Here is a 72,089-nt window from a genome sequence, read left to right on the forward strand (position 1 = left end):
TTCAAACGTGAGAATCACAACTACATGAAGACTATAAGACTATATCGATTCTTCTTGTATAATCACTAGAAACGCCTAGGGCCAACTTTATAATAATTTTTTTTCTAGACAGGAGTGCCAAGTGATTGAGTCATTTATCGCTATGGACGTGAATAGCTGACAAGGGCCACCTTGATCAGAATCGCTCGATAAACCAGTCCTTCCAGAAAGACAAGCAAATCCTGCCAGCAAAATCATATTACAAATAGACAGGACACAAGGCATCCCAGACCACACAAGCAAGTAAATGATCGATATAGAGGTTTCAATGATTGATCCACACAATATGGGAATACATGCTACATGCTAAACAAGTTAGATGGATCAAAGTAATGATGGTCAATAAAGACGGAAAAATCATGGCACGCAACAGATGAGTGACCAAGTATAATGAACTTTTTATAGTCATGGATTAGTCATGTGTTAAACAAGTTCTGTTCAAGGATTAGTTATTATCAAGCCTGTTGTTCTTTCTATAGTCATGCGCTATTTTTTCAATTGAACACATTGAAGTTCCTATAGATTTTCATGGTTTATGCAAAATAGCTGAGCCTGGTTGTATTATTCATACATATTCAGGAGTGTTAGAGTCTAGAATTCGTCGGTTTATGTCGTGGAGAGAGCAGTAGTGTTGTTCATCTTCTGGTTTTGATATAATTACTAACATTTATTCATTTCAAAGACTAGTGGATTAGTGCATGCTAACAAACCCTGTACTGTCAAAGCATTGTTCCAATGTCTCTTAAAATATATTTTTTCATAGAGGGTCGTTCTGACAAGTGTGGTAACATGCTGATCCAATAAAAGACCGGCGAAGACAAGATCAAGTTCCGCCACTTCTGCTTTGAAGAGACTGCTACCAAGTTGTACCTCAGCCTCAAGGACAAGAATGACTCCAGTTTGGGGTTCAACATGCTGCTCGCAAATCCTAATACAATATTTGAGTCTCACCATGTTGCTTCCATTATAAAATGTGGCTTCGTGATGGCAGTATTGCCAACATTGACCTCATCGAGTCCACCAAGATGAATAAGCCTGGGATCAAGGATGCAGGTCCCTATCACATTCAGACACATATATCCTCATATGTAGTCTGATATATTCAATGGTAGATCCACCAGGTATACCATCAAGGTTAAGATCAACATGAATAACTCCATTGTGTAGGGCTAATAACTCCAGGTTCAGTGGGAGGGAAACAATTGTGTAGAATGCCCTATCGTTTGATGTGATATATGCCCAAGAGATTAGGAGTCCTTGATTGTAATATGTGCCAATTCTTAAAGAAAGCAAGGAGTGAAGTAGAAGCTTCACCATTTGAGCACCAAGGACGTATCATTGACTACAATGTTCATCAGGTTGCTTAGAAGATATATGAGCAAAAGTATTATCATCTGTAAATATTCTTTTCAAGTGAGATGAGCAGCGGTACGAAGATAGATAACAATGTTAAAGTATCTTTAGATTTTTTTTTCATTTTTTTGATAGAGCTGGCATTTATTTGGATATAATTTTTCATGGTGGGGAGAGATGGCGACGGCGCGGGGTGAGTAGGTTGGGGGAATGAGATATGAGTGTGAGCAATGTGTTGTGGGCTGAGAGAGTGAATTGCCTTTTTTAGATAAGAAGAAAAGGAGTTGTTGATTGCTTTTTTAAAGGAAAAGCCACTGTTTGCTTTGAAAGAAATGTCACACAGTTTTATATAGTGAATAATATCATGTATCCTAATAAGTCATTTCTATGGAATAATTACCAACAAGTGATTTAAAGGTGAGCCATATCGAAATTGGATGTGACCCACTCTAATAGAAGGCACGATGCCACTCACTTTGACTAAAAATGTCACATGCTGTTATCTAGCAGCTAACTGATGAATATATCTTTACTTTTTCGGGTCAGAGTTTAAAACTGATGGCTTCGGATGATGCTTTGATGGATTGGACTGAGACCTCGTCGAGTTTTACACAATCAAAAGAGGTGCATACAAATAATTGTTATTTTTTGTATATATTTTGCACATGATAACACAAAAGGTATATTTCTACATATATGTTTATTATTGTAGGGGATGAGAGAGATAAAGATGGATTATGTCGATGTTTAAAAACATCGACAAGGGTCCCCATGCGATGTCATTGAAAGGCGCAAAAATATCATCAAGTTTTATACACCAACATGAAAAAAAATTAAAGGCCCGTGGCAACGCACGGGCATTGTACTAGTCGTTTTAATTACTAGCCAGTCATGTATTATTTGTGGCTAAAACCTTGCCATTTGAAGAAAGCTCGTTGAGGTACCCTGCTACATGGTAAACTGGCTAGATCATCAGAGTGGTAATCTGAAAAACAGATAATGGATGTTTATTGTATTCCATGTTTTTCTTTAATCTAGAAAAAAAATTAGATTTCAAAATGGAGAGCTGAGACAGATGTTTCAAAATCGTGGCTCGCAACATTACTTGTTGAATCTTCATGGATCCAATCATTGTTCGTGTGTCTATAGATTGGATTCTTTTGGCCCTGTGTGTCTAAGGGTTCCCGAGTCACGGTCCCTAATGCGCCCGAGTAGGCAGTCACAAATGCGGCTTGCCGCACCCCGGCAGCCCAGGCAGCAAGCTGCCGGGTATATCTATATACAACCACCAAAACATTTCAAGTATAAAAAAACCACAAACACAAATCCATAAAAAAGGAGCAAAACAACAATCTTACAAAGAACAATATTGCAAAAAACAATGACCCTACTCATTTAGTTATTGTGAGGAAATCAATCAGACACAGGGAACAAAACGATGCCATCCACGCGTGCTAACAAAAGGGACACACCGGGCGTCCAAATGAATAAGATCTCAAAATTTCCACACGCAACAAGCAGTATCAACCATACATGTATAAGGATGAATTAAAGCATGAGCACTGCCAACAGAACAGAATTGTAACAAAAGCGATACAAAAAAATATATATGTGTGCACGATCATCCCAGACGTAATTAAAGAAATGGACAACAGGCACACATAGACATATTTAAGTCATTTGCCAACAACAGCCATAAGCACCAGAAGTTTGCGTCTGCTCATACTCCACTACATTGTCGGCGACACACATTCAAGCAAACAGGTAATAATAAGGTAGGTTTTGTTCAAATTTAAAAGTACCTGCGGCACATACCCCCTAAAGGAAATAAAGCAGCAGATTGTATACTAAGTGACAGGTCTTCATGTAGACAGGTCCGTACGACGAAGGGGCTTCATCGTTGAGCACGTAATGAAGCACCACGGATATCAGCAAATCCAGGTATCGTCATACGTCCATAGCCAACCGTCATGGACCTGAGACATGAAAAGCCGAAATCAAAATAAGAACAGCACACGCACAACGCGAGTGAAAAGACACCAAAGATAAGGACAAGGCATATATACCAAAAGAGTGGATCAATCGGCGTCAGCTGCTCTAGAGCTTATGCCTTTTTCTGGCACTGGGATCCTCGCCTCCCTCCTCTGCATCAACACCCCTTCAAAAACAACCAACAGTTGAACACAACAGAATGGAATCGCATCAACAAACATAACAGCTGATTCAAAATATCTGGAAAAGGGCAAGCACCTTAAAGTAACCCCATCAACATCCTGTGTTTTAGGATCAACAACTGGATCCGTGACCTTAAGAAAGAAAGCCAAACAGGCGTCAATGCTAAATTAAGAATCATCTTGTCAGTCGTAAGATAAGACAGAGCAAGCACCTCATTAGTAGCAGGAGGAAGCAGAGGCACATGCACAACATTCTTCGATGCCTTATTCTTTTCCATCTGCTTTGCACTGGTACTGCAATCCAAAAACATAACATAGATTATCCTGACAAGTTGGAATGTAGTATTTCCAAGGAAGTAGAAAATGCTGATTTTCAGTGCGCTTGCATCACTTACACTTTGTTGACAGATGCCGGAGCTTTTTAGAGTGGATCTTGTTCACTCCCTAAGCACCGCTAAATGGCAAAAGGTATATAACATCTTCTTTGATGTGTTTATTTTGAAACAACCAAAACTCAAAGCTTCCCTGAACACTTTTTAGCCAAGTTAACATGAACAATGCATAAAACAATGGACCATGGGAGGATATAGCTTCCAAGTAAATTTATATTCCGTGAAATGAGATATATTAGACATGAACCTAAACCTATCTTGGCTTCCATAGGGTTTAATATAAATCAGTAAATGGTTATGTGCTGACGACTGTTATCCAAAAAATGCATTTGCAAGAATTTCTTGAACTCAACTCGCACATATGTACAAATGAGAATAAGCACATGTCATGCAATTTCTAGAGCAAGATTACCCTGGTTGTTTTTGTTGCCTTTTTCTAACTGAATAAGAACTTATGCCATTTAAGCTACCCATGCATGGTTACATAGTAGTCAACAGAGACTGGTATGAAATAAGAAATGACTACAATGGCAGAGGTAGCTTGTAATTAAAAGAAAACTGGAAGAAAAATAGTACATGAAGAAATAGGAACCACGACGTCTATATCTATCAATTACCTCCTCCGAGTCTCTATCAATCATCTACTTCCACAAAATCACAGGAAATCTCACCCTGGAACAACAGGGTACAAAACACATAGTCAACGGACGATGCTAACTATCTAAATGTACCACCAAACAGTAAAAACCATATAGAAACATGACCTTCATTAGAAATAGTGCCCTGGTTGACCTATGACTAAAACTACAATCTTGAGCTCTTGTAATTTCACGCATTCAAATGGAACCATCTTCAGGAGTAATAAATCAGGGGAAAATTCCAAGGAATGAAACAACACATGAATTATTAAAAAATAAATTCATAAAACATCACACGAATGTAGCCAGCTATTTTCCAATTTAGTACAAGCATAACATTAGTTCTCCGGGCATGTAATGCAAATATTAAGCTGAAACCTAGACATTTATAGCAACTACCATAACTCAGATTTGACCGAGCACAAGGCCTGACAAAGAATATAAAGGACAATTTTTATAGCTATTTCTCCTTTTAGTTTAAACCTAGTAGAAACAACAAAAAAGGAAAATAGGTAAGGTAGCATTTGGAAACTACTCTAATAAAATGTCATTCAAAATCTTCAAAGTATGTTTTAAGGAGAAGGGTCAATTACCTAGAACGACTTTCCGATTAAAGGAAAACATCAAGCATCTAGCGCAACAGGACACTCTAATTAGTTTTTTTTTGTAAGAATGCAGCATCATGACAATTTCAGCGGGTCACGCTCGATTCCACTTTATGTGTGTACCACACCTGTGATAGTGACAGGATCAGGAGTGAACATAAAAGCACTATAACATGGCCATTAGTTCGCAATGTTGTGAAGTTATACATAGTATCAGTATTGCGCAACCGCCAATCCAAGAAAGTTGACGTGCCTGATGCATCCCTACATCTCAATATGAACATACTGATCGAAGACACTACAACACTGGATCCTAAGCTACAGTTGAGGCATACAAAACTATAAGTGTCCGTTCTTTTCATATATAAACAACCTTTAGTATCTCAACCAGAACCAAAGCAAAACAAAAAACATGGTTAAGTAACCAGCAAAGGAAGAATGAACCTTTTGGAATTTTAAAGTAGCAAGAATGAAAAGTTCTTTTTTGCCTTCAATATTACACATATTAGGGGAGGTAGCTGCAGTTTTATTACATAGTGGGCTCAGATTTTCCTTTCCTCGATCATATAACCTACCCCCATCATCTCTTATCACCAGATCGATCTGTTTATACAGTAGAGCTGCCCTGGTTATCACTCAACAAGAATGACCATCCAAGGACAACGACAAGTATCACAGGATCAAAAAGGATTCTAGAGACAAGAGGGAGGATCCAACTTGATACCCATTGGTGCCTCGATTGCTCAAAGGCATACTAATTCCAGCCAAGGTAATCATCATCGCCCTAGCACGAATAAGGTTGAGCATAAATAAGCAACACCTTTAAATACAAATAAAAAATGGTTCAGGGCTCATTGCATGGCCGCCACGGACGCCATCGCCGGCGCCGCTGATATGCCGCCCTCCTCCGTGGCCGCTGCCGCCATCGCCATGGGAACCACCTGCGTGGGAGGGAGGGAGGCAGCTACAGGGGCGAGTGAGAGAGAGGAGGCGGCAGCTAGGTTTTCATCGCAGGAAGCCGCAGTCATTTTATACCCCTGCGCCCCTAAGCGAAATGACCCAGATGCCCTGGTGGGGGCACGGTATTTACATTCTATTGCCATTGGAATTTTATCCGACGGCTCACAGCGATTTGGAAAATATCCGACGCCTCACGTGAGTCAAGCCCGAGATCCGACGGCCGGAATCGCATCAGGAAACCGATCGAACGGTCCAGAAGCTCCATTTTTCTTCAGACTCTAACAAGGGGATGGGATGGGATTCTCGATTCAGGGTTCATTGCATAGCGGGCTCAGATTCACCTTTCCTCGATCATATAACCTACCCCCATCATCTCTTATCACCAGATCAATCTGTTCATACAGTGGAGCTGCCCTGGTTATCGCTCAACAAGAATGACCATCAAAGGACAACAACAAGTATCACAGGATCAAAAAGGATTCTAGAGACAAGAGGGAGGATCCAACCTGATACGCACAGGTGCCACGATTGCTCAAAGGCACACTTATTTCAGCCACGATTAATCATCATCGCCCTAGCACGAACGCCACTGATCAATCTAGCAAATCCAGGAGAATAGCTATAGGACCAGGGCATCCATATGTAAACCAGAGCATCACATTAGCTCCTATGATAGCAACTAAACATGAACAACATCCCGCAAACCCTAAAATGGCATGGATCCACAACTACAGGAGCCGATGCATGAGTAGGGCATAGAGCATCAATCAGACGAGCACCACATCAATATAGCCATGGACATGTCCCATAAAGTAGCCGAAGCAGAGGAGCGGGAGGAAGATGGACCTCACCGAGGGAGGCTGTAGCTGAGGCAATACTCAGTGCATGTCGGGGTTGCGCCTGAACGCCGTCCAACCGGCGAGGAACCGCATCGGAGTTGCGCCTTGCACCGTCCCGCCGACAAGCACGAACACATCAAACAACCTGTGTAAGGACGGCATCGTTGTTTATCAGAAACAATTAGTTAGGAATTACTATTTAACAAAAATGCATTTTTTTAGCACAAAGATATACACAGAAAAAATACAAAGCTCAAGTAGGAACCCTAACCTCTCACCACTTCTTTTGAACATCAATATAGCCATGGACATGTCCCATACAGTAACGATATACACTGGTTTTTAAAGTGTAAGTAATGGTCCAACTCTCTGGGTAACCAAAGCTTACCCAATCACTTGAAACCAGAAACTGCTCTATTTTTCTACTTTTTCTAAGCCAAGAAGGTGCACAATCAGAACCATGATCATGTAGTGTTTTCTCAAACTAATTAATAACAAAGAGTAAATCAGCGGCTAGCAGGTGATTCACTAACATGGGTTATGCACATGAAAGAGATTTGCTCTAGCATAAATGATGAGACTGAGAGCACCAACATAGATCTGCAGATACCCTTCCAAATCCTCTTCCTATTTTTTTCGTCTGCTAAACCAACACAGAAGAGGAATAGGAGCTTACACATCTTCTTCTTCTTTCCAACCGCTCTGGAGGACTGCATCTTTGCCCCTTAGGATGCATACTCATCTTTTGCATTTGATTGTTATTTTCTCCACATTAATCTCTAGAATTGAATCATCCATGATCTTAATGGATCCTTTAAAGGGGCCATGAGTGGAGTCATTCTTAAACATACAGACCTAGAAAAAGAGGAATGTTAACTTCAAACGAAACAAAAACACAACAAAATGCTACAACACATGCAAATATGGACTTGTTACTTCAGCAGTGAAGAAAAGAATATTATGGCAGAATTAAATTTGTCAAATTCCAATGCAGTAAATCATCCGACTGAATGATTCTTGTCATGGCACCTAACAGAAAAATAGGAAACCCAATTGCGTAAAATTAGGTGTTAACTAATGCTTCTATGCTCGAAATAAGTGCTACATGGTCTGATGCAATTTTGATACAAAAACGGAAATCAGTAAAGAGAGACCTTTGGCAGGTTGAGCAAGAACCAACGAGATCCAGTCCAGGTCAGAAGCAGGGGCGAGGCAACATCCTGCAGCAGCAACAACAAAAGAGAAGTTAGCAGAAAAAAATTGTGGCCTTTCTTTTTGTCTGGCAACGCTTGAGCCCATCTACCAACCACCATCAGACCTTGCCTCTGCTCCCAATCTCAGTGATTCATCCACTGCCTAGAACTGGATGACTGATGTGAGCAATAGAAAGGAAGGACCTCGTCTCACCAGGAACAGGACGGCGGGGCAAGGCAGAGAGACAGTGGCGGCGGCCGGATCCAGAGGCGAAAGAGAAAGGAGGGGGCGAAGCGAGGGTTGTGAGGGTCAGAGCATCAGCTAGGGTTCTCACCCAATCGCGACGACCTCGACGGAGACGTGCACCTCCTGCGTCCACCACCGCACGGGGAGGGGATGGTCGTGCATCTCCTTTGTATCGGGCTTGGGAACGGCACAGGAGCGTGTCAGCGGAAGCAACGCTGTGGGCATGGCGGATCTGGCCTCCACCTGACCTTCTCGAGAAGGTGAAACGGCAGCGGCGGGCGCCTATGGGAGAGAGGGAGGAGGCGGCACCGAGGTTGGGGGAGAGGAGATCGGCAATAGGGTGGGGGCGGCGGCTGGCTTGGGACGGGAGGGAGAACGAACCGGGAGAGGAGGAAGGGAGGGGGCAGGACTGCGAACCCACGCCTCGGGTAGGTGCCAGCGATGGCGAGGTGAGCGGAGGCGGCGGCGCGGCAGGGAGCGCAAGGAGAGAGAGAGGGAGAGGGAGAGAGAGAGGCGAGGCGGGAGGAGATGGCCGCGGGGGAGGCGCGAGTGCGGGAGGGAGGCGGCGGTTAGGGTTCTACCACGGGAGCTGCTGCCTTTTATACCCCCATTACGTGAAATGACCGAAATGCCCCGGTGGGGGTAAGGTATTTACATTATGTTGCCATTGGAATTTTATCCGACGGCTCACAGCAATTTGGTAAATATCCGACGCCTCACGTGAGCCGAGCCCGAGATCCGACGGCCGGAATCGCATCAGGAAAACGATTGAACGGTCCAAAATCCAAATGAACGGGAGAGCTCCATTTTGCTTTGGACTCTAACAAGGTTGATTCTGCGGTTGTGGATGTGGAAGATTTATACCTCATAACTTTTTTTAGGGCAATTTATACCTCATAACTACATGATCCATTAGGGTGAGCGGGCGAGTAGGCCATCCAGTCACGACGAGCGGACAAGCAGTTTGAGCGTGCTAATGAGCCGACTTAGCCTTTATCAAGTGAAGTCACGCTGCAACTTTACCCTTCTAATCTCCATCCAATCCACATCCTACGGTCCAGTTCACACAAGGGGAAAGGCTCTCAACACTTAGCAGTTTTCAGCATAGCAGCAAACATCAATACAAACTAGGTGCAAACAACGATGCAGTGGCACTTGAACTCAGTTTTATTTGAACAGATTGAAACCCAAAAAATAAAGAACTGTAGATACTCATGAGCAAACTATAAAACAAAATTTGGTCTGGTGTTGAAACCCAAAAAATAAAGAACTGCAGATACTCATGAGCAGACTATAAAACAAAATTTGGTCTGGTGTTGAAACCTCAAAAATAAAGAACTGCAGATACACGCTGTCACAATACCAAATTTTGTTTTATAGTCTGCTCATGAGTATCTGCAGTTCTTTATTTTTGGGGTTTCAATCTGTTCAAATAAAACTGAGTTCAAGTGCCACTGCATTGTTGTTTGCAGCTAGTCTGTATTGATGTTTGCTGCTATGCTGAAAACTGCTAAGTGTTGAGAGCCTTTCCCTTGTGTGATCTGGACCGTAGGATATGGATTGGATGGAGATTAGAAGGGTAAAATTGCAGCGTGACTTCACTTGATAAAGGCACTGTATCCCACTATAGGGTCAAATTGTCGCAGAAGGCGCTAACGTGGAGCTCCCACCAGTGCATGCAACTCACACCCAACAGCGAACGCTCTTTGAAGTGAGCTTGCTCATGTAAAGGTTCTCTCAACCGGTTTTGTGAAAATTTCAGAAGCTTCCCGTTGTTGTTTTTTCCTTTTCTTGTTATTTGTCAGGGTTTTATTCGTATATTTTTCTCCTTTTCCTCTTTTCCTTTTCATTTTTCTCTTTGGAATTCATTTTTCATTTTTAAAAATTCATGAACTTATTTTCAAGTTCATGCACATTTTTTCAAAGAATAAATATAATCAAATTTATATTTTTAAAAAATTCATAAACTTTCCACTTCATTAACCTTTTGAATTCGTAGTTTTTTTTAAATCTGTGAACTTTTTAAAATTCATGAACAATTTTCAAATTTGGGATTTTTTTTAAATTACGGAAGTTTTTTAAAATTCACGAACTTATTTAAACCCATGCATTTTTTTGAAAGTACAAATTTACAATCTGTATAAAGAACCAGAGAGTCGTTTTTTTTCTTCTAAAGCAGTAGCTGCTTGTTTTTGCTGAAACTGCAGCGAGCGAGCCGGGCCATCGGACGAGCGGGTGAGCGAGCGGTTGGGCTGAGCTAATGGTCGGACCAGCTGTGCGCGCGCCGAAGGCCCTAACGAGGACCTCCCTCTTAGATTGATGTCAAAAAAAAAAGTGTAAAAAAAGAAAGAAAAAGGAGCTCCCTTGTAAACATGGCTCTAGCACGCAGGGCAGGGCATGCTCGCGCCGCATCTCGCCTTTGGAACCGGATCCTCTAACATTCTCAAGGGATGTCACGTAAGCTACAGTAACCGTGACATCCCTTCTGCACATCTATATGGTTAAGCTTAAAATGATTATAATTAATTTGCAAATTACAAATCAATTGTATACATTTATAAAAATTACATAGAAACAAAATTATGATGTAATAAAATTATTTTATGATTTATTTTTATACATGCTACACTAAATCTCATAGTAGTTGCTACAGTACCTTGACATTTCTTCTCCGCTTTACACACGCGCTCACTATAGCTTCGTGACATCCTTGAGATCTGCTTCCCTCGCCCTTGTGCCACTGCTGCATTCCGCTGGCCACTGGCCGCTGCCTGAGCATTTCCGCACCGCCGCCGCCCATCCCCCCCCCTGCGGCCCCGCCTGCTGGCTGCTCCGCGCGAGCACCACCGCGCATTCCCCTCCGCCCCCCGGTCTCGGCAGTCAGGTGCCGCCCCGCCTCCGCCGCACTGCCGCCGCCTGCCCCTGCCTCCGCTCCGCCGCGCCACCAAAGCAGAGGACCGCCGGCTCCGACTCCTCGCGCAGCTACTCCGCGCACCACTGCTCCTGCTTGGCCTGCAAGCCTCGCCGAATCGGTAATTTCTTGGACTGAAAGACTGCATAGTTTCTGAATTTATGCATTGAAGCTAACTTAAATCGAAATAGAGATGCGTATGCATTGAATTGAACTCGAGTCGATGCGTCTTGTCATCACTTGTCAATTCCATTTCATGCTATAGAAATAGAAGATGAAGAGGGCTTTTTCATCGGTGCCCGCAGTGGGAGTGTCTACACCCTATAGTTTGAGCTCAGGGGGATCAGGGAGTGTACTTGCAAGTATTGACGAATGACGATGATGATATTTTATATCGTTTTCAGTCCTATAGGTCCCACAAAGGGGTTTTTACCTCCTGCTGTAGTGGTATGTTTTCAGATTTGGTTCAGTGGTAATGATTTGACTTGATGTTTATGTCTTTTCTTATGAAAATACACTTTTGATTGATGTCTTGAAGGTGTTGCTACTTCTTCTACCTTGATCAGGTCATGGGAGACACATAAGAAGCAAACCATTAATTTGGTAAACTTTTGTATCTCAATACTGTTATTTGTAGTATTTCTCATGTTTTATATATTTTGTTGGATGTTAAGCATTGAGTTTAAATTCTAGATATATTGTGCAATTGAGCCATATTTTGTATATATGTTTCCAGATGGGGTGTATTTTTTGTGGTAGTTATGAGGTATTTTTGGGGTTGTTATAGGCACTGCTGATTCTTGTGCGCACAATGTCTAAAGTCGCCTAAGGTTGACTTAAGGTGCCTTATGGCCGACCTTATGCCCACATTGGAGAATGGAGATGCCTTAGAGTCGATCTCCTCATGTGTAAAGTACTCTAAGGTCCACCTTTTGAGACTTATGGCCGACATACACTGGAGACGCCCTAATGTGATATAAGCTAGTGTAAATCTGAAAACTTGCACATGTTAAATTGCTAAAAGTGTAATAACAGTAAAAAAAATAGTCCATTCTTTATGGTAGGCTGGTAGCAGATCAATATCTACCTGAACAATCAAATTCCAATCGCTTACCTGTAGCAATTTGCAGACTAGATTAAGTCGATCTGAATTCCACTAGAAGAAATGACCAGTAGGACGCCATTTCATAATGAGCATTTCCAAGGGCGTGAGTGAGCTCACCGTCTGGCAACAAAGTAGGCCTAGGCCATGACGGTGAAGATATAGGAAATAACCAGTTGAATACTTGAATGGGCTCCTAGTTCTTCCAATAGAGGATGCAAATGGAATATTTATTTGTTCTTTTGAACAAATAGCACGAGTCAGCTATATAAATATTTACAGTTAGCTAGTAGCTAGTAGCAAAAAGTTTCTCTGCATTGCTATACAAATATTTAGAAGTAGCAAATACCCAACCAACTACTCCCTCCGTTCGGAATTACTTGTCGCAGAAATGGATGCATCTAGACGTATTTTAGTTCTAGATACACCCATATTCGAGACAAGTAATTCCGAACGGAGGGAGTAGGACTGATCAGCTTAGTATACTAGTCTTACTGTACAATCTTTTAGGGTAAAGCCAAAATAATCTATGATCGAAATGACTAATTATAGTATCTGATCAAAAGGTGCAACATAAGGAACACCAATGTGCTAAGAACATTCAAGACCACAAGCAAGGATGACGATGTCAGTGTGCAGGTAATCAAGATTACCGGGCCCTTCATCTGGAGAGAACACCTTGATTGCATCCTGCATTGTCGAACGGTGTGATGGGTCAGGTTCTATGCACCGAATAGCGATGGCAATCACTTTGAATATTTCATTTGCAATCTCAGCTTTAGGGAATGGGAGCCGGGTGTCCAGCAAATCCTTGGGTATTGTACTTCTCTTGTCCATGGACGAGAGGGACAAAAGAAAGTCACCCGGATGATGTCCCATGAACAACTCGAGCACGAGCACTCCAAAACTGTATACGTCGCACTTCTCCGTCACCCTTGTTGTGTATGCAAGCTCTGCCAAGCCAATAATGAAGAGTTAATTTTAGTAACCTTTTTGTATGCATGTACTGAAAAAAAGTTGTGTGGAGGGATAATAAGACTTATTCCCCGTCACACAAAAGTAAGAAGGCGAGGCTCGAACCCGGGCTGGCTAGCCCACCAACCATGGTACTAACCATTTGCACCCGTGAGTTCTCGTATGTAGATTGTAGAGAGCAGAGACAAGCATAGTATGGTCGATAGAAGTATATATAATATACTCCCTCTGTTCACTTTTATAAGATCTTGAAGACATTTCAGACAATATGCAAAACAGCCTATTTTGAGTTGTCTGAAACGACTTACAAAAGTGAATGGAGGGGGTACTAGTTTTCGACTGTACAATTGGTTACATTTACACAAACCAATAAGTAATAATCTACTTCCTGGAACAGTTAGGAAGATCTATGCAACTTATTTCATTATTGATGTGAAAATATATATAACACTATGCATGACATCGGTCGAAGTGACAAAAAATAAATGTAACAACACATTGATTTAACCAACATAGATATATATTATTGTACCTGGTGCAAGATATCCTTTTGTCCCGGCAAGCCTTGTGCAGTTTGACCCATCCACATCTAATATTTTGGCAATACCAAAATCAGAGATGCATGCTCTAAATTCCAGATCAAGCAAAATGTTGTTGCTTGTTATATCTCTATGGACTATCGGCGCAAAGCAATCATGATGCATGTAAGACAAAGCATGGGCCACATCCTTAACAATATTTAACCTCCTTGTCCAGTCCAACTCTATTGCAGTTTCCTTGGTCCTTAAAGATGCTGCTAAGCTTCCTCGTTCCATGTATTCATACAAAAGAAATCTTCCTTGAGTAGCAGAACAGTAGCCAAATAACTTCACAATATTGCGATGCCGAATATGCATCAAGGCATCTATTTCACGATTAAATAGCTCATCATCTTCTATTGTATGAATCTTCTTTACTGCAAATATCTCGCATGTTGGTAACTGAGCTCTATATACTGACCCACTACTTCCAATTCCAATGCAGTGAGCGTCACTAAAATTTTCTGTGGCGTCAACAATTTGCCTGTACATATCTCCTCCATGAAAGTTCCAGATGGCAAACAGATTTGTCTGTTGCAATTCATTTGCGCTTTCCACCTTGGATTTCCTTGTTTTACATTGCAAAGGTACTAGTGCCATGATAAACAGAAAAGATACAACAACAGGTATTATAGCTAGTAAAATAGCTCTGGGCTTCTTTTTTTGTTCACCACTTTGATTAAGGTCACAAGGGGGCAAACCTTTCACTACACCACACAATTTCTTATTCTGCATGAACCATTGGATTGGAGCTTCTTCAAACAATCTACTCTGTGGCACTGACCCTTCCAATTTGTTGAATGACACATCAATGGATAGGAGGCTGAGCATGCGCTGAAATGATGGTGGGATGCTACCTTTCAATGCATTGTGTGAAAGATTCAAAACTTCGAGCATGCTCAAACCACCCAGCTGACTCGGAATGACACTAGCAAATGAATTATCACTTAGATCCAACAATTCTTGTAGGTTTACCAACATTCCTAGTTCGATTGGTATGCTGCCATTGAGGTGATTATGGCTCAAATTCAGGAAGTGAAGCTTGAGACAATGTTCAATTGACCCTTGTATCATCCCACTTAGGTTGTTTGATGATAAATCTAAGTACTCCAAATTCTTTAGCGATCCAATATCTTTAGGTATACTTCCTTGGAGCAGGTTATTACCCAGGCTCAAGTTGAACAGCAACGTTAAATTGCCAATCTCCAGTGGAATCTGCCCTTCAAGTTTATTTGATGAAACATCAAGTATCCCCAACTGAGATAACTGCCCTATGCTTGGTGGTATGACTCCAGTAATGTTATTGTTTGAGGCACGTAGCATTGTAAGTTTGTAACACTCACCCCAGCGATGAGATAATTGACCAAATAATTTGTTTGAACTGATATCAACATAGACAAGATCCGGGTGAAGCCCCATCTCGGAGATATCTCCTTGAAGCTGATTTCCTTCAAGACGAAGTTTGACTAGGCTTTTGCAACTTAGCAAGCTTGTTGGCAAGGGTCCAACCAAGTTGTTGCCATTAGCGGTGAGAAACTGTAGTCGGCCTCCCGCGCAAAGACCCGATGGCAATGCACCAGATAGATTGTTCAAAGAAACTCCAAACATTTCCAGATTCATTAACTCGCCAATTTCTTGAGGAATGTGTCCAGAAAATTGGTTGAAATTAAGGTTTAAGAAGGTGAGCTTAGTCAAATTTCCTAAACTGTTTGGGATAGGACCTGTTAGGTTGTTCAAACTGAGCTGAAAGTCCTCTAAATTCACCATATAACCTAGTTCCCAAAGAATTTTTCCGGAAAGTTGGTTCTGGCCAAGGTACAAGATCTTGAGTTTGGTCAAATTACACAAATTTCTTGGAAAGGAACCTGTTAGTGTGTTGTAGCTGAGCCGCAAGTCCTCTATGTGCACCAAATATCCCAAAACCAGAGGAATGTGTCCAGAAAGTTGGTTACGGTGAAGGTGCAAGGTAGCGAGTTTGGTCAAATTCCATAAATTGCTTGGAACGGAACCAGATAGTGTGTTGTTGTTGAGCCTCAAGTCCTCTAAGTTCACTAAATAACCTAGTTCTCGAGGAATGCGTCCAGAAAGTTGGTTATGGTAAAGGTACAAGGTAGTGAGTTTGGCCAGGTTACCTATATTGCTTGGGATAGAACCTGAAAAGTTGTTTTGGCTTATGTCCAAGTGTTGTAGGTCGAAAAATTTCACTATATCTTTGGGAATGGGACCACTTAAGTTATTATGGGATAATGATAGCATATTTATGTTTTCTAAGTTTACTTTTGCAGTAGGCTGAGATGAAAAATTATTCATAGGATTTTGTATGGATGAGTTAGCTGGACTGAAGGAAACTGGTCCGGAAAGGTCATTGCTGGACAAATCTAATTTAAGCAAATGCTTAAGGTGACCTATTTCACAAGGGATAGGACCAACTAAGTAATTGTTTGACAAGTTCAGGCTCACAAGATTACCCATCTCGCCTATTTGCCTTGGTATTTCACCGGAGACTTGATTGTCATGGAGCATTAGGAGACGCAGTTTCGTGAGATTTGCTAAAACAGGTGGAATTGAACCTCTTATCTGATTGTCATGCAGGAGGAGAGCACGAAGTTCTTTGAGGAGCTTAATATTCACAGGGATGCTCCCGGCAAGCTCGTTGTGCGAGAGCTCAAGGGCCACCAAGGTCCTCAAAGCCGAGAAGTCAAGAGACTCAAGTGTCCCTCTCAGCCGCATCCCCGGCAGGGAGATGGCGGCAATCACCGGCCAGCGCCCACCACACCGGATGCCTTGCCAACGGCAAGGTGCTGAGATGTTTTCCCAGGATCGCAGGGCGTCTTGGCTTTGCTGACTGAGGCTGGCTTTCCAGGCAAGAAGTGCCCCTGCTTGTTGTTCAAGTGATGGCAGCGCTCCAGCGGCTGAGACGAGTGCGGTGGTGCACATCATCAGTATGGTGAGAGAGGCAAGTATTTTGGAAGCCAAGGGCGCCATGGCAAGGATAGGAATTGATTCTGCTTCTGCGTCTGCTGGAGGGTTCACCTTAAATCATTGCACCAAATATTGCCGCTGCCTCGTTCCCTGCAGGGAGTATGACTGATTAACCACCCCTCCTTTCTGTCCCTCTCGTTCCTTTATTAATCTTCATGATAAGATTTGACCCGCTCTCTGATACATTTCTCTTTTCTTTTCTTGACATAGATTATGACACCTGTTCTTTCAAAGTCAAAGTTACAGAACCCAAACATGTACGCACCCAGAAAAGGAAACCAGAAAGAAGGTGCCACAACACAAACACACCCCTAGAGGACCTGGTGCAAAGAAGACCATCGCCGCCGGAGAAGAGAGGGACATGACGCTGCTCACCCAGGTTCGGAGGAACACCATTGCGGACGGCACTACTCCCTCCGTCCCAGAAAGCTTGTCCCAAGCTTGTTTCTTAAATGGATGTATCTAGCACTAACTTGGTGCTAGATACATCCATTTGATGGACAAGCTTTTTCGGACGGAGGGAGTACTTTTCTGACTCGATTAAACGGTACACCGCAAGCGGCAGAATTGGGGCGATGTGGCTCGGCGGCTGGGTACTTTCCTTGTGTCCACTGTTCTGCCGTCTTGACAGTGGCGAAGCTACATGTAGTCTGTGATGTCCAGCGACATCACAGAAATGTGCTTAGAAGTTGACCCCGGGTATGTTTAAGTGTATATGTTTACATACATGGGCAGTTTTGAGCTGTTCCACTGGCTTCAATTGCTAGCGCTACCACCGCCGTCTTCACTTGACGCTGGTGAAGAAGAAAAGTGGGCCTGCCTGCTATGAAGTAACTATACGCCTGGTACCCTCAGCTTATGTTGCATTTTGTGGAATTTGTCTTCCTATTTGGCAAATGGGGGGAGCGGTGGAAGTCATTAATGGACAAGTGGTTACTGGTCACGTCGCCCTACTCATCGATGATTAATCAGAACATGACGTGCTTCTACGGGCTGCGCGCTGCTTCAAACCCGGCCGTGGCGTGAGGAGGAGGAAGCTGAATCTTCCCTTCCGCGCTGGCTGTTGGGTATGGAGCAAGCGTCATATTGGGGCTCCCCAGCCTCCAAATATGGAGGCTATTGAGGTCGTTTATGGAATGACTCTGCTATAGTGTCATTTTGGTTTAAAATCATTATATTGACAGTTATTGCGATCATGGACATATGACGACTCTGCTAAAGTTGCTCTTAGCCAAATAAGAGATGAGGATAGCTCACTTGGGTGAGATTATCTAAGTTGACCTCTTCGAGGACACAAATTAGGATTCATATTTATACCGTACTCTTGAAATAGCATTTACTCTTATCTATTACAAGTTTCCTGTTCATGTCCTATCGACTGCCAAAAGAATTGAATGTTCACCAACCGTCGCTCATGTGAATGATGCTTCCCTTGTATATATATATATATATGCCACTCCATGGACCATTGTTGTTCTATTCAATTTAACACATTGGTAGCACTAACCTAGTACACTGGATACTTGGTGATGAGATATCAAATTGAGCAGACAATGAGAGGAGAATTACATTACATAGATGTCACAACATGTACGTGGGAACGAGAGACATCCGGAATAGCCAGGAGAGCAATATCTTTAGGTTGGTCAGTGACCAAGGGCGATGCTTGACCATTAAGCTAAATAGTATCTTTCGCTTTCAACATTTTACTACCGTTACAGCCTGCCTTTGGAGCTGTGGTTGCACTGTAGCTCCCTCTTATCCCCTGGCACCGACGGTCAGCTTCATCGACCGCGAGCCCATCCGCTTCTCCTTTACGCGAGTGCATACTTGTGCTCATGGCGGCTAGCTGGAGCGCTGGCATCTTGTTCACAAAGGCAGTCCGCACTGCTACGTCTTATTGCTTGTCATAGCCACAAGTATGTTGAGCTTGTGCCGATTCTCTTCCGTGCCCTCAAGAACCTATCTTTTGTGAGATTTGCTAAAACAGGTGCAATCGAACCTCTTGTATGATTGTGATGCAGGAGGAGAGCACGGAGTTCTTCGAGGAGGTTAATATTCACTGTGATGCTCCCAGGAAGCTCATCGTGTGAGAGCTCAAGGGCTACCAAGGTCCACAAAGCGGCAATGTCAAGAGACTCAAGTTTCCTCCTCAGCCGCATCCCCGGCAGGAAGATGGTGGTGATCATTGGCGCCCCCGCACCGGTCGCCCCGGCAACGGCAAAGTGTTGACATGTTTCCCTAGGATCGCAGGGTGTCTTGGCTTTGCAGACTGGGGCTGGCTTTTCAGGGAAGAAGTGGCCCTGCTTGTTGTTCGAGTGATGGCAGCGCTCGAGCGGCTGAGAAGAGTGCGGTAGTAGACTAGCCACAGTGGGAGTAATATCACTAGTAACACCACAATTTTCAAGATAATTTTGCTTATGTGGCACATATTTAATGATGAGAGAGATGATGGTGATAACTTAGCTAGTTACTGTAACATCACACATACCAAGACAATATGAGTCTATAGGCTAATAAATGAACCATAACATGACAACACACATATGTTACTACCCACCATGGAGGTAATAACATGGCCTAGTAAAATGTGTTGTTATTAGTCTAAGTTACTCCCCATTGTGACTAGTCGTAGAAATCATTAGTATGGTGAGACAAGGGTTCCATGGCTAGGATAGGAATTGGTTCTGCTTCTGTGTCTCTTGGAGAGTTCACCTGGCTTAAATCGTCGCACCAGTATTGCCGCTATCTCTTTCCCTGTCGTCATGATAGTCAAAATTAATGTTTGCACGATTGATTGGTTACCCCGGATCCGTCTTGCCTGCTCCCTCCTCATGCTCTCATCCGTGCTCCCACCTCATCCTACGGTTGTCTATTTTTCTTTTTTCTTTCTAATATAATCATCTCCCCCCTGATTTTAAGGGGATGGGGCCGGGTCTTATTTTGTTCCAATCAAATCAAGCCACGTATGCGGGAGCACGGATGGGCACACGAGCGGGGAGCAGGCAAGTCTCGTCCGGTTACCCCACCCTTTCTAGTATCTCTCTCGGTCCTTAATTAATCTTCCTAATGAAGATATGACCCGCTCTTTGATGCATTTTTTTTTGCCGTAGTAGCTGATATCATGGCGCCTGTTCATTCCAAGTCAACGTTACAGAACCCAGACACGTACGCACCCAGAAAAAGAAACCAGAAACAAGGTGCCACAACACAAACTCCATAAAGGCCCTCAACAAAAGAAAGAAAATTACAAGCACACCTCTAGAGGATCTTGTGCAAAGAAGACCATCGTCGTCGGAGAAGAGAGGTACGGGATGCCGCCGCACCCAGGTTCTGAGGAACACCATTGTAGACAGCACTGTTTTCTGAGCCGATTATAGGGTCCATGGCAAGCGGCAGAACCAAGGGGATGTGGCTCGTCAGCCGGGGACGTTCCCCGTGTCCACCGGACCACTGTCTTCCAGTGGTGAAACTACATGTAGAGATCACTACTTTTTGAGCCGATTAAACGGTCAACCGCAAGCGGCAGAACCGATGGGTTTTGAGTGTGACTCATTGGCCGGGGACCTAACCATGTCCATTGGACCACTATCTCCGTGGTGAAGCTACATGTAGTCTGTGATGTCAAGAGACATCACATAAATGTGCTTAGCAAGCCAACCCCGCTATGTTTAAGTGTATATGTTTAGGGTTTAGGGTTTTGAATGGTTGACATCCTGGCTGCCGCAAAGTACCTATAAGTGTGGTGCCTTCACCTTATATTGCATTTCATAGAGTTCGTCTTCCTATTTGGGCTCGGGGAAGCGGTGGATGTGGATGCCATTACTGAGCGGGTGGTTACCGGTCATGTTGCCCCACTTGCCAGTGATTAATCAGAATGTGTAGGTACTTCTATGGGGGGTGCGATACTTCGAACCAGGCTGTGGCGCAAGGAAGATGGCGTTGAAACTTCCCTCCCACCCTAGTGGTTGGGTTTGGAACAAGATCCATACCGGGGCGCCTCCCCGACCTCCAAAATGGAGGCTAAGAGGTTGTTTATGGAGCAAGGTCCATAAATTATGCTGATCGGCACCCACATGGCGGCTCTGTTTGAATGATAGTTTATTCAAAATCATCATATTAACAATTATTATGGTGATCGGGGCCATATAGCGACTCAGCTAGAGTTTGTGTTAGCCCATATAAGAGATGAGCAAAGCTCACTCGGGTGGGAGCATCCAAGTTGAACTCTTCCAGGACACAAATTAGGATTGATATTTATATTGTCCTCTTTTTACTAGCCTATCTATTACAAGTTTCAGTTCATGTGCATTCGACTGGCAAAATAATAGATGTTCACCGACCGTCGCTCATGTGAATGATGGTTTCCCTTGTATATATATGGCACTCCACGGACCACAACCGTTCAACTCATTTGAACATATTGGTAGCACTAGCCTAGTGAACTAGATAGGTGGTGATGAGATGATAAAATAGAAGGGAGGATGAGAGAAGCATCAGACAGATATTACAACATATGCGTGAGAATGAGAGACATCCGGAATAGCCAGGAGAGCAATATCTTTAGGTGGGTCAGAGACCAAGGGCGATGCTTGACCATCAGAGGCCACCACTGCAGCAGTAGTCTCCATGTAGCTCCCTCTTATCCTCTGCCACCAACAGCAAGCTTCATTGGCCGAGAGCCCATGCGCCTCTCCTTGGCATGCGGCATGCATACTAGCAGTCGAGACGGTGCTCCAGCTGACATCTTCACACGGGCATTCCACACTACTACATCTCATGGCTCGTCATAATCACATGTGCGGTCAGCTTGCGCTGATTCTCTTTGTGGAAAGAACCTCTTACTGGCCTCCGCAGGGGCGGACCTACATAGAAGAAGCCAGTGCGGGGCCATGCCCCCACCAATTTTTCAAACTTCACTGGAGTTTGCTTGTATTTCATTGAAAAATACAGATTTTTTTTTCATATTTAGAGAAGAAGTGGCTCCACTCTACTAATTTGCCCTCACTCCATCTTGTTTCTGGGTTCGCCCCTGCGCCTCCGTATCTATCTCCTCGATGAATGCACTACATCTTTCTTAGTAGAAGGAATATTGGATCCACCAACGAACATGCATTGTAAGTTTTCAAATGTATTTGATCCTTGCCTATTTTCTGGTTAATTTTACTTTATTTCATATTGTAGTTTTAAATTAGAGAGGATGGCCGTTTTTTAATCACTAGGTTGTTCTCAAGAAGGCGCGCTAGCCCTGGCGTGCCTTCTGCAAGTCAGGAACGGAGTCCAACGTAGATACAGCTAGTATGAGGATTAAGGAATTGTAAAGAGCTGACATGTCTTCATATCACGGGTCTTACTACATGTTTGTTAATTCATGGGCTGTGTTTGAACAAAGGAAAGTAGTGTTTCATGCCATCACATACATAACCTACACCGGGATCATTTCCAAGATCTTATGTTGAGCCACTCCCTGTATCTCAGCGTTCCTTCTCTCCCAGGTCATGCTCGTACCAATAGTACATTCTCTTTTCCCTGCGTATGTTTCATTATTACTGAATACCCAGTTGTATCTCAACCAGGCCATCCTGTCATGCAAATGCATTTGTCCACACACTTCAGTTAATACCTCGGCCTCTCAACCACCAGCTCCCAACCCCCAACTACATATTCATCTCTGGTCATGTGCGTCGCCTTCTTTGTTGCCGTTTGCATCGGTCAAGCTTCAAGATGGCAACGGGGATGAAACCTATCGGGTTTTGCCTTCCCAAACCCATCCCCACGAGAAAATCCTAAACTCGTCCCCGTCCCTGTCACCGTGCGCGGGGCTACTTTTTTGCCCGTCCCCTAAACCCATCGGGTTTTCTAAACCCACGGGGAACCCGCGGGGAAATCGACATATATAAGGAAACATAGAACCAACAAAGAATAGTATTTCAACAGCAAAATGATACCACATTTCGGCAACATAGATAATCAGATTTCAGCAACAAACAGGAGCATATTTCAGCCATACATGGTTAAACAAGATGTCCAATTACACAAGTTCTAATATATAATTCTTGGTTCACAAATTAAAAGCACAAATGAGACGAAATAGTCCAATACATAAGTTTTGAAATAGAATTCATAGTTCACAAATCACTTTAAAGTAGGAATCATCATAGCATCTTTCACATCTCCAAGCCTCCAAAAGACTATCTTCAAAGCTTCCAAAGCCAAATCAAAGTGCCAAGTCCTAGAGAAGATCAAAATACGCTCAAGCTTGGTGAAAAAATGTATTTTGCCGGGTTTGCCGGGTTTCGGGTTCGGGGACTATCGAAACGGGTGCAAACCCATGAAACGTGTCGGGTTGTATAATGTGCCCAATAACAGCCCCGTGGGGATGAAAAGACGCCCATCCCCGTCCCCTAATAGGGTAAAAACCCGCGGGGACGCGGGTTTCGGGGCCCCATTGCCATCTTGAGTCAAGCTGGGCATTTCTAGTCATGGATCTCTGTTTGTGGTCTTATTGTAAGATTCCCTTTGTTTAATATCTTCACATGTTAGTAAGAGGTATTCTATGTAGATCCCTCGTGCGAATGGATTGGTTAGTTTAGTTTTACTAGCAAAAATGTCCGTGAGTTACAACGGGTATAAAATGAATCTGAAAGTTCATATGGTATTCGAGTGTTTACCTGTCATGGTGAATAATAAGATTTTCCAATTAAATTGGTTGTAAGACTCATAAGGATCCACTTTATGAAGATCTTATTGTATTCCAAAAGCTCGTAATGTTTTTCTTTACTAATAAAACCTACTTCTTTAGGTCCGCTGCATCGGCTATGGGTTCCGATATGTTATGTGGATGGATCGGCGACAACACCGGTTTTAGATATGGGGAGTGAGAGCACTCCACATTATCGAGTCTTGTAGGTGTGAGTGGTGGCTTTGGATGGTTTGATGTATGTTCTTGTTAGACCTATGTTGAATAATAAATAAAGATGGCTGTATGCATTTATTGATGCACAGGCTGGGGTCTTAACCTCCTTTTCCAAAAAAACTACTTCTTGAACTCTCTCTAAAGAAATTGAATTATGTGTAATAAGTTGTTGTTATTAAACAACCCTGTGTAAAAATAATTACAAAAATGTAAACATTTCTTGATCCGCTAGATCAACGGCTATTCCTTCAATGCGAAAGTAATTGTGCATCATTTGCATACCGGTAACAGTTTCAAATAGATCATATATTAATTCTTGTATCTCGCAATCTCTATTAGAATTAATTCATATTTATGCTTTCCCACTTCAAAAATATGATGGCCAGAAAGTAAAGAATTTACATTGCCTGCCGCTCTTTTGTTGACACGTTGCCGCCAACAGTAGGAGCACACCCTCCACGCTAACATGACCACTTTCTTGGACATTATCATTGGCCTCAATGAGGATCAGGATTAGAGTACGCAGATCTGTGGGACAGATGGTACAACAGAGGGTAAGGCTCCCCCCTCCCAGTCGTCGTGCGGGGCGAAACACGGCGCGAGGAAGATGCACCGTTGCCGCACTCTCTCTATTCTTCATCTCTCGCTCTCTCCTCCCTATCTCATCGACGACATTGATGATATCCAGAATTGAGGAATATCTTGATGGTTAGCAAGCACCGGTGAGCTTCAAATATCTACTCCGTTAAGAAATATTTCTTTTCAATATATCACTCACTTTTAATTATTATTCTCCCTTCGTCCCAAAATAAGTATATGTACTATAGTTAGTATAAAGTTGAGACACTTATTTTGAAACGAAAGTAGTATCTGATAATGTACTAACAACAAACAACATCAAGTAGTAGCTTCTAGCCAGTACAAGACCAATTTCATTTCATTTCATTAAAGAAAAGCACCGACCGCCCACTATGTGCCTCTTATCCCATCGCCACTCCTCTCCTTCTATTATCCAGATCGCCATTCCTCCTCTCATCTTATCTACTCCCTTCGTTCGGAGAAGAGTGTTAACAACACTGGTTTCTATTGCTCGCGCTACCACCGCCGTCTTTGATTGACGCTAGCGAAGAAGAAAAGCGGGCCTGTTGTCAGAATCGCGATTCTGTTATACGAGTGTACGACTCTACGATCCAAACTAATCCTTATGATTCTACAATTTTAGTTCTTAGAATCTACGTTTCTACGATGCTGATAGTGAAAATTTTACGATTTGCGATCCTATCATCGAGGCTCCGATCCGATTCAAAATCGCGATTCTGACAACCTCTTGCCTGCTGTGAAGTACCTATATGCCTGGTACCCTCAGCTTATGTTGCATTTTGTGGAGTTTCTCTTCCTATTTGCCAAATGTGGCGGGTGGGGGGGGGGGGGGGGGAGGCCATTAATGGACAAGTGGTTACTGGTCACGTTGCCCCACTCATCGATGATTAATCCCCACTAATTGGTGATTAATCGGAACATGGCATGCTTCTACGGGTTGCGCGTTGCTTCAAACCCGGCTGTGGCGCGAGGAGGAAGAAGCTGACACTTCCCTCCCACACTGGCGGTTGGGTATGGAGCAAGCTTCATATTGGGGCTCCCCACCCTCCAACCCAGCTGTGGCGCGAGGAGGAAGAAGCTGAAACTTCCCTCCTGCGCTGGCGGTTGGGTATGGAGCAAGCTTCATATGGGGCTCCCCAGCCTCCAAATATGGAGGCTACGAGGTCGTTTATGGAAGCTATTTGGAGGCTACGAGGTCGTTTATGGAGCGAGCTTCATAAATTATGTCATTGACACCCATATGGTGACTCTGCTATAGTGTCATTTTGTTTAAAATCATCATGTTGACAGTTATTATGATGATTTGCGGACATGTGACGACTCTGCTAAAGTTGCTCTTAGCCAAATAAGAGATGAGGATAGCTCACTTGGGTGAGAGCATCTTAGTTGACCTCTTCGAGGACACAAATTAGGATTTATATTTATACCATCCTCTTTGAAATAGCATTTACTAGCCTATCCATTCTAAGTTTCTAGTTCATGTGCATTCGACCTGCAAAATAATTGAATGGTCACCAACCGTTACTCATGTGAATGATGCTTTCCTTGTATATATATCCCACTCCATGGACCATTGTCATTCTATTCATTTTAACATTTTGGCTCATCATAATCATCATCCAATACAAAGTGGCCATTCGAGACTTGCATCATAATCACTAGCATGCAAGTCTCGAATAATCATAATCATTTTACATCATAATCTTGCATAGCATGCAAGTCTCGAATAGTCTCGTCACTAGCCTAATACACTAGATACATGGCGATGAGACGATCAAATTGAGTGTAGAATGAGAGAAGAATTAGAAGATGTCACAACATGTACGGGAACGAGAGACATCCGGAATAGGCAGGAGAGTAATATCTTGAGAGATTTACAGTACATCATACTACCGGAAATCACTACTAGAGAAAAGCCTAGCAACATCGTGGGTTTTAGGTATAGCAGTAGCGCGGGGTCCCGCTCTACTGATATGACGCTACAGCTAACCTGCAGCAGCAACGCGTGTCTTCCCGCGCTACTGCTATACAATCGTAGCAGTAGTGTGTGGTATGAAAGCGCGCTACTGCTAATAGCTCTAGCACGCTTTACTAGGCCACGCTACTGCTAGTGGCACGCTGCTACTAACTTTTCTCTACTCGCTACTGTTAATTTTTTTAGTTTTTGTTTTTTTGCATATTTGTTTTGTATTTAAACAGGCTTTATACAAGAATCTTTAGCACATACAAATGTCATCATCATACATATACAAATGGCTACAAGACCACAAATGTAATCGTAGCATATGCATACAAATAGTCTCATCATAATCATCATCCAATAAAAAGTGGTCTCTCATCATCATCTCGAAAATAGCAATACATACAAGTCTTGAATACTTGCAACTACAACGTCGTCCATCTAAACAATGATATATGCGAGAAGTGCTATCACTATGAGTGATAGTGGAACTATGCGGTACATGAGGCGGCGGTTATGAGGCCTCTCTCGCGCTAGCGTGTACCTCAAGTAACTAGCTTGTGCTTCTTGTCTGCTTTTGAAGCCTTTATGGCTGGCGCCCGAGACCCCTCCACTTGCGCTTGACACTCATACCACTCGTCGTACACTCCCGGAACCTTCCCTTCGTACACGATATAGCACACCTTCGCCATCAAGAATCTAGGCACCTGTTAGAGATGCATCTTCATCCAAAGAATGTACGAACATATGCAACAAAATATACTAGAGCAACACGAAAAAGAAAGGGTTAGCAACTAGATGCAACATATAGTACGCAAACTAATTAACTAGAGGTACGCATGTCATCGTACCCAAACTAACAAAGTAGCATTACGCAAGTTCGGCAGGGACCCTGGACATCACAAAGTTTAATCGCTACAGAAAGTATACAAGTTCAATCGACACATATCATCATCATCATCATCATCGGCATCGTAAATCACTAAAAGTTCCATCCTTCCATATCATCAAGGATGGACCCTAGCTTCTTGAATAGCGTGAGGTCATGACGTTGCATGCCTATGCGAGTTCGGACGTCAGCTCGCGATATAGGGCCATGGTGGAACATCCCCTTCTCATCGACGACTTCTTTCATGATGATCGTCGCAATGTCCTTTGGATGCGAAAGAAGTCATCTCTAAGTTTATAATCCGCTTCTCCATGAGATTGTACCCACTTGCGGATATGATCATCATTTCTGGTTGTCATACGAAGCTTTTGGTGATCCGTGTTGAACTCAATCATGAGATGGAGGAGGTAGAATCCATCTTTCTTGCTTGGTTTTGGGACATGGATGCAACAGAAGTTAGTTTTATGCGAGAAACCCAACTTCTTGTTCCTTTGTTTCCTGATCTGTAGATGGCCACCCCTAATGTTGAAGCCTTGGAGAGCATCATCTAGAATATTCATTATGTGGGTGTAGTCCTTCTTCTCGTAGTCTTTGGTAGGGTCGAAATACACTGCGTGGGAGACTCGCGGGTAAAGAATGATAAGGACGGCGCGGCCGTTGCTGCGGGGAAAAGACACCTCAAATTATTCTCCATATGAGCGAGAAGGAATGATTGAAATGTACGAAAGGGTTGTCCGGAACTGACTTACTTTGGGTGATAAGGCAGGAGGACAATTTCCTGGTCCTTATTCTGTACCATGAAGTTTTGGAGGTGCTCCCTAGTAGTTTCACGCTCAAAGTCGCCGAAACTCAAGAAAGACTCGTGCATGTAGTACGGATCCGCGACACAGATTTGCGAGACTTCTTCTCTCTTCATGACAGAGCTCATATGTAGCGCAAAAAGGCGGACGATTGTAAAATCGAGTTGCCTTGTTAGAAACATTTCAAAGATATGGTGAAACCGCAGGAAGAACACCTCCACGGGTCTTGTGTCGACGTAGCACTTCCCCTCAGGCACACAAGCTGCGTATGTCGGATATCCTGGATCCTTCGAGGCTAGTAGGCTTTTCTCAGTTGACAGCACATGGTCGTGCAGTCTCCTGAGATCCCCTGATAGTGCCTCCAGCGGTTTCGGCAGTAGCATCGGCTCGCCTGTGAGATGGAACATGGCCGCACCTTTCACGGGTACACGCTCTTCAGAATCCACCATCTAGATGCTATGTGTTGTAGTTTGTTTGGAGGCAGCTATCTTCCCCGATCTCTTCCTCTTCTTTTTCTTGGGCACACCTTCCAGACCCTTTCTTAACCCCTGCCCCAGTGTTGCCAGGCTAAGCACTGTATGACCCCCGGCTAGTTGAGCTTGTGTTGAGGCGGCATCTTCAGGCGTGTCCTGTGAGGATTTCATGAAGAGAGACTTCTTGCAATCCCTGCTACGATGTTCCTGCCCGGGCAGATCATCCATATCCTCATTAGCATCATGCTGATAGCCCGATTCGCCATATGGTTGACTCATCATATCTAAGTCACCCTCATACACGTTTGTATTGAGGAAACCCATTGGGTACTCCCTCTCCTCCGTCTTATAATCCATTCTCTGTTCTACGGGACCGATTACATCAGGCGGTATTATTGCACCCCCTTCACCATGTCGTCCGCCGCTCTTACCCGACACTACAGGAGCTGGGAATTGCGTAGGCGGGGTGGTGGTCTCCATACATGCTTGTTGATGTGTAGTTATTGGTGTGCTCTCAGTCGGCTCTAGACGAAGAAGATTCTTCGGCCATAGTAGCACCCAACCCTTGCAGCTTCCAATCCATGGTGGGGTCTTGTCGTCCTCTCCCCCTAGGCGTGGAGGAGGCAAATCCTCATGCCGCGATGTCAGACTCGACAAGGTAACCCTGAAGTGCCCAGCAGGCATCGGCTGGTTGTGGAACGTGAGATCCAAGGTCTTCGTTATCACCCCCTTTCCCACGTCCACCTTCTGGCCTTTGATCAAGTAGAGAATGGTGCACGGGGTTTCGTCGGCCCGCAAACACATGTCTGTGGCGTAAAACATCCGAAATGCAACGGAAATGGAATATTCTAGATATATATGTTCGCGCGACATGTAATTACCGTGAGGGCGTCGAGCTCAGCCAAAGACGAAGGCCCGCCTAGCGCGCCAGCGACTGAGGACGGGCTGCTATGAGCGGGTGCGGGTGCGAGAGGAGGCCCGTTTACATGAGCAAGTGATGGTGCGGTGGTGTTGTTGTTCACGGAGTTGCTCGCGACGAAACTGGGCAACAGGAAATCATGTACCGTCTTGTCTGGATTTTCCTTCGTCCAGTTGATGATAGCCAGGACCATGTTAGTAGTAAAATCATTTCTGCAGGCAGTTACAACGGCATTGACTGCCTGCTGTAGCAACTCATTTTTCTCCTCGGTTGTTTTTTTCACGTCCTCAGCTGCTCTTTTCTCGAACGCAAGCTTCACCTTCTCGTCGATGTCCGCCTGACTAAACTTCCTTTTCCGCTTCTTGGCCTCCAGGCCCTCACTGTAAAACACCTTCCACGTAGCGCCGTCTCCGGCGCCGTGCACACGGCCATATTACGGCCGCTGGCCCAAAGGGAGTCCCTTAAGTTCGTTCAAGGCCCGGTTGAGAGGGGTGTCCCACTTGGGCCTCATCGAAGAAGTAGGGCTTTCGGCTGCAAGCTGGTGTTGCTTCTACTGTAGAAGGAACTTGAACCGTTTAGAAATGTGTAGTCGACTAGATCTGGAGCTAAATGTAAGGTGGTAAAAGAATAATTACCAGTAGTGTAATCAATCTCCTCGTGATCCGGTCCATGTAAAAAACCTTCTATTCCTTGTCCCACTTGTAGCGGGCCCTGATGAAGTCACACTCCAAGGGGTTGGTGAACTTAGCGAAGGGGTCTGAGAGACCCGCAGCTTCACGTTCCGCGTCCTCCTTATCCCATATGGGCCTTTTACCGAGGTAGCCACGGCTTCCGAGGCGATGCTTCCCCATGTTCCTTTGCTGAAGGCTCTTGAATTTCGCAGCCTTAGCCTTGGCTGCCTCAGTAGCGCAAGTGTCCTTGAACTTTTCGAACTCCTCTTCCGTAAGTGTTGGATTTTCCTCCAGAATCTTGGACAGGGGTTCCGTTTCACCCTCCCTTTCCAGGAGGCCAAATCATTGCTGAACATGCCCATGGCGTGATTGTTAATCTTTTTCATCTTCGGATCATCCCACGGTTGTTCTATGTTATCATCCCGGCCGGGGAATGATGTCTACTACACAACCTCCTTCTTGTAGACGTTGTTGGGCCTCCAAGTGCAGAGGTTTATAGGACAGTAGCAAATTTCCCTCAAGTGGATGACCTAAGGTTTATCAATCCGTAGGAGGCGTAGGGTGAAGATGGTCTCTCTCAAGCAACCCTGCAACCAAATAACAAAGAGTCTCTTGTGTCCCCAACACACCCAATACGATGGTAAATTGTATAGGTGCACTAGTTCGGCGAAGAGATGGTGAAACAAGTGGTATATGGATAGTAGATAATAGTTTTTGTAATCTGAAAATATAAAAACAGCAAGGTAACAAATGATAAAAGTGAGCGTAAACGGTATTGCAATGATGGTAAACAAGGCCTAGGGTTCATACTTTCGCTAGTGTAAGTCCTCTCAACAATACTAACATAATTGGATCATAAAACTATCCCTCAACATGCAACAAAGAGTCACTCCAAAGTCACTAATAGCGGAGAACAAACGAAGATATTATGGTAGGGTACGAAACCACCTCAAAGTTATTCTTTCCAATCAATCCGTTGGGCTATTCCTATAAGTGTCACAAACAACCCTAGAGTTCGTACTAGAATAACACCTTAAGATACAAATCAACCAAAACCCTAATGTCACCTAGATACTCCAATGTCACCTCAAGTATCCGTGGGCATGATTATACGATATGCATCACACAATCTCAATTCATCTATTCAACCAACACAAAGGACCTCAAAGAGTGCCCCAAAGATCTACCGGAGAATTACGACGAAAACGTGTGCCAACCCCTATGCATAGGTTCATGAACCCACAAGTTGGTCGCCTTAACATACATCAAGTGGCACGCGGTATCCCATTGTCACCACAGATATCCACGGCAAGACATACATCAAGTGTTCTCAAATCTTTAAAGACTCAATCTGATAGGATTACTTCAAAGGGGAAACTCGATCCATTACAAGAGAGAAGAGGGGGGGCCATCATAGGATCCAAATATAATAGCAAAGCTCGCGATACATCAAGATCGTATCATCTCAAGAACACGAGAGAGAGATATCAAACACATAGCTACTGGTACATACCCTCAGCCCCGAGGGAGAACTACTCCCTCCTCGTCATGGAGAGCACCGGGATGATGAAGATGGCCACCGGAGAGGGATTGCCCCCTCCGGCAGTGTGCCGGAATGGGTCTAGATTGGTTTTCGGTGGCTACGGAGGCTTCTGGCGGCGGAACTCCCGATCTATTGTGTTCTGGAAGTTTTAGGTCACGTAGGTATATATGGGTGCAGGAGGTACATCAGGGGAGCCACGAGGGTCCCACGAGGCAGGGGGCGCGCCCTAGGGGGGCGCCCCCACCCTCATGAGAACCTCGTTCCTTCCTTGACGTGAGGTCCAAGTCCATCAGGTGGCTTTCGTTCCAAAAATAACTTCTCCAGTTGATTTCGTTCCGTTTCGACTCCGTCTGATATTCCTTTTCTTCAAAACACTGAAATAGGCATAAAACAGAAAATCTGGGCTGGGCCTCCGGTTAATAGGTTAGTCCCAAAAATAATATAAAAGTGGAAAATAAAGCCCAATATTGCCCAAAACAGTAGATAATATAGCATGGAGCAATCAAAAATTATAGATACGTTGGAGACGTATCAAGGATCCCCAAGCTTAATTCCTGCTCGTCCTCGAGTAGGTAAATGATAAAAAAGATAATTTTTGATGTGGAATGCTAGTTGGCATAATTTCAATGTAATTCTTCTTAATTGTGGTATGAATATTCAGATCCATAAGATTCAAGACAAAATTTTAATATTGACATAAAAATAATAATACTTCAAGCATACTAATAAAGCAATCATGTCTTCTCAAAATAACATGGCCAAAGAGAGCTATCCCTACAAAATCATATAGTCTGGCTATGCTCCATCTTCACCACACAAAAATATTTAAATCATGCACAACCCCGATGACAAGACAAGCAATTGTTTCATACTTTTGATGTTCTCAAACTTTTTCAATCTTCACGCAATACATGAGCATGAGCCATGGACATAGCACTATAGGTGGAATAGAATGGTGGTTGTGGAGAAGACAAAAAGGGAGAAGATAGTCTCACATCGACTAGGCGTATCAACGGGCTATGGAGATGCCCATAAATAGATATCAATGTGAGTGAGTAGGGATTGCCATGCAACGGATGCACTAGAGCTATAAGTATATGAAAGCTCAACAAAAGAAACTAGTGGGTGTGCATCTAACTTGCTTGCTCACGAAGACCTAGGGCATTTTTAGGAAGCCCATCATTGGAATATACAAGCCAAGTTCTATAATGAAAGATTCCCACTAGTATATGAAAGTGACAACATATGAGACTCTCTATATCATGGTGCTACTTTGAAGCACAAGTGTGGAAAAAAGGATAGTAGCATTGCCCCTTTTTATTTATTTTTATTTTTTATTTTTTTTGGCCTTTCTTTTTTTATTTGGCCTTTCTTTTTTTGGGACAATGCTCTATTGAATGATGATCATCACACTTCTATTTTTTTACATCTCAATGATACAACTCGATACTAGAACAAAGTATGACTCTATATGAATGCCTCCGGCGGTGTACCGGGATATGCAATGAATCAAGAGTGACAAGTATGAAAGAATTATGAACAGTGGATTTGCCACAAATACTATGTCAACTACATGATCATGCTAAGCAATATGAAAATGATGGAGTGTGTCATGATAAACTGGATGGTGGAAAGTTGCATGGCAATATATCTTGGAATGGCTATGGAAATGCCATAATAGGTAGGTATGGTGGCTGTTTTGAGGAAGGTAAATGATGGGTTTATGGTACCGGCGAAAGTTGCGTGCTACTAGAGAGGCTAGCAATGGTGGAAGGGTGAGAGTGCGTTTGATCCATGGACTCAACATTAGTCATAAAGAACTCATATACTTATTGCAAAAACCTATTAGTTATCGAAACAAAGTACTATGCGCAAGCTCCTAGGGGGATAGATTGGTAGGAAAAGACCATCGCTCGTCCCTGACCGCCACTCATAAGGAAGACAATCAATAAACACCTCATGCTCCGACTTTGTTACATAACGGTTCACCATACGTGCATGCTACGAGAATCACAAATTTCAACACAAGTATTTCTCAAATTCACAACTACTCAACTAGCATGACTCTAATATCACCATCCTCATATCTCAAAACAATCATCAAGTATCAAACTTCTCTTAGCATTCAACACACTCATAAGAGAATTTTATTATTCTTGAATACCTAGCATATTAGGATTTTAAGCAAATTACCATGCTATTTAAGACTCTCTAAATAATATAAGTGAAGCATGAGAGTTCATCTATTTATTCAAAATAAAACTACCACCATGCTCTAAAAGATATAAGTGAAGCACTAGAGCAAATGACAAACTACTTCGAAAGATATAAGTGAAGATCAATGAGTAGTCGAATAATTATGCAACTATGTGAAGACTCTCTAACATTTAATAATTTCAAATCTTGGTACTCTATTCAAACAGCAAGCAAATAAAAATAAAATGACATCTAAGAATAGCAAACATCATGTGAAGAAGCAAAAACTTAGGATCAACCGATACTAACCGATAGTTGTTGAAGAAAAAAGGTGGGATGCCAACCAGGGCATCCCCAAGCTTAGATGCTTGAGACTTCTTGAAATATTATCTTGGGGTGCCTTGGGCATCCCCAATCTTGATCTTTTGTGTCTCCTTAATTCCTCTCATATCACGGTCTCCCTAAATCTCAAAAGCTTCATCAACACAAAACTCAACAAGGACTCGTGAGATAAGTTAGTATAAACCATTGCCAAAACCTTATCATACTCTACTGTAGCAAATCAGTAAAATTATTATTCAACATTGCATACTAAATGCCTCTGCATATTTAATAGTCCTATCCTCAAATAGAATCATTAAAGAAGCAAACATATGCAAACATAACAGCAATCTGCCTAAACAGGATAGTCTCTAAATAATGCTGCAAAATCCATACTTCCCTAGCTCCAAAAATTATGAAATAAAATTCCCACTGTATTAAAATTATCAGAGCTTAAGATGCAAAAAGTTTCAACATTTTATCACATTCTGACTTTTCTAGGGAATTATTGCAACAGCAGTAAACTTTCTGTTTTCAAACAGCAACATGTGGACTTCTAAAATAGGCATCGTAAAGGCTATCAATGCCACTTTTATTGAAATAAAAGATGCAAAACATTGTTCTAAATAACAGCAAGCAAATCCTAACAAAAAAAATTGACGCTCCAAGCAAAACACATATCATGTGGCGAATAAAAATATAGCTCCAAGTAAAGTTACCAATGAACGAAGACGAAAGAGGGGATGCCTTCCGGGGCATCCACAAGCTTAGGCTCTTGGTTGTCCTTGAATATTACCTTGGGGTGCCTTTGGAATCCCCAAGCTTAGGCTCTTGCCACTCCTTATTCCATAGTCCATCGAATCCTTACCCAAAACTTGAAAACTTCACAACACAAAACTTAACAGAAAACTCGTAAGCTCCGTTAGCGAAAGAAAATAAATCACCACTTCAAGGTACTGTAATGAACTCATTCTTTATTTATATTGGTGTTAAACCTACTGTATTATAAATTCTCTATGGTTTATAAACTCTTTTACTAGCCATAGATTCATCAAAATAAGTAAACAACACATGAAAAACAGAATCTGTCAAAAACAGAACAGTCTGTAGTAATCTGGATCAAACGTATACTTCTGGAACTCATAAAATTCTAAAATAAATTTCTTGACCTGAGTAATTTATCTATTAATCATCTGCAAAAAGAATTAACTAAATAGAACTCTCCAAATAAAAATGGCAGCAGTTCTCGTGAGCGCTAAAGTTTCTGTTTTTGACAGCATGATCAACAAGACTTCTCCCAAGTCTTCCCAAAGGTTCTACTTCGCACAAACACTAATTAAAAGCATAAAACCACATCTAAACAGAGTCTAGATGAATTATTTATTACTAAACAGGAACAAAAGGCAAGGAACTAAAATAAAATTGGGTTGCCTCCCAACAAGCGCTATAGTTTAATGCCCCTAGCTAGGCATGATGATTTCAATGATGCTCACATAAAAGATAAGAATTGTAACATAAAGAGAGCATCTTGAAGAATATGTCTAGCACATTTAAGTCTAACATACTTCCTATGCATAGGGATTTTGTGAGCAAATAACTTGTGGGGACAAGAATCAACTTGCATAGGAAAGTGAAACAAGCATAACTTCAAAATTTTAAGCACATAGAAAGGAAACTTGATATTATTGCAATTCCTACAAGCATATATTCCTCTCTCATAATAATTTTCAGTAGCATCATGAATGAATTCAACAATATAACCAGCACCTAAAGCATTCTTTTCATGATCTACAAGCATAGAAAATTTACTACTCTCCACATAAGCAGAATTCTTCTCATGAATAATAGTGGGAGCAAACTCAACAAAGTAACTATCATGTGATTGAAAATTAAGATCAAGATGACAAGTTTCATGGTTATCATTATTCTTTAAAGCATACGTGTCATCACAATAATCATCATAGATAGGAGGCATGCTTTCATCATAATAAATTTGCTCATCAAAACTTGGGGGACAAAAAATATCATCTTCATCAAACATAGCTTCCCCAAGCTTGTGGCTTTGCATATCATTAGCATCATGGATATTCAAAGGATTCATACTAACAACATTGAAATCATGCTCATCATTCAAATATTTAGTGCCAAACATTTTATAGATTTCTTCTTCTAGCACTTGAGCACAATTATCCTTTTCATCATACTCACGAAAGATATTAAAAAGATGAAGCGTATGGGACAAACTCAATTCCATTTTTTTGGTAGTTTTCTTTTATAAACTAAACTAGTGATAAAACAAGAAACTAAAAGACTCGATTGCAAGATCTAAAGATATACCTTCAAGCACTCACCTCCCCGGCAACGGCGCCAGAAAAGAGATTGGTGTCTACTACACAACCTTCTTCTTGTAGACGTTGTTGGGCCTCCAAGTGCAGAGGTTTGTAGGACAGTAGCAAATTTCCCTCAAGTGGATGACCTAAGGTTTATCAATCCGTAGGAGGCGTAGGATGAAGATGGTCTCTCTCAAGCAACCCTGCAACCAAATAACAAAGAGTCTCTTGTGTCCCCAACACACCCAATACAATGGTAAATTGTATAGGTGCACTAGTTCGGCGAAGAGATGGTGAAACAAGTGGTATATGGATAGTAGATAATAGTTTTTGTAATCTGAAAATATAAAAACAGCAAGGTAACGAATGATAAAAGTGAGCGTAAACGGTATTGCAATGATGGTAAACAAGGCCTAGGGTTCATACTTTCGCTAGTGTAAGTCCTCTCAACAATCCTAACATAATTGGATCATAAAACTATCCCTCAACATGCAACAAAGAGTCACTCCAAAGTCACTAATAGCGGAGAACGAACGAAGAGATTATGGTAGGGTACGAAACCACCTCAAAGTTATTCTTTCCAATCAATCCGTTGGGCTATTCCTATAAGTGTCACGAACAGCCCTAGAGTTTGTACTAGAATAACACCTTAAGATACAAAGCAACCAAAACCCTAATGTCACCTAGATACTCCAATGTCACCTCAAGTATCCGTGGGCATGATTATAGGATATGCATCACACAATCTCAATTCATCTATTCAACCAACACAAAGGACCTCAAAGAGTGCCCCAAAGATCTACCGAAGAATCACGACGAAAACGTGTGCCAACCCCTATGCACAGGTTCATGAACCCGCAAGTTGGTCACCTTAACATACATCAAGTGGCACGCGGTATCCCATTGTCACCACAGATATCCATGGAAAGACATACATCAAGTGTTCTCAAATCTTTAAAGACTCAATCCGATAGGATTACTTCAAAGAGGAAACTCGATCCATTACAAGAGAGAAGAGGGGGGGGGGAGAAACATCATAGGATCCAAATATAATAGCAAAGCTCGCGATACATCAAGATCATCTCATCTCAAGAACACGAGAGAGAGAGAGATCAAACACATAGCTACTGGTACATACCCTCAGCCCCGAGGGAGAACTACTCCCTCCTCGTCATGGAGAGCACCGGGATGATGAAGATGGCCACCGGAGAGGGATTGCCCCCTCCGGCAGGGTGCCGGAACGGGTCTAGATTGGTTTTCGGTGGCTACGGAGGCTTCTGGCGGCAGAACTCCCGATCTATTATGTTCTGGAAGTTTTAGGTCACGTAGGTATATATGGGTGCAGGAGGTACGTCAGGGGAGCCACGAGGGTCCCACAAGACAGGGGGGCACGCCCTACGGGGGGCGCCCCCACTCTAGTGAGCACCTCGTTCCTTCCTTGACGTGAGGTCCAAGTCCATCAGGTGGCTTTCGTTCCAAAAATAACTTCTCCAGTTGATTTCGTTCCGTTTCGACTCCGTCTGATATTCCTTTTCTTCAAAACACCGAAATAGGCATAAAACAACAAATCTGGGCCGGGCCTTCGGTTAATAGGTTAGTCCCAAAAAATAATGTAAAAGTGGAAAATAAAGCCCAATATTGCCCAAAACAGTAGATAATATAGCATGGAGCAATCAAAAATTATAGATACGTTGGAGACGTATCAGGGAACTTGAATCTCTTGTGCAACTTCGTTAGGAGCAACTGCGTCAAATGTTCTTTAGTCCTTATGTCATCGTCGTTGATGCTCGCGCATTCCCGTAGGATGCATCCTACTTGGTTCCCATAGCACTTGCGAGGTTCTTCCGGCTCTAATGGCTCAAACTTGCTAGGTGCCATCTTTGTGATCACTAGTCGTCCAATGCCTAGTTTGTTAGGTTTTCGTATCCTCTGCTTCTTTTGCTTCTTCTTTTCGGTAGCGGCATCGGCGCCGGTACCTTCCCCGCTGGTCTCGGCGCCGCCATCGATGCCGGCGTCGTCGGTGTCGATGTCGGTGTCACTACCATCATCGAGGCCAACCTGCAAACCTTGACATTGCTTAGCAGTCAAAAAGTCGAGGTACTCTTGTTCACCCTCATAATCCATCTCGTCTACATCTTGGTCAGAAGGCCCGGTTTCTTTGTTGTTCGACATTGTCTCCTATGATTAAGTCTCCTCGTTTAATTCTAAAACTGTGAAAAAAAATGAGAAATGACATAAAAAACATCTATGTTTGCCGGAATGTCGTTTCCGAGCAACTCTCGGCACTCGATATGCCTACTATCTAGCACAAGTCATGCCAAAATTCACGGAAAATTTCGGCATGACCTTTGCTAAAAAATGGACATATCGAGCACCAGAAATTCACCGGAACGGAAATAAATCAACATTCCGGCATAACATAGGCCACTCGGATCATTTACCCTGCACATAATCATCATGTCCAAATGACATGTCCAAATTCCAAATATGACATGTCCAAAACATCACATGTCCACATATCACATGTCCACTTCAAATTTGCATATAAAAGGAAGAAAAATGTAGAACTTGAAGAAAAAACCTAGCTAAATTCATAACTAAATATATATCCTAATTAAACATCCGCCCTAACTAAAACCTAAGTAAATTAACCAAAGAACCCTAGCTACCAGATAGAGGAGGAGCGGTGGGGGGCTTACAGAGGGTGTAGGCCCGACGACGGCCGAGGTTGGGAGGGGTCGGGGTCGGGGTCGGTGCCGGGGTCGGAGTCGGGGTCGAGCGCCGGGGCCGGAGCCGGGGTCGGGGTCGAGGCTAGAGCCGAAGCCGGGGTCGGGGTCGGAGTTGGGGCCGGGGCCGTGGGCGAGCGCAGGGGCGCGGTGAGGGCAGGGCTCCGACAGTGCGACGGGGGAAGAGAGAGTGTGGTGATTTGGGGGAAAATAGGCGGGATGAAGAGAGGAGTGGGGATTTGGGGGGGGGGGGTTAACTGGGCATAGTAGTAGCGCGTTTAAACAAAACGCGCTATAGCTACTCCAGGTAGTTATAGCGGTTTTATGGGGAAACCGCTACTGCTATCTCGACTAGCTGTAACTCTTTTCTCAGAAAAGCACTGCTGCTATAATCAATACCCATATAGCAGTTTTCTTGTTTGTTTCCTTCTATTTTCTTTTTCTTTATTTTCTCTCACTTTTTTTTCTGAGAGGAGTGAACGAAGGGAAGGTGATATATATTGCATCATTTGACGGTTAAGTATGTATACAAAATAGGAACATATATATTACATCATTGGACCCATGCATAATAATGGCTAAGTGTGTATACAAAATAGGAACATATATATTACATCATTTGACCGATAACATACGGTTCCTCAGCGTTGATGCTTTCGTTTTTGAGTGAGCTTCTTTCCCTTCTTGTTCGTTGAAGAATAATTGAGCCCCTCATTGTGACTTTTCCTTTTCCATGAAGTGTGATTTTTCTTAGGTAATGTAGTATTGATTCTTCTTTTGACATATACTTCATCATCATCTTCATCTTTCCTCATTGGGTTCCCGTACTGGTCGTCGTCTTCCTTGTTGGCGACCCCATCAATTCCAATGATGTTCCTTTTGTCGTTCCTCATGACAAAACGGCTGGGATTGCGTAGGTCGGTTATGAAGAAGCATTGTGTCACTTGCTTAGCGTGTACCCATGGCTCATTTTTTGTGATATCATTCATGGTAGCGCTCTTGGCGTCGAGTATAGTCATGGTAGTGAAATACCGGTTTTCTTTTTCGACATTCGTAGCCCATCTGACACGGAACATCATCGTGTTGTGTAGTCTAGAGTAGTCAAGCTCCCATATCTCCTCGACCCTTCCGTAAAATCTATCAGTTGCGCCGTTGTCGCTGCCGGTCATGCATTCCATCGTCACCCCTGAGTTCTGATCATCATTGTCCATATTTTTGGCCTCCGTGTACAACGTGTATCCGTTGATATCATATGCCTGATAGGTTACGAGGTTGGGCGAGGGGCCATGTGCTAAGGTGTATATGAGCAATCCGTCCTTAGAGCCCTCCTCCAGGGGATTAGCAATAATATGCTCTTTGAACCAATGCAGGAAAGTGGAGTTGTGCTCTCTAGTAACTTTGACATCCATCCTGCATACCCCCCGGTCACGATACTTCTTTGCGATAATTTCTTTGTGCAGTGCCACGAAAGGATCTACCTCCTCTAGGTGTTGTAGCACTACCAAGTTTGCTCTGTCAAAGTCGCTGCGTCGATCTGAGTATGCCATGTGTAGTTCCCTGCGACCGTTGGAGTGACCTTCTCATTCGAGCATCCCATCGTGCTTGTTAACGGGCAAACCAACACCAACAACAAGCGGCTAGTCTGCGCCATATAGAAAATTCTCGCAGAAAGAGATGCACTCTTGTGTCAGTTAGCCCTGGACGATGCTTCCATCCGGACGAGACATGTTACGAACGAATCCTTTGATGATCCCATTCATCCGCTCAAACGGCATCATGTTGTGCAGGAATGACGTTCCCAGATCTATTATGTCGTCCACAATAGGGACACATAGATGCACCATCACGTCAAAGAATGCGGGCGGGAAGTACATCTCAAGCTCATTCAGTATCACAATGATCTCTTCATGTAGCCTTCAGAGCTGCTTCACACTGATCGACTTTCGAGAGATGATGTCGAAAAAGTTGCAGAGACCAATAAGCATGTCACAGACGTGCTTGTTCATTATCCCTCTAAGGGCAATAGGTAGTATCTGCATCATCATCACATGACAGTCATGGGACTTCATCCCGTTGAACCTTTTCTTGCTCGTGTCTAGATATCTGCTTATCTTGCCATAGTAATCGGAACTAACTTTGACTCTGGTAAGGCACTTAAAGAATTGATCGATCTCAGCCTGACTTAAGGTGAAGCAAGAAGGGGGACAATAATCCTCTTCCTTTACTTTCTTGCCCTTCTTCTCGCATGCCTCTGTCTCCGTCTTTATCTCGTCTGACTTTGTACGGGGCGGCATGTGCAGATCTTCCCTGATTTTCAAATCTTGCAAGTCTTTTATTGCCTTCGGCCCATCCTTGGTCTTATCCGGCATGTTCATCAGTGTCGCGAGCAAGCTTTCAAGGACATTCTTACAGATATGCATTTGATCAAGGCAATGAGGTGTATTGAGTTTGTGCCAGTACTCCAAGTCCCAGAACACAGACCTCGTCTTCCATACCTTCAGCAGTGGCTCCGACGCCTTTTTCATCGTCTTTCCCGGCGCGGGGCACTACTTCCAGTTTTTCAACAACTCATCAATTTCGGCGCCGCTCCGCTTACGTGGAGGTCCTCGATGCTTAGCGTGACCATTGAATAGATCTCCACGGTTCGTCCGGTTCGAGCCATCTTCCCCATGTACACGATTTTCCCAGATGCTCCATCTTTCCTTGATGTTAGCTGCTGAGATGTCGTATCATCCATGCACCGTGTGCATCCGCAATATCCATGGCACACCTGGCCTGTGACATATCCGTAACCGAGATAGTCGTGCACCATCGTGATCAGCGCGGCTCTCATGTAGAAATACTCTCCTTTGCTGGCGTCCCATGTCTTGGCCGGTGTTTTCCATAATGTGTCTAAATCCTCTTGAAGTAGCCCCAGATACAGAATAATATTATTTCCTGGTTGTTTCAGCCCTTGAATCAGCATGCTCATGTGAATGTACTTTGACTTCATGCACAACCAGGGGGAGGTTGTACATCCATACAAACACGGGCCATGTGCTATGGTTGCCAAATAGATTCATGCCATCGGTACACGTGCCGAGCATGATGTTCCTTGCATCACATTCGAAATACCGATAGAAGCCATTTAACACTCTCCACTGGCTTCCATCCTCGACGTGTCTTAGCTTCGGATCATCTCCATCGTCGAGCTTCTTCCTCTCCGTGTGCCAGCGCATTAGCTTTGCTTCCATGGGATCTACGAAATACCGCCGGAGACGGGGAGTGATCGGTAAGTACCATACAACTTTCTGGGGACATTTCTTCCCGACCTTCTTGTATCGAGAAGCATTGCACACCGGACAGCTTGTTTTTTCTGCGTGCACCTTCCGATAAATTATGCAATCATTGATGCATGCATGGTATCTAACGTGCGGCAGATCAACAGGGCACACGATCTTCTTGGCCTCATCCACACTAGTAGGACATAGATTCCCCGCGGGAAGAACATCCTTTAGGTACTTGAGATGCTCATCGAGGCTAGTGTCGGTCCATTTGTTTTTAGCCTTCGTCTTCGGGAGTTGGAGCGTGAAACTCAAGCGGGTCACCTCAGGATTGCAACTGATACGTCCATTTTGCATCATGCTTTTATATCGATATTTATTGCATTATGGGATGTTATTTCACATTATGTCACAATACTTATGGCTATTCTCTCTTATTTTACAAGGTCTACTTAAGGAGGGAGAATGCCGACAGTTGGAATTCTAGGCTGGAAAAGGAGCAAATATTAGAGACCTATTCTGCACAACTCCAAAAGTCCTGAAACTCTACGGAACGCCTTATAGTAAATAATGAAAAATCCTCGCCAAAGATGAAGACTAGGGGGCCCACACCATGCTCACGAGGGTGGGGGGCGCCCCCCTAGGGCGCGCCCCCTACCTCGTGGGCCCCCTGGTGGCTCTCCGATGACCATCTTCTCCTATATGAAGTCTTTCATCGAGAAAAAATAAGAAGCAACTTTTCGGGACGAAACTCCACCGCCACGAGGCGGAACCTTGGCGGATCCAATCTAGAGCTCCGGCAGAGCTGTTCTGCCGGGGAAACTTCCCTCCCGAAGGGGGAAATCATCGCCATCGTCATCACCAACGCTCCTCTCATCGGGAGAGGGCAATCTCCATCAACATCTTCATCAGCACCATCTCATCTCAAAACCCTAGTTCATCTCTTGTATCCAATTCTTTTCTCCAAGTCCGGGATTGGTGCTAGTAGGTTGCTAGTAGTGTTAATTACTCCTTGTAGTTGATGCTAATTGGTTTAATTGGTGGAAGATCATATGTTCAGATCCTATATGCATATTAATACCCCTCTGATTATGAACATGTTTATGCTTTGTGAGTAGTTACGTTTGTTCCTAAGGACAAGGGAGAAGTCTTGCTATTAGTAGTCATGTGAATTTGGTATTTGTTCGATATTTTGATGAGATGCATGTTGTCTAGCCTCTAGTGGTGTTATGTGAACATCGACTACATAACACTTCACCATTATTTGGGCCTAGAGGAAGGCATTGGGAAGTAATAAGTAGATGATGGGTTGCTAGAGTGACAAAAGCTTAAACCCTAGTTTATGCGTTGCTTCGTAAGGGGCTGATTTGGATCCATATGTTTCATGCTATGGTTAGGTTTACCTTAATACTTTTGTTGTAGTTGCGGATGCTTGCAATAGAGGTTAATCATAAGAGGGATGCTTGTTCAAGTAAGAACAACACCCAAGCACCGGTCCACCCACATGACAAATTATCAAAGTACCGAACGCGAATCATATGAACATGATGAAAACTAGCTTGACGATATTCCCATGTGTCCTCGGGAGCGCTTTTCCTTATATAAGAGTTTGTCCAGGCTTGTCCTTTGCTACAAAAAGGATTGGGCCACCTTGCTGCACTTTTTTTACTTTTGTTACTTGTTGCTCATTACAAATTATCTTATCACAAAACTATCTGTTACCACTTATTTCAGTACTTGCAGAGAATACCTTGCTGAAAACGGTTTATCATTTCCTTCTGCTCCTCGTTGGGTTCTACACTCTTACTTATCGAAAGGACTACGATAGATCCCCTATACTTGTGGTTCATCAAGACTCTTGTCCGGAGCCGTTGCCGGGAAGTGAAGCGCCTTTGGTAGGTGGAATTTGGTAAGAAAAAATTTATATAGTGTGCTGAAATTTACTGTCACTTGTTACTATGGAAAGTAATCCTCTGAGGGGCTTGTTCGGGGTATCTTCACCCCGACCAGTAGAGCAAAGAGTTGCTCCTCAACCTACTGAACCTACTGAAAATGAAAATACTTGCTTTGAAGTTCCTTCAAGTATAATAGAAAAACTGCTAGCTAATCCTTTTTTAGGAGATGGAACAAAACATCCTAATGAACATCTAATATATGTGGATGAAGTTTCTGGATTATTTAAGCTTGCAGGTGTATCCAGAGATGTTGTTAAGAAGAAGGTCTTCTCCTTATCTTTGAGGGGAGATGCATCAACATGGTATTGGCTATGTGATGATATGAGGTCTTGGAATTACAAACGATTAAAATTGGAATTTCATCAAAAGTTTTATCCTATGCATCTAGTTCATCGTGATCGCAATTATATATATAATTTTTGGCCTCGCGAAGGAGAAAGCATCGCTCAAGCTTGGGGGAGGCTTAAATCAATGTTATATTCATGCCCCAATCATGAGCTCTCAAGAGAAATGATTATTCAAAATTTTTATGCTCGGCTTTTTGAAAATAATCGCACCATGCTTGATACTTCTTGTGCTAGCTCTTTTATGATGAAGACTATTGGATTTAGATGGGATTTATTGGATAGAATTAAACACAACTCTGAAGATTGGGACCTCGACAATGGTAAGGAGTCAGGTATGACACCTAAGTTCGATTGTGTTAAATCTTTTATGGATACCGATATTTTCCGTAAGTTTAGCACTAAATATGGACTTGATTCTGAGATAGTAGCTTCCTTCTGTGAATCTTTTGCTACTTATGTTGATCTCCCTAAGGAGAAGTGGTTTAAATATCATCCTCCCATAGAAGTAAAAGTAGCCGCACCTATTAAAGTTGAAGAAAAGACTATTACTTATAATGATCCTATTGTTCCTACTTCTTATGTTAAGAAACCACCTTTCCTTATTAGGATAAAGGATCATGCTAAAGCTTCAACTGTGGTTCGTAAAAGCAATATTAAAACATATACACCCCCTGAGCAAGTTAAAGTAGAAACTAATATTGCTATTGTTAAAGATCTCTTGTCCGATAATATTGATGGGCATGTTATTCAGTTCTGCGGTGAAACTGCTAGAATTGATAAACCTTGTGCTAAAGATAAACATAGACCTGTGGTAGGCGTGCCTGTTATTTCTGTTAAAATAGGAGATCATTGTTATCATGGCTTATGTGATATGGGTGCTAGTGCTAGTGCAATACCTATTGACTTATACAAAGAAATTATGCATGACATTGCACCTGTTGAGTTAGAAAAAAATTATGTTACTATTAAACTTGCTAATAGAGATACTATTACACCAATGGGAATTGTTAGAGATGTTGAAATCTTGTGTGGGAAAACTAAATATCCTGCTGCTTTTCTTGTTCTTGGTTCCCCACAAGATAGCTTTTGTCCCATTATATTTGGTAGACCCTTCTTAAATACTGTTAATGTTAGGATAGACTGCGAAAAGAATGTTGTTACTGTCGGCTTAGATGATATGACTCATGAATTTAATTTCTCTAAATTTAGTAAACAACACCGTGAAGAAGAATTTCCTAGTGAGGATGAAATTATTGGTCTTGCTTCTATTGCCGTACCTCCTAGTGATCCTTTAGAACAATATTTGCTAGACCATGAGAATGATATGTTTATGAATGAAAGAATAGAAATAGATGAAGTATTCTTTAAACAGGAACCTATGCTGAAACACTACTTGCCTATTGAAATCCTAGGGGATCCCCCTCCACCTAAGGGTGATCCCGTGTTTGAGCTTAAACCGTTGCCTGATAATCTTAAATATGCTTATCTTGATGAAAAGAAGATATATCCTGTTAATATTAGTGCTAACCTTTCAGAGCATGAAGAAGAAAGATTATTGAAAACTCTGAAGAAGCACCGTGCTGCTATTGGATATACTCTTGATGATCTTAAGGGCATTAGTCCCACTCTATGTCAACATAAATAAATTTGGAAGCAGATGCCAAACCAATTCACGATCCTCAACGACGTCTGAATCCTAAAATGAAAGAAGTGGTAAGAAAAGAAATACTAAAGCTTCTAGAGGCAGGTATAATTTATCCCATTGCTGATAATCAGTGGGTAAGTCCTGTTCATTGTGTCCCTAAGAAGGGAGGTATTACTGTTGTTCCTAATGATAAAGATGAATTGATTCCACAAAGAATTATTACAGGTTATAGGATGGTAATTGATTTCCGTAAATTAAATAAGGCTACTAAGAAAGATCATTACCCCTTACCTTTTATCGATCAAATGCTAGAAAGATTATGCAAACATACACATTACTGCTTTCTAGATGGTTATTCTGATTTTTCTCAAATACCTGTGTCAGCTAAAGATCAATCAAAGACTACTTTTACATGCCCTTTTGGTACTTTTGCTTATAGACGTATGTCTTTTGGTTTATGTAATGCACATGCTACCTTTCAAAGATGCATGATGGCTATATTCTCCGACTTTTGTGAAAAGATTTGTGAGGTTTTCATGGACGACGTTTCTGTATATGGATCTTCTTTTGATGATTGCTTGAGCAATCTTGATCGACTTTTGCAGATATGTGAAGAAACTAATCTTGTCTTGAATTGGGAAAAGTGCCACTTTATGGTTAATGAGGGTATTGCCTTGGGGCATAAAGTTTCTGAAAGAGGTATTGAAGTTGATAAAGCCAAGGTTGATGCTATTGAAAAGATGCCATGTCCCAAGGACATCAAAGGTATAAGAAGTTTCCTTGGTCACGCTAGATTGTATAGGAGGTTCATTAAGGACTTCTCAAAAATTTCTCGGCCTCTGACCAATTTATTACAAAAAGATATACCATTTGTCTTTGATGATGATTGTGTAGAAGCATTTGAAATACTTAAGAAAGCATTAGTCTCTACACCTATTGTTCAGCCACCTGATTAGAATTTACCCTTTGAAATTATTGTGATGCTAGTGATTATGATGTAGGTGCTGTTCTAGGGCAAAGAGTTGATAAGAAATTAAATGCTATCCATTATGCTAGTAAGACTCTAGACAATGCTCAAAGAAATTATGCTACTACTGAAAAAGAACTTTTAGGAGTTGTATTTGCTTGTGATAAGTTCAGACCTTATATTGTTGATTGTAAAGTAACTATCCACACTGATCATGCTGCTATTAAATATCTTATGGAGAAGAAAGATGCTAAACCTAGACTTATTAGATGGGTTCTCTTGCTACAAGAATTTGATTTGCATATTGTTGATAGAAAAGGAGCTGAGAACCCTGTTACAGACAACTTATCTAGGTTAGAGAATGTTCTTGATGACCCACTACCTATTGATGATAGCTTTCCTGATGAACAATTAAATGTCATAAGTACTTCTCGTAGTACCCCTTGGTATGCTGATTATGCTAATTACATAGTTGCTAAATTTATACCACCTAGCTTCACATACCAAGAAAAGAAAAAGTTCTTCTATGATTTGAGACATTACTTTTGGGATGACCCACATCTTTATAAAGAAGGAGTAGATGGTGTTATTAGATGTTGTGTACCTGAGCATGAACATGAACATATCCTACGCAAGTGCCACTCTGAAACTTATGGAGGACACCACGCAGGAGATAGAACTGCACATAAGGTATTGCAATCCGGTTTTTATTAGCCTACTCTCTTCGAGGATGCCCGTAAGTTTGTCCTATCTTGTGATGAATGTCAAAGAATTGGTAATATTAGTAGATGTCAAGAAATGCCTATGAATTATTCACTTGTTATTGAACCGTTCGATGTTTGGGGCTTTGATTATATGGGACCTTTTCCTGCCTCTAATGGATATACACATATTTTAGTTGATGTTGATTACGTCACTAAGTGGGTAGAAGCTATTACAACTAGTAGTGCTGATCATAACACTTCTATTAAAATGCTTAAAGAAGTTATTTTTCTGAGGTTTGGAGTCCCTAGATATTTAATGACTGATGGTGGTTCACATTTTATTCATGGTGCTTTCCGTAAAATGCTTGCTAAATATGACGTCCATCATAGAATTGCATCTCCGTATCACCCACAGTCTAGTGGTCAAGTAGAATTGAGTAATAGAGAACTCAAATTAATTTTGCAAAAGACTGTTAATAGGTCCATAAAGAATTGGTCCAAGAAACTTGATGATGCATTATGGGCCTATAGAACTGCATATAAAAATCCTATGGGTATGTCTCCGTATAAAATGGTATATGGAAAAGCATGTCACTTACGTCTCGAACTAGAACATAAGGCATATTGGGCTATTAAAGAGATCAACTATGATTTCAAACTTGCCGGTGAAAAGAGGTTATTTGATATTAGCTCACTTGATGAATGAAGAACCCAAGCTTATGAAAATGCCAAGTTGTTTAAAGAAAAGGTTAAAAGATGGCATGAAAAAAGGATACAAAAGCGTGAGTTTAATGTAGGTGATTATGTATTGCTGTACAACTCTCGTTTAAGAATTTTTGCAGGCAAACTTCTCTCTAAATGGGAAGGCCCCTATGTTATCGAGGAGGTCTATCGTTCCGGTGCCATAAAAATCAATAACTTCGAAGGTACAAATCCGAAGGTGGTAAACGGTCAAAGAATCAAACATTATATCTCAGGTAATCCCATAAATGTTGAAACCAATATTATTGAAACCGTAACCCCGGAGGAATACATAAGAGACACTTTCCAGAATGTTTTAGACTCCGAAAAGGAATAGGTATGTGGTACGGTAAGTAAACCGACTCCAAAACAATTTTAAGGCAATATTTCTCCGTTTTGGAATATTTAGAAAAATAGAAAATTAAGTAGCAGTCCGGGAAGGACACGAGGGCCCCACGAGGGTGGAGGGCGTGCCCCCTACCTCGTGAGCACCTCGTGTGCCTTCCGGACTCCGTTTTCTTGCACGATACATATTTTGGTCGGTAAAAATTCATTATATAATCTCCCAGGAGTTTTGACTCCCGTATCACGCAAAAATCCCTTGCCTTTGTTTTGAGTTGTCCTGCTGCAGACAGAGCAACATGTCGTCCCAGGATTCAGAAGGAAAAAGCTATGTGGCTGATTACCTTGCAAATCCTAAGGTCTATGGGGATGTGGAACATTGTGGTTGGACTACAGAAGAAGAAGAAGACTATGAACCCAAGGGAAAGGAGGAGACGAGCTCAGATGAAGATGAAGTCCCACTACCTCAACCTGGGGACATACATGTGGAGTTCAAAAAGTCAAGCCTCCCGGATAGGGTAAAGAAACCTAAGATCGAGTTTATCCCTTTTCGCCTCTTGCAGGAGAACAAGCAGGAACTATACAAAAAGATACTGAGCTTGGAGCGGGAGATCGAGAACCTAAGGGACCAAAATTCTGTCCTCAAGCGCAAATTAAGGAAGAAGCCTACGCCATCAACAACTCCATCTTCTTCACCAAACAAGGAGACATAATCACATGGGTATGGGCACTCCCCTTGGCAACAGCCAAGCTTGGGGGAGGTGCCCCGATATCGTATCACCATCACTTTTATCTTTACCGTTTTCCTTAGTTCGATCTTATTAATAGTATCTTGATCTAGTAGAATAAAATTTCTTAGTGTGATCTAGTTGTGAGTTTTGCTTTATTATCCTTCTATGTAATCGAGTCCGTGAGCTATATAATAAAGATTAGTGTTAAGTCAAGGGCTTGATTATTTTGCCATGATCGTAAGTGAATAAAAGAAAAGAAAAATAAAATAAAAAGAAACAAAGAGATCATATGGATCTCATGGAGAGTAATGAGCTCACATAGAAAAAGTATGATGAATAAAAGTTGTTGAGAGTTGACAAGCATAGTTTTGGTCATCGTTGCAATTAATAGGAAGTAATAAATAAAGAGAGGTCTTCACATATAGATATAGTATCTTGGACATCTTTTATGATTGTGAGCACTCATTAAAATATAACATGCTAAAGAGTTGACATTGGACAAGGAAGACAACGCAATGGGTTATGCTTTCTTACATCTGAGATGAATTATATTGTCTTGGATCTTCCAACATGATGAGCTTGCCTTTCCCCCTCATGCTAGCCAAATTCTCAGCACCAAGTAGAGATACTACTTGTGCTTCCAAATACCCTTAAACCAGTTTTGCCATGAGAGTCCACCATATCTACCTATGGATTGAGTAAGATCCTTCAAGTAAGTTGTCATCGATGCAAGCAATAAAATATTGCTCTCTAAATATGTACGATTGATTGGTGTGGAGGAAATAAGCTTTATACGATCATGTGATATGGAAGTAATAAAAGCGACAGACTGCATAATAAAGGTCCATATCACAAGTGGCAATATAAAGTGACGTTCTTTCGCATTAAGATTTTGTGCACCCATCCATAAAAGCGCATGACAACCTCCGCTTCCCTCTGTGAAGGGCCTATCTTTTATTATTGTCTTCTACCTTATGCAAGTGTCATGGTGATCTTCACCTTTCCTCTTTACATTTTATCCTTTGGAAAGCCCAGTGTGTTGGAAAGATCCTGGTACATATGGCTAATTGGATGTGAGTTTTCATGAACTATTATTGTTGACATTACCATTGAGGTAAAACATTGGGAGGCAAACTATAAGCCCCTATCTTTCTCTGTGTCCGATTAAAACTCCATACCCATAAGTATTACATGAGTGTCAGCAATTGTGAAAGATTATATGACAGTTGGGTATGTGGACTTGCTGAAAAGCTCTTATACATTGACTCTTTCCTATGTTATGATAAATTGCAATTGCCTCAATGACTAAGATTATAGTTTGTTAGTTTTCAATGAAGTTTACGATTCATACTTGATATTGTGATTGAATTATTACTCTAGCATAAGATATCATATGACATGAATTATATAAGTTGTTGTTCTAAGAATGATCATGATGCTCTCATGTCCGTATTTTATTTTTATCGACACCTTCATCTCTAAACATGTGGACATATTTTTCGATTTCAGCTTTTCGCTTGAGGACAAGCGAGGTCTAAGCTTGGCGGAGTTGATACGTCCATTTTGCATCATGCTTTTATATCGATATTTATTGCATTATGGGCTGTTATTTCACATTATGTCACAATACTTATGGCTATTCTCTCTTATTTTACAAGGTTTACATAAGGAGGGAGAATGCCGGCAGCTGGAATTCTGGGCTGGAAAAGGAGCAAATATTAGAGACCTATTCTGCACAACTCCAAAAGTCCTCAAACTCCATGGAACACCTTATAATAAATAATGAAAAATCCTCGCCAAAGATGAAGACCAGGGGGCCCACACCCTGCTCACGAGGGTGAGGGGCGCCCCCCCTAGGGCGCGCCCCCTACCTCGTGGGCCCCCTGGTGGCTCTCCGATGACCATCTTCTCCTATATGAAGTCTTTCGTCGAGAAAAAAATAAGAAGCAACTTTTCGGGACGAAACTCCGCCGCCATGAGGCGGAACCTTGGCGTATCCAATCTAGAGCTCCGGCAGAGCTGTTCTGCCGGGGAAACTTCCCTCCCGGAGGGGGAAATCATCGCCATCGTCATCACCAACGCTCCTCTCATCGGGAGAGGGCAATCTCCATCAACATCTTCACCAGCACCATCTCATCTCAAAACCCTAGTTCATCTCTTGTATCCAATTCTTGTCTCCAAGTCCGGGATTGGTGCTAGTAGGTTGCTAGTAGTGTTAATTACTCCTTGTAGTTGATGCTAGTTGGTTTAATTGGTGGAAGATCATATGTTCAGATCCTATATGCATATTAATACCCCTCTGATTATGAACATGTTTATGCTTTGTGAGTAGTTACGTTTGTTCCTGAGGACAAGGGAGAAGTCTTGCTATTAGTAGTCATGTGAATTTGGTATTCGTAAGATATTTTGATGAGATGCATGTTGTCTAGCCTCCAGTGGTGTTATGTGAACATCGACTAGATAACACTTCACCATTATTTGGGCCTAGAGGAAGGCATTGGGAAGTAATAAGTAGATGATGGGTTGCTAGAGTGACAGAAGCTTAAACCCTAGTTTATGCGTTGCTTCGTAAGGGGCTGATTTGGATCCATATGTTTCATGCTATGGTTAGGTTTACCTTAATACTTTTATTGTAGTTGCGGATGTTTGCAATAGAGGTTAATCATAAGAGGTATGCTTGTTCAAGTAAGAACATCACCCAAGCACCGGTCCACCCACATGACAAATTATCAAAGTACCGAACACGAATCATATGAATGTGATGAAAACTAACTTGACGATATTCCCATGTGTCCTCGGGAGCGCTTTTCCTTATATAAGAGTTTGTCCAGGCTTGTCCTTTGCTACAAAAAGGATTGGGCCACCTTGCTGCACTTTGTTTACTTTTGTTACTTGTTACTCGTTACAAATTATCTTATCACAAAACTATCTATTACCACTTATTTCAGTACTTACAGAGAATACCTTGCTGAAAACCGTTTATCATTTCCTTCTGCTCCTCGTTGGGTTCGACATTCTTACTTATCGAAAGGACTACGATAGATCCCCTATACTTGTGGGTCATCAGCAACCATCATACAATGGAGTGTTCGAGTCTACCACCAGTTGCTACAACTTAGCCTCGTCTCTAGAAGCAGCTCTCTCAGTACTCGTCTCCTTGCGAAGCAGTGCTTGAACATGAGGGTCCCGCACGATTGATCTTAGTACCAACGAACTCTGCTGCGTGGAGTCCACGTTCTCTCCGCCGCCATGTCTGGCCCTTTCTCCTCCACCATGTCCGGCCCCTTCTCCGCCGCCATGTCCGGCCTCTTCCCCGCCGCCATTATCTATCATCTCTTTGTCTTGCCCCGTGTCATCATTGCCTGCCTCGCCGGCGTCCTCAACATCATCATCCTCATCTTCAATTATCCATCGAATATAGCCATCCATGAAACCAGTCATGAGCAGGTGCGCTTCAATACGACCATAGTCATAGGGGTCGAGCCAAACTATTCCTTTGCATTTTCGACGGGCATAAGTCAGGTTATTTTCTTTCATGTCCTGCACCGCCGACCGCAACAACCTGTCCACCATCGTTCCACTGACCATCATGAACGTCTGCACGGTAATAATAAACAAATTGATTATAAAAATGCGTGCATGCATCAAAGTCATATAAAAAGTCGGCATGACCTTTCCTAAAAATAGGACATATAGATCTAGAGTTTGCCCGAAATTCGCTGAAACGGAAATAAATCGACATTTCGGCAAAACATAGGCAACTCAAAAGCACAATTCAGCGTCAACTCATGCCACACACACAATTTCCATCATATCGCCCAATTATCATATCACACACACATACACATATTTCCATTCTTGCAAAAGCATGAAATTTTAATCACCTATCTCAAGATCGAGCACACGGTGGAGATGGTGATGTAGGGAAAATGGACAAAGCTCTTCTTGACAAAGATAAATCTAGTTAGGGGGCAAATAGGTCACTTAACTAAATGCTACATCTACCTAGCTAGCTAATTTGGGAAGAGACAACTTCAACTAGTGGAGAGGGAAGGAAAAAAAGAAAGGAGACGCATTAATGGAGGTGGTGTAGTTAGCTAGGAGTAATGAAGAGAGAGAAAGATAGGTATAAGAGGGAGAGTAATGGAGGGAGAAGTATTTAGGAAGAAGCAAAGTGAGAGAGAGAGAGAGAGGATGTGGGATGTAGGGGAAAGGGAAGAGAGGAGACGGGGGAGGGGAGGAGGGGGAGGGGAAAAAGATGGTACTGTGCTACGTCTTAGCAGTAGCGCGGGCGGCAAAACGTGCTACTGATAAGAGCGTAGCAGTAGCGCGCTTTCCTCACACGCGCTACTGCTAAGCGGGGCCAATCATGTGGCCAATTTCAAAATTAGCAGCAGCGACCGGGGTAAAAAGCGCGCTACTACTATTGCATTAGCAGTAGCGCGTGTCGTGACACCGCGCTGCTGCTAAACTTAGGTTGGTGGGTACTGTCGGTCGATTTTTGTAGCAGCGCAGTTCCGTCAGCACGCGCTACTGCTAAATGTATATCAGTAGCGATCGTTTTGCAGGCGCGCTACTGCTAATTAGCAGTAGCCCCTATTTTTGTACCGCGCTGCTGCTAAGATTATGTGTATAAGGTTTTTTCCCTAATAGTAAATAATGGGTAGTATATAATTGATCCACTGGTTAGTATTAATTTCAGATTTTTCCGCTATAGGACATTTCGGTAATTTGACTGTCATTGGTTACCCCTCCCTTTCTCTGTCTCTCGTTCCTTAATTAATCTTCCTGGTGAAGATATGGCCTGCTCTCTCATGCATTTTTTCTCGTAGTAGCTGAATGTGTGCTCTCTCTCTCTCTGTGTGTATTTTTCTTTTAAGATAGATGATGGCACGTATTCATTCAAAGTCAAAGTTACAGAACCCAAACACGTACGCACCCAGAAGAAGAAACCATAAAGACAGGTTCCACATCACAAATTGCAGAAAGGACCTGAACAAAAGTTTTTTTACAAATATACCCCTAGAGGACCTTATGCAAAGAAGACCACCATCCCCGGAGAAAAGAGGAACGGGATGCTGCCGCAAGCAGGTTTGGGGGAACTTGGATGCTTTGGTAGCATGCATTAGGCCTAGTCAAGCCCACGCAGGAAGTTTTTGACTTTGATTGTGTGTCACATTGAAAAGCTGGTCTACACGGACCTCAAAGCACCTCTGAGCCTGCATCTACATGAAGGTTTAAATAGACAGTTTCTAATCTCCTTTAAGCTGCTGCACATGATGGGTCCTCCTGCACGAGAGGATGCCACTGGTATACAGCCCGCACCTTGTTTCTTTTTCTCCTCCTTCTCTAATCTCCTTTCTTAGGTCCCTTCTAATCCATACAATGGTGCATCGATTTGAGATAAGCTCTACATGAAAAAGATGAGCATCGATGTTATGGTTCCATTTTTATGATCTGTTCGTAGTTTCCTCGACCATAAAATGTTCAATTTTGTGTTCATGTTTGGAGCTATTTTGGATGAATTTTATCAAATTCGTCGTGCACGGTCAACCGTTTGAAATTTCCTTTGACCAGTAGCTTCATCTTGCAATTTCGCACGATTTTCGTGTTGCACAATTTCAATCGTAGACGAGTAAATCTAACATCTTCCTTGTGGAACGTATATACACATATGTGTGATATTTATTAATGACACCCCTTAATCTCAGTCTACTCTCCCGTGTGCTACTACACCGGCGTCACCGCCAGCGTCGCTCCTCTCTACCTCCTCTTATGCGTCGTGAAGCAGCTCCGGCAAGCCATCGTCGTGTGCGTCGACCATGGCTACAACTGCACCGACCTACCGCTCCCTAGCCACGCACTCAACATCCATCGCTCCTGCGCCGCGCTCAATGACCTGCAAAAGAGCGCGACGACGGGCAGGAGCTAGCGCGGCGAGGCGAGCCGCGCCAGGGCATAGTTGGATCTGCAGAAGAGCGCGATGGCATAGTACATGCGGTGGCGGCCAGTCCACTGCCCTCTTCTGTTGCTGGTTGTTCCCCTCCCCTGCTCGGTATCTATCTACCATTGATGCTCGCCATGGTGGCGGGAGGCTTGCTCGTCTATCCGAAGAGGCCGGTGCTCCGCACAGGCAAGCCCGTGGCGGTGGACAATGGCCTTGGTGCCGAGTCCGACGGCGGCGCAGCGAACTACTTGCTTGTGTCCTCGTCATTGTCCATTGTAGTCGCCATGGCACTATGTGTTATGGGTAGCTGTTAAGTCTTAATCATATCCCGTGCAGGCAATCAAACAACATGCACTAGTATGAGCATAGCCAATGCGAACAACCAAACACAGTGCGTAGAGACGTTGCTACTATGCAGGGAGAGGGGGTGTAGGCAACCAAACTAAGTGCGGATGTTGATTTTTAGTCTGCATATGCTCAGCCAGGCCCAATTGAGACAAGTATGCAAAGTGGTAAAAACGGTGCAGGTAATCAAACACGTCCTTGCAGACTACCCTACTTTCTGTGTCGAATAGTTACCGCTCAAGTTGCCTCACTTGCTGATGATTAATCGAAATGTGTAGATGCTTCTATGGGCTGTGTGCCTGTGTGCTGCTTCAAACCCGGCGATGGCGTGAGGAGGAACGGTTGGGTATGGAGTGAGCTCCATGGGCACCTCAGCCTCCATATTTTATTTATGAAGCAAGCTTTATAAATTATGCCGACCGACACCCATATAACAACTTTGCTAGTGCCATTTTGGTACAAAATTATCATATTTATACCGTCCTCTTTGAAATACTAGCATTTAGTAGCCTATCTATTACAAGTTTCCAGTTCACATGCGTTCGACTGACAAATGAATTGAATGCTGACCAGCCGTCGCTCATATAAATGATACTTTCCTTGTATATATATGCCACTCCATGTACCCCTGTCGCTCTATTCATTTTAACATATTGGTCACCCTAGCCTAGTACACTAGATATGTGGTGATGAGATGATCAGATTGGGTGGAGGATGAGAGAAGCATCAGGCAATGTTACAACATATATGTGAGAATGAGAGACATCCGGAACAGCCAGGAGAGTAATATCTTTAGGTGGGTTAGAGACCAAGGGCGATGTCTGACCATATTAAGCTAAATAGTATGGTTCTCTTTCAACTTTTCACAGCCATTAGTCAACCTTCGCAGCTGTAGTCGCCATGTAGCTCCATCTTATCAAGTTCCATCTACAGCCCGCTTCAACGATTGCGAGCCCATGCGCTTCTCCTTGACGTGCAAACACTACTTTGGTAGGGAGATTCAGGGCAGGGCCTGCTCGACCCCACGTAAAGGGTCCATGATAGCATCGGTTCCCACATGTGACTGTTGTAGCGGAGCATCAAGGGGTTCGGCCACCTCTCGCCTGACGATGTCAGCTGATTGAATACTACTAGTACAAATGCCCGTGCGTTGCAACGGGCGAAAAAATTACAAAACCTAAAAAATTGTGACAAACAGTGGTTCGAAACTTGGAAGGCCAAAAGATTGTTCGATAAAGAGCACATTGGCAAGCACATTTGAAATAGCAAAACAGAATGCTATGTGATAAGAAAAAATTCTGTTATTCACCTAGACATTAAAAAAAATCGCAAGTCACTCTGATCCATTCTGTGTTATTTACTGCACTACAATTTATTCACCAACAAAATAAAGACCAAGAAGCAATGAATCTGGAGATTCCTGACCTTGATGCAACAAAGGAGACACGGCTATATGTGGTTCTGCTCGGTAGCCCATAAGTACATCATGAGATCCTTCTTATTGCTCCTGTACGTCGTCTCATTCAGACAACTGTAGCTACTAACATCAATCAACAATCCTTCCAAGCACTTGAATTCGGTAGACACTATCAATGCCTTGGAGTGCATTGGATCTAAAGGCAGCCTAGCCATCTACCCACTGGATTTGACAGCTTACACTGATCAATCAAATAATTTATCATAATAACCTGAATAAACCCACATCATGTAAGTAATATGATATCTCAATTAGGTGTGTGTGTGTGTGTGTGTGTGTGTGTATGTGTGTGCCCGTGTAGCTGGTCTATTTGCAAATGAAACTGCTCCAAGAAAATTTCAATTAGAGCTAGGTGATAGTGACAGATTGCTACATATATATGTGAACCTGTATTATCGTACAGTCAATACATACTTGAGCTAGCTGATAGTGACAGATTACTACATCTATGTGAACCTTTATTATCCTACTCTGCTTCTCTTGATCCTCTTTGCCTTGCTATAAAGCTCGGTTTTGGAAACTTAACCCTGAACTTCCAAAACATGCTTTCATTTTCCAAAAAGGAAGTAAATTTGTTTGGCATGATCAAGCCAAATCAACCTCATCCATCTTGGTCCCTAGCTCAAATGATATAAAGTTGAGGCAACTGACCTTTTCCACTTTACAGGTAGATTACAGTCTGCATAACCCTGAGCTACAGAAAACCACACTCTTTGATATATCATTCCTTCTTCTATAGAAAAGATCATAAATGTAATGGCTTCTTGAAATGCGGAAAATTGGGTAGAGTGCTTCGCACTTTCTCTTCCTGTCACGTGTATCATTTTCAGCTGTGCGTGCAGATCATATTAGTACTCATCCTATAGTATGAAATATCAATCGACATCTGAAAAGGTCAGATCGATAGATAGCATGCTTAATAACATGCATACCTTCTCTAATTTTGGCATCCAACTCACAGATTGTGGGTTCAATAAGCACCCACCCTTCAGTATATTCGACACGGCCTATCTTTATCTTAGGCATACTATCACAAGGGGTGTCCTAAGGCAGGCTTGGAATGCACAAACCTGAGAAACGAATAGAACATATGCCTTGTCTGGGAATTGCAACTTATAATTATTAAAAGGAACTGTCACATACATAAACTAATCAGACCAACATGCACTCAATTGACTGAACAAAACACTCTCATTAAGCGATTAACTATCTCTTATGATATCTATGGTATAATAGAATAAACAAATCAGAAAAGCAATATATGATGACTGAAACTGGTTGTTTGCTATCAAGAAAAGTAGTGGTGTTGCAGCAAGATGATCTGAATGTAAATCAAATGGAGCTGAATTTTAACCGTGCTTCTTGCGGCTAGTTCATCTAGCGATGGAATATGAGTAAACCATCTAGCTTAACATAACTATTTAATAGGTTCAGTTTTTATTCCTGTCAAATCTGAATATAAATACCACAACAGTTACCAACTTCATGATGTGTGTATCAGGACCACATAAATTTTCTGGAGTTTTCATGCCAATACTCCAATTCTGGAGTTTGCATACTGATACTCAAAGTAAAAAAGGTACATCATACATTTTTCCGGAGTGTTGATCAAAATTTCCAAAAACAGCAGCCCGTTGATATTTGGAAAAGAGGTTTTAGCTGAACCATATCTTCAAGCAAGTTAACTCTCAATCACGTGTCAGGCGTACAACACATTACTTCCTCGGGGTCGCTAGAACTAAATTTAACAGTACGAATAGCATATATAGGTAATTTCTGACGGTCATCACAATACAGCAAACCAAACAAATAGAACATCTTTGTGACGGCGAAATTATAGGAAATCAGTATGATTCTATCTATATCCGACCAAAAGGTACAGGTTACAGTAAGCAACCGAAGAATATATAAAATCCTATCAAAACTCATGCTCTTTTCAAATTTCAGTTTCAAAAAGATTACAGTAAGCAACCGAAGAATATATAAAATCCTATAAAAACTCATGCTCTTTTCAAATTCTAGTTTCAAAAAGATACTAAAACATAACAAACATGTCGCAAAAAGCCATCAAAACAAGCCGATCAATCAATTCAGATCAAATTCTACTAACACGTCCATCTCCCGTGTTCATCCAGAAGGAAGCAGAAATAGGCGTCCTGACAGTCAGCGACACCAAGATAACCACAGGCGGCATGGCCGTCAGCCCGACACCAAGGTTCTTGACCAATTGTCGAGCTGAATGTTGTGTGTACTTGTATTAGTTAAAACTGACCCATTCGCTGTACGATTTTATCTTTGAAAGATGGTTGGAAGAGAAATCTTATTTATATGTAGGTTAATTCTGCAGATGACAGGTAATGGTTTTGCTTGTTTGCAACCTGCAACATCTTAATTTCTTTACTTTGCACATGAATATGTACATGGATGGAATTTGACAGCATAACATCATCTATATATTACAAAATTTGATAGGCCCATGCAATTTGACAGCGATGTATCAGAACACTTTGTTAACCAATGGTTTCTGCAACTCAAGTACATGGGGAATGAGTGATTTCTGCAGTTCAAGAACATGGCGATTGAGGACCAGATCGTCGGGAATTAGGAAAAGAGAGGAGATGAATGGATTACCTGATGGTGATGAAGTCCTCATTCGTACGCCACCCCTGGCCTTGTTGGTGTCGCCCGACCGGCCGGCTTTGAATCCCTCCGTCTGTAGCGCACGTCCTCCGTGGCTCGGCTCCGGCGAGCTCCTGCCTAGGACACCGCACCTCCCCTCCTTTCTTCCTTCTTCTCTCCCTCATCTCCATTCTTCTTTCTGCCCAGGAGCCGCGGATGCCATAGATCTGCCAGGGAAACCACGCTCCGGCCTCCCTCTCATCACCGGCGACCTCTGCCTCGCCGCCCGCCTCCGAATCGGCCTCCCTCATCATCACCGGCGACCCTTGCCTCGCTGCCCGCCTCCGAATCGGCCTCCCCAACCTCTGCCGCACACGGATCCGGCCCCTGCAAGCTCCAGCCTCCGGCGTCGATCCGCATCGAGCAGCCGCCGCCCCCAGACGCCTGCATCGTTCCGCATCGAGCAGCCGCCGCCCCCAGTCGCTCGTTATGCACGAGTCTTTTTTGCAATGTTTTCTCAGAGCCAGGATTGCGGGTTGAATACACCAAAATGGAGGGTCCTTTTTGAAAAACCGAAACGTTTTCTCTGGTTGCCACTTAAACAGGGAGCGCGGGTTGATTTCCTGTAAACGGAGGGGCCTTTCTGTAAAATTGCCACGACGTACGACCAGAAGCACTCCGTGCTTTATTAGTAGGGAAAGATTGAGAGGAGGACATTATATTGTGGGCTTGTAGGAGATAATTCAGTATGACTTCTCCATTCAGGAGCTTCAGGGTCTGACTCGTCACTCATTTGCGTGGCAATGGCTACATGCAACTGACAACTCGGGGGCATCTTGTTGGGTGTCAAGGAGGACTCGTTCATAGTTGACGACATGGATCGTGGGGAATTTTTTTCTCAACATGTTTCTGACCGACCGACGTTTGAACCTCGGTTTGGAGGTGATAATCGTCTGTGGCCCAGCTGATCACATACGCTCTTCATCTATTTTGACAGAGCTGAAGGTCAAGGTTGAGCGTTGCCCCATCCCAGTAGTTGTGGCGGGCGACATCAACATGATCCGGTAGCAGGCGGACAAAAGCTCAAATAGTGTGGACATCCCGCGCATGTGTCTATTTAATGTCCGCATTGTGGAGATGGCTCTTCGCAAGATCGCTTGCTACATGGGTGATATTGTTGGCAGGGGCGGAGCTAGGAGTGGGCCAAGCCCCAGGCCCATGCTGATACAGTATCGCTACAGTGCCAAACATGCTATAATTAACGAAGTAATTTTTTCCCACGCCCCAGGCCCAGGCCCCCCCGGCCTGGGTCCTGGATCCGCCACTGATTGTTGGTGCTTATGCATAAATTTTCTCATCTCCCATGTGGAAATTTTGAAGACTCCATCTTTTCATGTTTTTCTAATACTCCTCCGTTTCTTTTTAGTCCGTATATAAAGTTTGGTCAAAGTCAAACTTTATAGAGTTTGACTAACTTTGTATTAATAAATATAAATATTCACAATATGAAATCAATATTATCAGATGCATCATAAAACGTATGTTTATACTATATAGTTTTAGTATTGTAGATGTTTATACTTTTTTTATATAAATTTGGTCAAACTTTATGCAGTTTGATTTTGACCAAATTTTATATGCGGAGTAAAAAGAAACGGAGAGAGTACTTTGAGAAGTTGAGATTTTCCAGTGGGCAAAATAAGAAAATAATCTAAAGTTTTGAAGACAAAATATTAAAAATAATTATGAAGCTATGAAAAGGATCATAAATTGTATATGAACACTGACGAAAGATAATAAAAGATGGGCAAGTACAACTAACATTTGAAATTACTATATTTATCCTTATGTGGATGTATGAGTGATTTTACTTATCTCTGTTTAGATTGATGTTCTTATTTGGCATTCTTAGATTTTTGGACCTTTTCGCACGCGCACGCGCGGGGGGGGGGGGGGGGGGGGGGGGCTATTCCTCTCTCCATCTCTCTGGAAGTCTGCATGCGGGCTCTCTCTCTCTCTCTCTCTCCTCTCCATCTCCGTATACAGTGGCGGATCTGCCATTAGGGCGAGCTGGGGCGGCCGCCCCGGCTCGCCGGTGGCTCTGGATCGACCCCCACCTACACATCTATCGATCTGCGGGCTGCGGCAGTTCTGTTCTATGTTTCAGAATTCAGAAAACGGTGGCGCTCTTCTCTGTTTCTTCTTAGCGAACGAAGGGGTACCGGGTACATGAGGGTTTGAGGGAGAAAGAAACTCGGCTGATCCGGTAGACCGGGCTTACTACAGCCTACAGGCCCAAACAGGCGACAATGAGCCTACAGCCCACCGATCTCTCCTTTCCTCGTCAAATAGAAATAAAAAAAATCCCCAATCGATCCAGAAATCGCATCGAGAGTTTCCATCAGGAGGGAAATATACGGTGCACCGGAGCTTGTAGTGCTACCGGTGCACCGAACTCACATCGCGTTTTTCAAATGTCAAAAAATTCTAAAAAAATAGAACATTCACACAACATTAATGTATGTTGTCATCAAATTTCAAGTCAAAACTCGAAACAGAATTTGAAAAACAAAAAAGGCACACTCAGCATTGTGTAATACATAACATGACTTGGGTTTTAGATTTGGCACATTATCACACTGATGTCAAATTTGTCATTTTTGTATCTTAAGAAATGTTTCAAATTTTGATACGAAATTATGTGACATCATACATTGATGTTATGTTAATGTGCTACTTTTTTCCAGATTTGTTAAAATGTTCTATGGCCACCATGACCTAGACCTAGACCACTGCTACGGCATTGCATGCGCCACCACCGGATGCCACACGGGTGACACGCCCATTGTCGGAGTGCCGATGATGGATTCGGTGAAGTGGTGGATTAGATACGAAAAAATTAGACATGAAATGTTCGTCCCAGCTAACTTCAATTCCTGGGTCCGCCACTGTCTGTATATGTGATTCTCTCTCCGGTTATGCATGCATGCATGTCTTCGAAAGGTTTAGAGGATATGGGAGAGAGAGATGGTAATTATTATGGTTGCGCATGCTGTTGAATTGGAAGGGAAAAACATGCTAAGATGCAAAGCATTGCGGGGAAAACGAGATTTCTAAGACACAAACAAAAAAAGGACCAGAGGGAGTATTGAAAGTGTCTAGTCATCCAAAATAAAAATAAATATTGTTCTTCGTGTGTGTGTCAGGGGACATTATCAATTTTGTAGGTAGGGCGACAATTTTTCTCAAAAAGGTGTCTGTGGGTTGATCTATGTTTTTATTTTGTATGCCTTGTTGAATAATGCAATAATGATTGTTGTGTGCATCACACGATGCAGATGCCAGGGGTAATCCTCCTTTTCAAAAAAAGACCTAATGGTACAACTTTTTAGGCGCTTAAACACTATGTCTAGGCATAGTCAAATTGAAAAGAAGTGTTTTCGTAGTTTTAGTTATTATCATATCTTTTTTTACATAATGCCTAGACCCTCAACCTCTGCATCATTCTAATGCGCACAACCATTATTGGTTACTAATCATAGTATTGAATAAATAAAACACGACTAAAAAGTTACAAGAGAGAGGAAAACACCTAAGACTAAGTCAACTTCTTCTGCAACAACACATTTAGGAAAGGGGACGACCTCATGCCGTTGTCGCCATGTCCAGTTGAAGATGGACATGACAAGGAATTTCATCCTAGTAGCCGCGACTAACCACTAAAAGGCAGTAAGGAGACATTGCATTCAACAAGGTAACAACACAAGATTGATAAAAGGCAAAACCAAGGGTTTTCAGCCCTCAGAGGTGTCGGATATCAGATCTAAAGCAGTGTTCGAACCACCTTAATCCATGCCAGGCCTTAGAGGTGATATCGGATATGTGGGATGCTTTCCACCATAGATACCTTCCACAACCATGAGGGGAAAGGGTGCATGAGTTGGCCACTACCAATCCAAGCGTACATGAGCTGACCTGCAGCATCTACCACAACCCCGAGGCCACTGCCTCGACATCATCATCAATGTGAGAAGAGAGTCGAATCTCGTTGATCTTGATGCTGATGGGGGTCCCTCGATGTGCCCCTGCCCCATCAGTGACCGATATTGCCACTAGCGCCATGAACCTCCCTATGCACAGGCCACCGTTTTGCATTGGATGAGAAACATATGCCTCCGAATTACGAAATTCCACCACACGTAGCCCCGCAAGTCATTGGCCTATGTTGGCGTCATGCCATGGTGGCTGGGGCGGCGACCTCCACCGCTGCTCTTCGCGGAGTGGTGGCGCACAAACACACATCTCCTCATGACGCAGAAGACTCTACAATGGCTCCGGTCCTCTGACCACCAAGGTGGCAGCGCCCACTGGCGGAACAATGGTGTCGACAATGTGGCCTTCAAACTGCTCCCCCTGAAAGATCGTCGATGTCGCCTAGAGGGGGGGTGAATAGGCGTTTTAAAATAATTATGGTTTAGGCTTTAACAAATGCGGAATAAACCTAGCGGTTAATTTGTCAAGCACAAAACCTAAAACAACTAGGCTCACATATGTGCACCAACAACTTATGCTAAGCAAGATAAGCAACTATGTGATAGCAAGATATATGACAAGAAACAATATGGCTATCACAAAGTACAGTGCATAAGTGAAGGGGCTCGGGTAAGAGATAACCGAGGCATGCGGAGACGATGATGTATCCCGAAGTTCACACCCTTGCGGATGCTAATCTCCGTTTGGAGCGGTGTGGAGGCACAATGCTCCCCAAGAAGCCACTAGGGCCACCGTAATCTCCTCACGCCCTCGCACAATGCAAGATGCCGTGATTCCACTAAGGGACCCTTGAGGGCGGTCACCAAACCCGTACAAATGGCAACCCTTGGGGGCGGTCACCGAACCCGTACACTTTGGTAACCTTTGGGGGCGGTCACCGGTACCCGTCAAATTGCTCGGGGCGATTTCCACAACCTAATTGGAGACCCCGACGCTTGCCCGAAGCTTTACACCATAATGATTGAGCTCCGAACAACACCAACCATCTAGGGCGCCAAGGCACCCAAGAGGAACAAGCTCTAGGGTGCCCAAACACCCAAGAGTAATAAGCTTCTCAAACTTCACTTCCACGTAGCACCGTGAAGAACTCAAACCGCTGCACCAAATGCAATGGCAAGGGCACACGGAGTGCCCAAGTCCTTCTCTCTCAAATCCCACCGAAGCAACTAATGCTAGGGAGGAAAATAAGAGGAAGAACAAGAAGGAGAACACCAAGAACACCAAGATCTAGATCCAAGGGGTTCCCCTCACATAGAGAAGAAAGTGATTGGTGGAAATGTGGATCTAGATCTCCTCTCTCTTTTCCCTCAAAAACTAGCAAGAATCCATGGAGGGATTGAGAGTTGCAAGCTCAAAGAAGGTCAGCAATGGGGGAAGAACACGAGCTCCAAGGATAAGATTCATTGGGGAAGAAGACCCCCTTTTATAGGAGGGGGAAAATCCAACCATTATGTGCTCAGCTCGCACACGAGCGGTACTACCGCTCAAGCAGAAGAAACAGGGAAAAGGAGCAACAAAACATGAACCTTGGGGCGGTAGTACCGCAGGAGACAGCGGTACTACCGCTGGGTTAAGCGGTACTACCGCTCCCTTCGGCGGTACTGCCGCGCAGAACAACGAGGAAAGGGAAAGAGGGAACCGGGCGGTACTACCGCGGAGGAAGGGCGGTACTGCCACTAAGGAGCGGTACTGCCGCACTACTGCCGCAGCGAGGTACCGCACAATCCGACACAGAAAAGACCCCTCGAATCGACGCGGTAGGGACCTGGTAAGCCAGCGGTAGTACTGCTACGGAGTCACTGCCGGTACTACGGCCGCGGAGCGGTACTGCCGCTTGATACCCCTCAGCGGTACTACCGCTGGGTACCACGGTACTACCGCTAGGACCGTGACAAAAACCACACTCAAGAAAACAAGAACTGCCATAACTTCTGCATATGAGCTCCGAATTGAGCAAACTCAAGCTTGTTGGAAACAAGACGACGGGCAGGGGAGGTATGCCTAACAAAAAGAGGAGTGAAACCTCCAACCGAGAAGAACCGGCAAAACCTCCAACATCGAAAACATCATAGAAGATGCAAGCGAACTCCGTTTTCGATGAACTCAAGCTTGTCAACAAGATGACCGTAAGCTCTAAGACTCACAAAGAGAACCAAACAAGAACCAATAAAGATGATGCAAGGATGCAATGGTTTGAGCTCTCAACGAATGATACGATCAAGCTACTCATCGAGAGCCCCCCTTGATAGTATGGCAATCGATCCTATAACCCGGTCTCCCAACTACCAACATGAGACCGGTAAAATAGAAAACCTATCAAGGGCAAACCTTTGCCTTGCACATGGTCCACTTGAGCTAGATGATGACGATCTTGACTCCCTCAAGTTGGACCACCTTTCTTGATTGTGTTGGCTCGATGAAGACTAGTTGATTGCTCCCCCATACTCCACTATGGGTGAGCCTTTCTTCCGCACATCTTCACAAGTCCATTGTCACCACAAAGGACGACAAGCTTCAAGCATTTGATCTCTTCGTGATGCTACACTTGAACTTGCACACCGCAACCTTTCTTGATTGTGTTGACTCGATGAAGACTAGTTGATTGCTCCCCCATACTCTACTATGGGTGAGCTACTCTTCCGCACATCTTCACAGGTCCATTGTCACCACAAAGGACAACAAGCTTCAAGCATTTGATCTCTTCGTGGTGCTCCACTTGAACTTGCACACCGCAACCTAACCCCACAAATAACCCTCACGAAGACCATGGGTTAGTACACAAAGCGTAATTGACAATGCTTACCATACCATGGGATCACTTGACCCCTCTCGGTACATCTTCTACGCTTTGTGGGTTGATCAACTTGATTCACTCTTTAACTTAGTCTTGATCAACCTCTCACAAGACCAATCTTTAGGTAATTCCTTGAATAGCACCTTGGTCGACACAAACTCTCCTTGAAACCAACACATGTACTCCAAGAAAAGCCTATGGACAAAACCTTCAAATATAACTCAAGGCAACCATTAGTCCATAGAGATTGTCATCAATTACCAAAACCAAACATGGGGGCACCGCACATACTTACACCCCCGCATATCGGTGGCGTCCTTAATCAAGAAACGCCACGCCCCAGCTCAACGAGCAACGCACAATCGGCGATGTGATTCCCAACCCATGCAAAGGCAGCGTCCCGATCAAGAAGAAAAAAAGATTCAAAATAAAGTAAAGGTAGGTGGGGAATAACCTTATTTATGACAAGTTTCAAACTAGTAAAGTATATCCCTAGGATAAAGAAGAAGAAAAGTGGGCTAAGGAAACTCGCAAGGAAGAAGAACATAAGTCAGATGATGGAACACAGAGACCTAGGATGTAGAAGATCATAACATGAGCGATTCGGCAGATTTGGATTCCTTTCCTATATACCCACTCATGTGATACTTCATCATATGATTCATATAAGATGCGCGAGACGAGGTGGTGGCGAGCGGCTCCCGTGACTACGGAGCCCCGACATGGCTTACTATGGCGGTCTGTCCAGAAGGGCGGGGGAGTAGAATGGATACCCTAATAGTGACCTTCGGTGGATACTGTCAATGCGGTGACCCATGACGAGGATGCACAAACAGGTGCTCTTGAAGGCACTCCAGCCAGCCTGGCTATTATGGTCTTTGATGGTCCAGCAAGATCATCGATGTGCAATTAACTGATCGAAACTTCAAAAAAAAATTAACTGATTCAGAGGTTTCTTTTCCTGCCTGAGCATCTACCACCGGGCGCCCTACATCACATACGGGCAGGTCCTCCGATAACTGGATGGTAACAAAATCGACCCAACCAAAACTCACAAACGGGCCTCAAACGGCCGGGCTAATCGGCACCCTCATATCCATCCAAAATGAGGGGCGGCGTCTGCCACATCAGCCCGGCCCACCGTCGGCCCACCCTGACCCCATGAAATCCCCCGTTTGAAAGAAACCTTAGCTCATTCCACTCCAACACACCTCCATTTCCCCAATCCGTCCAATCCCTAGCGCTGGCGAGCATGTCCAACACTAGTAGCCACTCCACGACAGCTCCGGAGACGAGGATGAGCTGGCGCTCCGTATCGCGCATGAGCGCTCGCGGGTCGATACGGATGGTAGCTCCGGGTCTGATGCGACGCCACCTGTCGCCCGTCATGGCAACGCCGACACCGACGCCGGCCCTTCCCTTCCCGCGCGCAGATCTGCGAGGCCTGCTCGATCCACTCCTCCTGCCAGACGATCTCCTCCACCTCCGCTCGCTGCTCTGCGCGGGCAGCGGTGGGTTCTAGTGCCTGCTCTGCCACACACCGCGAGAGGCAGAGGGAAAGGGAGGTGGGGGTGGGTCTGACGCGGCTGCGTTGTTCGCCCGCCACCGCTGTGTGATGCCGGTGCGACGATGAGGAGCGTCCTTGAGTGGGTGTGCCGTCGACCCCTTACTAAGGCCGAGACAGAGGCCCGACGCTCGGGAGGATCAACGCCAAGAAGCTCCAGCTCAGCATTGAGCAATCTGAGGGGGATGCTGTTGGAAATATGCCCTAGAGGCAATAATAAATTGGTTATTATTATATTTCCTTGTTCATGATAATCGTTTATTATCCATGCTATAATTGTATTGATAGGAAACTCAGATACATGTGTGGATACATAGACAACACCATGTCCCTAGTAAGCCTCTAGTTGACTAGTTCGTTGATCAATAGATGGTTATGGTTTCCTGACCATGGACATTGGATGTCGTTGATAACGGGATCACATCATTAGGAGAATGATGTGATGGACAAGACCCAATCCTAAGCCTAGCACAAAGATCGTGTAGTTCGTATGCTAAAGCTTTTCTAATGTCAAGTATCATTTCCTTAGACCATGAGATTGTGCAACTCCCGGATACCGTAGGAGTGCTTTGGGTGTGCCAAACGTCACAACGTAACTGGGTGGCTATAAAGGTTCACTACAGGTATCTCCGAAAGTGTCTGTTGGGTTGGCACGAATCGAGACTGGGATTTGTCACTCCGTGTAAACGGAGAGGTATCTCTGGGCCCACTCGGTAGGACATCATCATAATGTGCACAATGTGATCAAGGAGTTGATCACGGGATGATGTGTTACGGAACGAGTAAAGAGACTTGCCGGTAACGAGATTGAACAAGGTATCGGGATACCGACGATCGAATCTCGGGCAAGTATAATACCGCTAGACAAAGGGAATTGAATACGGGATTGATTAAGTCCTTGACATCGTGGTTCATCCGATGAGATCATCGTGGAACATGTGGGAGCCAACATGGGTATCCAGATCCCGCTGTTGGTTATTGACCGGAGAGTTGTCTCGGCCATGTCTGCATGACTCCCGAACCCGTAGGGTCTACACACTTAAGGTTCGATGACGCTAGGGTTATAGGGAAAGTATGTATGCGGTTACCGAATGTTGTTCGGAGTCCAGGATGAGATCCCGGACGTCACGAGGAGTTCCAGAATGGTCCGGAGGTAAATATTGATATATAGGAAGTATGGTTTTGGCCACCGGAAGTGTTTCGGGCATCACCGGTAGTGTACCGGGACCACCGGAGGGGTCCGGGGGTCCACCGGGAGGGGCCACCATCCCCGGAGGCCTACATGGGCCAATAGTGGGAAGGTACCAGCCCCTAGGTGGGCTGGGGCGCCTCCCACCAAGGCCCAAGGCGCCTCCAAGAGGGGAAGGGGGCAAACCCTAGGGCAGATGGGCCCTAAGGCCCACCTCAGGTGCGCCTCCCCCTCTCCCCCTTGTGGCCGCCACCCTAGATGGGATCTAGGGCTGCCGCCACCCCTAGGGAGGAAACCCTAGGTGGGGGCGCAGCCCTCCCTCTCCCCCTATATATAGTGGAGGCAAAGGGGCAGCCCAACACACGATTCAATCTCCCTATTGGCGCAGCCCTACCCCTCTTCCTCCTCGTCTCTCGTAGTGCTTGGCGAAGCCCTGCTGGAGTCCCGCACTCCTCCACCACCACCACGCCATCGTGCTACTGCTGGATGGAGTCTTCCCCAACCTCTCCTTCTCCCCTTGCTGGATCAAGGCGTAGGAGACGTCACCGGGCTGTACGTGTGTTGAACGCGGAGGTGCCGTCCGTTCGGCACTAGGATCATCGGTGATTTGGATCACGGCGAGTACGACTCCATCAACCCCGTTCACTTGAACGCTTCCGCTTAGCGATCTACAAGGGTATGTAGATGCACTCTCCTTCCCCTCGTTGCTAGATTACTCCATAGATTGATCTTGGTGATGCGTAAAAAAATTTGAATTTCTGCTACGATCCCCAACAGTGGCATCATGAGCTAGGTCTATGCGTAGTTTCTATGCACGAGTAGAACACAAGTTGTTGTGGGCGTCGATTTTGTCAATTTCTTGCCGTTACTAGTCTTATCTTGATTCGGCGGCATCGTGGGATGAAGCGGCCCGGACCGACCTTACACGTACTCTTACGTGAGACTGGTTCCACCGACTGACATGCACTAGTTGCATAAGGTGGCTAGCGGGTGTCTGTCTCTCCCACTTTAGTCGGATCGGATTCGATGAAAAGGGTCCTTATGAAGGGTAAATAGAAATTGGCATATCACGTTGTGGTTTTCGCGTAGGTAAGAAACGTTCTTGCTAGAAACCTATAGCAGCCACGTAAAAACTTGCAACAACAATTAGAGGACGTCTAACTTGTTTTTGCAGCATATGCCTTGTGATGTGATATGGCCAAAAGGATGTGATGAATGATATATGTGATGTATGAGATTGATCATGTTCTTGTAATAGGAATCACGACTTGCATGTCGATGAGTATGACAACCGGCAGGAGCCATAGGAGTTGTCTTAATTTATTTATGACCTGCGTGTCAACATAAACGTCATGTAATTACTTTACTTTATTGCTAAAGCGTTAGCCATAGTAGTAGAAGTAATAGATGACGAGACAACTTCAAGAAGACACGATGATGGAGATCATGATGATGGAGATCATGGTGTCATGCCGGTGACAACGATGATCATGGAGCCCCGAAGATGGAGATCAAAAGGAGCAAAATGATATTGGCCATATCATGTCACTATTTGATTGCATGTGATGTTTATCATGTTTTACATCTTATTTGCTTAGAACGACGGTAGCTTAAATAAGATGATCCCTCACTAAAATTTCAAGAAAGGTGTTCCCCCTAACTGTGCACCGTTGCGAAGGTTCGTTGTTTCGAAGCACCACGTGATGATCGGGTGTGATAGATTCTAACGTTCGAATACAACGGGTGTAAGCCAGATTTACACAGCAAAACACTTAGGTTGACTTGACGAGCCTAGCATGTACAGACATGGCCTCGGAACACGGAAGACCGAAAGGTCGAGCATGAGTCGTATAGAAGATACGATCAACATGAAGATGTTCACCGATGTTGACTAGTCCGTCTCACGTGATGATCGGACACGGCCTAGTTGACTCGGATCATTTTTCACTTAGATGACTAGAGGGATGTCTATCTGAGTGGGAGTTCATTAGATGAACTCAATTATCATGAACATAGTCTAAATTGTCTTTGCAAATATGTTGTAGATAAATAGCTCACGTTGTAGCTCCCTGTT

General features: G+C 43.5%; 1 protein-coding gene and 2 long non-coding RNA genes across 12 annotated transcripts; 1 reads left to right on the plus strand and 2 right to left on the minus strand.

The window, feature by feature from the left end:
- Window positions 1–3,028: 3,028 nt before the first annotated feature.
- LOC123105276 (uncharacterized) lies at window positions 3,029–9,011 on the minus strand. Of its 9 annotated transcripts, XR_006450764.1 has the most exons (10): window positions 8,319–9,002; window positions 8,155–8,220; window positions 7,677–7,855; window positions 7,013–7,145; window positions 5,190–5,329; window positions 3,962–4,630; window positions 3,779–3,860; window positions 3,643–3,698; window positions 3,459–3,550; window positions 3,029–3,368 (listed from the first exon to the last, which is right to left on the minus strand). It is a non-coding gene; the product is annotated as an uncharacterized lncRNA (long non-coding RNA). The 9 variants fall into 9 exon arrangements; XR_006450763.1 differs by lacking the exon at window positions 5,190–5,329; XR_006450761.1 differs by having other exon boundaries at window positions 3,962–5,329.
- Window positions 9,012–11,284: 2,273 nt separating this feature from the next.
- LOC123105278 (uncharacterized) lies at window positions 11,285–19,477 on the plus strand. Of its 2 annotated transcripts, XR_006450767.1 has the most exons (6): window positions 11,285–11,472; window positions 11,617–11,798; window positions 11,890–11,954; window positions 16,599–17,087; window positions 17,199–18,907; window positions 19,013–19,475. It is a non-coding gene; the product is annotated as an uncharacterized lncRNA (long non-coding RNA). The 2 variants fall into 2 exon arrangements; XR_006450766.1 differs by having other exon boundaries at window positions 16,599–18,907; window positions 19,013–19,477.
- Window positions 11,792–16,991, minus strand: LOC123105277 (probable leucine-rich repeat receptor-like protein kinase At1g35710). Its single transcript, XM_044527318.1, has 2 exons — window positions 13,961–16,991; window positions 11,792–13,406 (listed from the first exon to the last, which is right to left on the minus strand). Exons 1-2 carry the CDS (start codon window positions 16,989–16,991, stop codon window positions 13,045–13,047), a joined length of 3,393 nt encoding a protein of 1,130 aa, XP_044383253.1. The 3' UTR covers window positions 11,792–13,044.
- Window positions 19,478–72,089: the final 52,612 nt, after the last annotated feature.

The sequence above is a fragment of the Triticum aestivum genome, chromosome 5A (genome assembly GCF_018294505.1).
Source record: "Triticum aestivum cultivar Chinese Spring chromosome 5A, IWGSC CS RefSeq v2.1, whole genome shotgun sequence".
Lineage (NCBI taxonomy): Eukaryota > Viridiplantae > Streptophyta > Magnoliopsida > Poales > Poaceae > Triticum > Triticum aestivum.

Excerpts from the sequence above, each read along its gene's own strand:
- LOC123105277 (XM_044527318.1), bottom strand. The coding sequence starts at position 16,991 with ATGGCGCCCTTGGCTTCCAAAATACTTGCCTCTCTCACCATACTGATG. Across the intron at positions 13,407-13,960 it reads AAAAGGATATCTTGCACCAG|AGCTTGCATACACAACAAGG; the intron begins GTACAATAATAT and ends TTGGCTTGGCAG.